This window comes from Notolabrus celidotus, chromosome 20 (genome assembly GCF_009762535.1).
Source record: "Notolabrus celidotus isolate fNotCel1 chromosome 20, fNotCel1.pri, whole genome shotgun sequence".
NCBI lineage: Eukaryota > Metazoa > Chordata > Actinopteri > Labriformes > Labridae > Notolabrus > Notolabrus celidotus.
The window spans coordinates 21965250-22036709 of record NC_048291.1 but is presented as its reverse complement, the minus strand read 5'-3'; the positions used below and the strand labels follow the sequence as shown (position 1 = coordinate 22036709).

At 39.9% G+C, this 71460-nt stretch overlaps 3 protein-coding genes across 4 annotated transcripts; all 3 read left to right on the top strand.

Moving 5' to 3' along the window:
- Nucleotides 1–9988: 9988 nt before the first annotated feature.
- Nucleotides 9989–27196, top strand: ints1 (integrator complex subunit 1). 2 transcript variants are annotated; one of them, XM_034711652.1, is made up of 48 exons: nucleotides 9991–10128; nucleotides 10489–10612; nucleotides 11337–11627; nucleotides 11728–11924; nucleotides 12145–12282; nucleotides 12381–12540; nucleotides 12641–12746; nucleotides 12875–13061; nucleotides 13268–13413; nucleotides 13505–13646; nucleotides 13751–13927; nucleotides 14012–14120; nucleotides 14207–14327; nucleotides 14428–14505; nucleotides 14599–14756; nucleotides 14856–14967; nucleotides 15058–15149; nucleotides 15236–15296; nucleotides 15393–15590; nucleotides 16012–16141; nucleotides 16248–16427; nucleotides 16532–16681; nucleotides 16771–16950; nucleotides 17035–17139; nucleotides 17232–17399; nucleotides 17640–17751; nucleotides 17833–17991; nucleotides 18075–18221; nucleotides 18314–18412; nucleotides 19462–19586; nucleotides 19701–19955; nucleotides 20046–20205; nucleotides 20292–20423; nucleotides 20580–20748; nucleotides 21211–21334; nucleotides 21426–21541; nucleotides 21665–21752; nucleotides 21840–22090; nucleotides 23449–23578; nucleotides 24002–24135; nucleotides 24236–24428; nucleotides 24548–24672; nucleotides 24802–24911; nucleotides 25058–25171; nucleotides 25262–25332; nucleotides 25427–25518; nucleotides 25706–25815; nucleotides 26003–26394. In XM_034711652.1, exons 2-48 carry the CDS (start codon nucleotides 10558–10560, stop codon nucleotides 26116–26118), a joined length of 6573 nt encoding a protein of 2190 aa, XP_034567543.1. In that variant the 5' UTR covers nucleotides 9991–10128; nucleotides 10489–10557; the 3' UTR covers nucleotides 26119–26394. The 2 variants fall into 2 exon arrangements, with proteins under 2 accessions (XP_034567542.1, XP_034567543.1); XM_034711651.1 differs by having other exon boundaries at nucleotides 9989–10128; nucleotides 17640–17991; nucleotides 26003–27196.
- A 6396-nt stretch (nucleotides 27197–33592) lies between these two features.
- On the top strand, nucleotides 33593–38262 carry si:dkey-43p13.5 (visual system homeobox 2). The gene is made up of 4 exons (XM_034711942.1): nucleotides 33593–33674; nucleotides 36506–36679; nucleotides 36976–37133; nucleotides 37772–38262. Exons 1-4 carry the CDS (start codon nucleotides 33662–33664, stop codon nucleotides 38183–38185), a joined length of 759 nt encoding a protein of 252 aa, XP_034567833.1. The 5' UTR covers nucleotides 33593–33661; the 3' UTR covers nucleotides 38186–38262.
- Nucleotides 38263–42557: 4295 nt separating this feature from the next.
- Nucleotides 42558–54220, top strand: micall2a (mical-like 2a). Its single transcript, XM_034712032.1, has 17 exons — nucleotides 42558–42907; nucleotides 43299–43347; nucleotides 44488–44629; nucleotides 44826–44995; nucleotides 45158–45288; nucleotides 45378–45872; nucleotides 45990–46174; nucleotides 46824–46881; nucleotides 47109–47308; nucleotides 49445–49552; nucleotides 49730–49794; nucleotides 49983–50106; nucleotides 52004–52106; nucleotides 52447–52520; nucleotides 52598–52712; nucleotides 52827–52873; nucleotides 52963–54220. The coding sequence occupies exons 1-17, from the start codon at nucleotides 42765–42767 to the stop codon at nucleotides 53040–53042; spliced, it is 2289 nt and encodes a 762-aa protein (XP_034567923.1). The 5' UTR covers nucleotides 42558–42764; the 3' UTR covers nucleotides 53043–54220.
- Nucleotides 54221–71460: the final 17240 nt, after the last annotated feature.

Here is a 71460-nt window from a genome sequence, read left to right as displayed (position 1 = left end):
TCCGTACAAAGTCAGCTCTTGTTGCTTGTGTTAATGCTCAGGAGCTCTCACACGGGGAACAAACTCAACTTTTGGTGCCAATACAGGGAGCCCTGAACTTGGTGTTTCTCTTGGTAAACAGACCCCCCCTCCTCAACTAAACTCAACTCAACTCAACTCAATTTATAAAGCACCTTTCATACATAAAAACATGTAGCCCAAAGTGCTTCACAGAGTAACAGACAGTCAGAAAACAACAGCAATGGTAAAATTATAGAAGGCATGATTAAAAAATAAATACTTAAAAGGGAAAATCAACACAGTAAAATTAATTTAATAAGTAAGAGTGGAAAGAAAAGTTAAAAATAAGGTAGAGTTAACGAGATCAGATGAACACAAAATAAATAAGATAAATAAATACATGTTAAAACAATGGTTTAGATAATAATGATTAAAATAATAAAAATAATAATAGTAATGCAGTCCAGGGATAAAATAAACTACTCCAAATTTAAAGCTAGATTAAAAAGGTAAGTCTTAAGTTTACTTTTAAAAACACCCAGAGAGCTCCTCCTCCTCCTCCTATAAGGAGACTCTTTCATGGTCTTCCACTACAAGGTATTCAAAAATGTGCATAAGCTGAGAGAAAACAGCGACCTCCTCCCTCCCTCTGCTTTGGGAGCAGCAGCATTCCATTCCTGAGGAAAGTATGTGGTGTAGTAGCCCAGCAGTCACAGGATTTCTCTTAATTTAACTGCACTGCTGCCAGTAACGTCACAGGTTATTCTGGGTAATTAAGTAGTGAATGTAAATATGTTAAGTCAGTGGCCTTTTAAGGCTGCACTTTCATGGGTTTCCCTGTTCGTTTATCCGACATAAGACTAGCTCAGCTTTGAGGTGGCTTCAGACTATGCTGCCTGTTAAAAACAGATGAAGTGTGTTTACACTATAAACACTGCGGGCTCTGCAGTTCAAACAAGGCTAAAAAAAGAGGAGGAAAGCGCACTTTCACATTTTTTTCTCTGCTGACATGGCTCAGAGCAAATTTCCAAAGGCTTTAATTATCCTGTTGGATCACAAGTCTTCTCTGCAGGATATTCTGCCTGGTAAACCTAAATCACTGTAGAGCATCACTTAAAAGAACAACAAACCCAATGACTTGTGTTGTGTATATAGATTTTGCATACATTAAAATGTAGATAAAAATCAACAGTAAACAACTTATGCATGAATAAAGTAGATGTGGATCCAGAGCCAGAGCAGAACCACATTTATTTTACAGAGACACCAGGGGAAAAAAAGGAAAGAATATGAAGAGTTGTGTTTGGGTTTTTTTTGTTTGTTTTATTTTGTTGTTTTATTTTATTTTATCTTATTTTTCTTGTTTTTGTTTTGTTTTGGGTTCCTGGTTTCTGGTACCACCTCTGCTGCAGTTCAAGCACAGTCAGACACTATAAAATATGGTTATACGTTTCAGTGACTTCACCCTTTGGTTTCTGAGGGGGAGTTATGAAGCCCAAAGATGGCTGTCACCATGCTGGAAATGCTGACTCTAACTTTGGGCGAAGTTAGAATCGTTAGAAAAGTTAGAAAGAGGTACAGTCGAGGCCGTATGTAGCCCAGCTGCCTAATTATGCATAAGTCTTAACCTTCTAATCAGTAATGTAAAGTAAAGCCTCCAGTTAGTCAGTGTCTCAGAACTTAGCCTCCAGATAGCAGGAACTATCTGCAAAGGAAAAAATGGAGGGAAAATACTTGTACCAGTTCCAAAGGGGGAAGAGTCAAGTCGAGCCAATACTGCGTTGTGCAGATAATAATCAATTTGCTATCGTAGCTTTTTAATTGTCTATTTCCAAGCCAAAAGTAACAAAATGATTGAATTATTTTTGTTCCATGATTGCTTCTGTTTCATTCTGCTGTGCTCAGTTTCTCCAGAGACCACAGAGGAAACAGAGACAGACAAATAAAAGCAGACGCATTGTCTCTGATGTATGAAGTCATCGTGACCTTTGGATTAACCATGACCAGTAGATGACTAGAGAATAAATGCTTCATATTGAGTTTGTTAGTACAACTATTCAGGCCAAAAAATAGAAACGTTAACAATTACTTGGGATAGTTGTTTGCAGCTTTTCCTGGCACTGTTTTTCCAAAGCATTGATGTAAGAGGAAAACTCAAATATTGACTATTCTGCGTCACAAAAGGGAATTTCCTCCTCAAACTCCTGGGAATTGATCTCTTTCAGGATCCGTGCCAGTTACGAGGATTGTCGTAGGTTTAGGTTTTTATGTCGTAGTTTATGGTTAATGACTCAACAGATCCAGCGCTTACTCTGAATCCCATGTGGAATCACTTTGTCACCAGAGATGGTTTTAGTTAGTGCTTTCATCTGCAGCTGGAGCATGTTTCAAATGAAATGCAACATAACTTCACTGGATGAGTAATCAGCTTTGTTTTCTGGTTAGCTTGTGTGTTGACCACAAGCAACAACACACCATCATTTCCTGTATGCAGCTTTACTGTAATGACTTAAAGGCAGGCAGTCTTCAGTTAACCAGTTCTCAATGTGAATCTGTATTTTCTCAACAAAATAAACATGTTTGTTGAGATGAAATTGAATGAGAATCAAGGAGGTCAAGTAACTAAGCATGGTTAATTTGATCTCAATTCTTAGGTAAGTTACCTTTATTCAGTTCAATGCTACATTCAACTTTTACTCTGCTACATTTATTATATGATCAACTAATAGGTTAAGATCATTAGAGCAGATTATGACACAGCTGACAGAAGTCCCATCTTAACCCGCTGCAGCATCATGTTGCTTGCATAGAATTTTCTTTCTAGAATTAGCTATTCTGCATAGTGAGTACTTAAAGAACACTTCACATTCAAGACTTTAATCCTCACACCGTAATTCCAAATCTAAAGCTCCTGTGAGGAGTTTTTTTTTATCTGTTCATGAAACAAAGTGGAATTAATATTTTTGACTCTGATTTTGTTTCCTTTAATGTAAATTTGTGTATGTATATATTTATATCTGTGTGGTGTCCTTGAGTGCAGAGAAAGGCGCCTTTAAATAAAATGTATTATTATTATTATTATTAATAGTTATGAGCTGCACAAGCAAATTTTATCATCAGCATAAAGATTGATTATTCTATATAGTTATTCTCAATGTCCGAAACCACTGCAGAGGGTATTTGTCAGGGTAAGCGATTGACAGCATGATACAGAAACAGCTTTTTTAAAATATACACTCACCAAAGCCTATAATCTCTGTGTGTGGTATATTTTAATGTTAAAGAAAAGCAGGAGGTGATTTAAAAAAAAAAGTTATTTACACTTGTGTAGGACAAAACAGGCAAAGAGATAAGAGGTACTGCTTGTCCACAGGGGCGCGCCAAAAGTGACACAAACCAAAAGCGAGTAACAGGATCTTAAGAGATGGATACTTTTATTTCCAAAAATGAGTACAGTAAGATTAGTGATGGGATGCTGCATGATATGGATTAAGAAGTATATTAAAAAACAGCTCTTGTAAGAAGCTCGCAGTTTGTGTCAATTTTGGCGCCCCCTGTGAAAGAATGGTGGTCTTTGTGGACATTGGCCTGTACATGTGAAATAAGTGTTTTTTGCTTTTTTATTAAAGAAAACCTGATGAGAATAAAGAGATGTGATAAGGATGGATCAGAGTACTAATGTGAGAAAAAATAAATAGTATTACATTGAATTAGATTAGAATTGTTATGAGATCAAAGGGATTATTATATCAGATGAGACTAGATATGTAATGGATGAGGTAGGATCAGAGCATATCAAAGTGGATGAGAGATGAAATGGGATTACATTAAATGGAAGCATGTTAGAATAAAATCAATGAAAGAAAGTTTTAGAGAAACAGAATTAAAGCAGAGATAGATAAGACAGAATGGTATGGATTATATGCTTTATATATATATATATTTTGCACTGTCCCTTGTTACTTTGACACTTGAATTTCCCCGTTGTGGGACAAGTAAAGGACTATCTTATCTTATCGTATCTTATCGTATCTTATCGTATCTTATCTTATTAGATTGAAGGAAATTTGAGATTAGATGGGATCAGATTAGACATAACATAAGAAAATGAGATGAAACAAGAGTAGATGGGATAACATGCTATTGAAACATGTGGCATTAGAAAAAATAGATCTGATTAAAATAATGAGATTGGTTTAGATTAGAGGGGATTGGACTGCGCAGTACATCTATTAGACTGAAATGAGATTAAATGAGATGAGATTGCTGAAGAGAGACAAAGACAAAAAGAGACAAAAAAGTTTAGAAAACTCAGAAGAGAAACCAACAATCAGTTAGCAGAAAAAGATATCTGTGTATAATCTTAATTTAGTTGACAAAGAGAAACTGCTGACTTAAAGTTTCAGCAGGACCGGCGCTGACCCCCTCCCATCAGTTCGACATGCAGCTGCTCAGCTGAAGCCAAGCTAGACGATTACTGTCCATACATGACCTGAAATACACCCATTGTGTCGGACTCAACAACAACAGAGGAGCATGTGGAGCAGACTGGTCGGGTTTGCGTTAGATCAGCTAACTGTGGGGTCTCACAGGTCGTGTAGGATTACAGGAAGTAACATTGACTCACTAATCTCACTGCTTTCTGACTCAGACTGCTGAACTCAGAAATGTGATCTGGCACAAAGAGGCCCCCTGTTGCAAAAGGACCATTTTTCCCCTGAAATACTCCAAATTATTAGTAGAAAAGACTGATACTGATATGACCATGCAGAATTTTCAAAGCATTTATAAAGAGTCAAAAAACCTCACTGGATAAAAACACAAAATTATGAATCTAATCTTGCTCTGCGGAGTGTTTCACATGCTTTAGAAATATCTAAGAAAGAAGGCCTGACACATGAGACAGCTGCCACTGGCACTGTGTGGGCCGTACGTAATGTCAGAAGGAAAAGGATTGTTTTTGCAGATTTGTAGACTTCCCAAATGACACAAGATTTAATTTGGAACATTGACTGGACATTCCACTGACTTCACCGAAATCTGTTTCATATGAAAACACTTTACGTAACCGGCTGGCAGATCTAAGCTGCATGGAAAGGAACATGGTGGAGTTACAGTAGTGGTGATGGTGGTGGCAGCTGAAGAAGGCTGAGGTGAACTGTTTACTGAATCACCAGAATTAGACAAAATGAGAGTTATGAAGCCAGAACAACACAGCTTTTACTCTCAGGAGTAAGGCTGAGAGTTTCCTTCTCCTTACTTCATAGTCTGGTGCTTGGCGGGGCTCAAGTATGAAAAAAAAAATGCTGCCTTTAACCATAGGCAGGACTAAATATGGACATTGTCAAGGCTGGTTAGGCTTTGATCCTCTGACTTTAAGGCATGGATACTTGTACAGAAGGAAAACAGTTGTTAGGATGAACAAACGTGTACTTTGATTTCTTAGGAAACCTTGTTTCTCATTGTTTGTTGTGTGACTCATCATCAGAAGCTTCCCTGATGACTTAAGACTGAAGAAATCTGCATCTTGTTTCCCATGTGTATTAGGCTGATGATGAACTTTAGAACTGACAGGTTTTGTGTTGAAATCAATTTTTTTTATTTCTTTTTGTTGGGGTTTGAAATGTGGAGTGATGAATTAACTTCTGTACTATTAATTTAAGTGCTTAACCTTCTTTATGTGACTTTAGTCTTTGATAAACTCATCACAAAGTGCTTAAATAGGCCAAATCTGGGCTGATTATTCTGTTTGAATCAAAGTTTCATTTTGTTAGGTGATGATTAATATCAGTGTTCAACAAATGAAATAGAAAGCTCCCAATGAAGCGAGTTAGAATGGAGACTGCTGCCACCATGTGTTACATTTGTGGTAATAGGAAGCATGCAAATGTTAACTTGTCTCCTTTGCTTTTCAAGGCAAGAATGTGAATCGTATGTTTAAGTGTATTGATAATGCAAGGCAAGAGAGATCTTATATAGAAAAAAAAAAAGTGCACCTTTTTGCACGATTTTTTGTGCATACATCATGTGAAAAATGCTGACTCTTCATCTTTAAGTCTTTGGAGGGAAATAATAAATAATACAATATTTAATTTAAGATACCATTAGATATTTCTGAGTGATACAATGTCAGGTAAATTTGCTTTCCACCTCTTGTGTGAGACTTACCATCAGAGTTAAGTACAATAAAGACATGATTTAACAGGACAAAAGTAGGCTGTAGCCTATATTCACTCTGTAACTACAGTGATCTCACAGGAAATACACTATTTGTTTTCTCCTATTCTTTGTTTAGAAGCTTTGCTTGAGCTTTGGACCAATCTGAGTCACTAACAGCTCAGTGTGCAGGAAGAAAAACAGTGAGCATGGTTCCCTATTTGCAAATAATATCAGCATGCACTAGCGCAATTGATGTGGGAAACATTTCCCAAGCACTGACTGAAACCACATGAAAGAAATTCTACTTAGAATTGATTCACTTGTTCAAAACGTTTGGTACAGTTATGACGTCTGTGGAAACATTTGAAGAATCTGTACGCAAGGCACTGCAAGATAAGCTGCTTTCGTCTGATGTGGTCTTCCTCGCTTAAAGTAAACACCCAAAACCTACAAGATACAGTTAAAAAAAATTCTAATTGCTTTACATCCTGTAACTTTATCTCTCATTTTTACATCAAAGAAATGAAATGAAAAATAAACATGGGGAAAGTGTCATATCCTGGTGACAGCGTAACTAAAGCTGCGTCATTTTACTTTGAAGGGGGTCAATCGGAGGTTTTAATGTTATTTCGTCTAACTTTATTAAAATGTAACTGCAGGAATGGCCACCAAATGTCGGTCAGCTAATGATACTGCCCTCTGGTGGCCCGTAGATATAATTACATCTCCCTTCATTTTCATAATGAAAAGCATTCCAGTGCTGCATGGTACTGGACAGTTACCCGCCTCTAGAAAGCAAGTTTACGATAAAACTATAGATAACTTTGTGTTTTCCTTGATGGTGCCGTAACTCAGGGGTTCCCAAGGTGAGACACAAATTGGGGTCGTGAGCAAGCGGCAACCTCTGGTCTGAAATGATGAAGCCCATGCATAAGTGTTATAAACTGCAATACATCGAGAATCCACTTGAGGCTGGCTACAGAAACACCGGAAACCACATAGACATGAAGGGGAAAAAGACGATCTTTGCAGCATTAATAAACATGTTTACAGCCTGGTTTAAAAAAACGGCTTGGCCCTACAAAGTTAATCTCTCTAATGGCTCACACTGTACGGGGGGTGAATTTTTTACTAACATGACGGTTCAGAAGATATTAAGATTACGAGTTTTTGCCCAAATAAGGACATGACTGACATGACTCCCGGTCGGGAACACATAGCTATTGGCTAGGAGGCTGACACTACGTCACACTCTGCCTGGTTGAGTTCCGCATTTCCAATATGGCTGCCGCCGTCGATTGGCTTTAAAAAAGCTCTCAGGAACAGATGGGTCACGCCACGGATACTATGTCCATATTTTATACAGTCTATGGTCGTGAGATGTCTTCCAGGATGTTTTTTTTTAAGTTATCAAAAAATATTTATTATTATTATTATTATTATTATTATTATTATTATTATTATTATTATGTATTTTTGTTTATTAACCTTGTTTTCTTATGTTTACCTCCCTTTTTGTTTGTACTGTTAATTAATATTATTTCTTTAATATTTTGATTATAATTATTTTTGTATTTTTTTTGTATATTCATTTTTTTCTTCTCTTTGTTGGTTTTGTGTTACTTATATATCATTTGTTAACTTGTGGTGAACAAGGAAATACTAAAAAAATGCAATAAAAAAAGTTGGATGACAAAAGTTATCTAATATAGTACATTTTACCCGTTTATAGTAAAAAATATCGACACAAATAGTAGCTAAACTTGAAATAAAACCTTGAGAATAGAAAAAAAGAGAATTCGGCCTTTCTTTTTGCCAGATGACTCCTAAGTTTAGGGTTAGTGAACAGTTAATTATCATAAGCATCAGTAGCAGTAGGTTAATTCATAACGGCACAGGAAACAGGGTCAATTTCTGCAGACCAGCTAAATGAAGCCACATTAAACCACTTTGAGGGACAGTGGGGGTTGCGAATCTTTGGCACCTATATTTTCGGGGTCGCAGGCTGAAAAGTTTGGGAACCCCTGTCATAGCTTAGTTATGTTTACCAATTTTGTTTACCACAGTGCCCTCTGGTGGAAACCATAAGCAACTGCATCTCCTCAGAAATCAAGTTAGAAAGACTACCGTAGCATGTTTCATTTCCGGTATGCAATTTCAAAGTAAAACGTTTTTTTCACAGCATGCCTTGATACAACTGTTAATCATTGAGTGTCTTTGTCCGCCATAGATTGTATTAAAGGTGCATGTTTAATTAATTATTAGAAAAAAACACAAGACACTGGAGAAAAGTAGGCAGCTATTTAAATTCATGCCTTGACTTGTGGAGAAGCAATGTGAACAGACAAGCCACATCGACTAATGCAACTCCCTTTATACTGGTTTGCCCACAAAGTCTCTCAAGAATCGCTGCAGCCAGAGATTTAACACGAAAAAAGAAAACTGATCACATAACCCCTCTTCTTAAAACTCTGCACTGGCTCCCTGTTTCTTTTAGAATTGATTTTAAAGTTATCTTACTTGTTTTTAAAGCTCTTAACAGCCTTGCTCCTCCATACATCACTGATCTGTCATTTTATTTTTCCAGCCCGATCATAATACTTCCCTTTTAAATGTTCCTCGTCATAGATTCAATGATAACATTCCTGACCTTTGTTTTAAGTGTGGTCTCATAAAAGGAACATTCATACATTGCATATGGGAATGTGACAAGATAAATATTTTTTGGGGTGAAGTGTTGTCTACTATTAACAAAATTCTGCCTGTTCAGGTTCCTATGGAACCTAAGGCTGTTATTTTAGGTGTTTATCCTCTTAACCTTTCATGGAGAAAGGAAGAATTTATATTTACAAAGTTGGGCATCCTGCAAGCAAAACGGCTGATAGAACTGTTCTGGAAAAAAACTGAAAGACCCAGTATTGGGGCATGGGTTAAAAACATGGCTACATGCATGTCTAGAAAAAAATACATTAATACTCAGAGGAAAACTGTTATTATATAAAAAAGTTGTGCATTTTTTGGAACGCAGTTATTTGTGCAACGGGCTTGCTGATTAGCTGTAAATTGAACTTGGACTTTGTCTAAATGTATGAAATACCTCTTCTCTTTTTATATATGTGTTTGTATATACATGCATATGTGTGTATATATGTATAAATATGTATATATGTGTGTATATATATATATGTATGTATGTGTATATATATATATATATATATGTATGTGTATATATGTATATTTAGATAGACTTTTCTTACTTGGTTATTTTTTTATTTTTTTATTTTATCAAGTCTTCTTTTTAACTATATAATGAAGTTTACAGGCTGCTTATCCCTTTATAAAACGTTATGCTTTATTTATTGTAAAAAAGATACACATGAAATATGAAATTTGCACTTGTATGATTGGATGTTCTTTTTTTCTCTCTTTCTTTCTTTTTTTGTTCCTCTATTCTTTTGCCTGCTTTTTTTTTATTTTTATTTTTTTATTCTTTTACCTTATTTATGTGCGAAGAGATGTAGGGGGGTGGGGGGTTAAATGGAAGTAAAAAGTGTTGTTTTTTTTGTTTGTTTTTTGTGAACGTTTTGCACTCAAAAAGAAAACAATACAAATAAAATTGAAAAAACAAATGTTCCTCGTGTGTCTCTCACAAGCACCGACCAGAGAGCTTTCTGTTTTTATGCCCCTAAGCTATGGAACTCTCTGCTTCTGGACATCAAAACTTTGGGCTGCATGTTTTTTATCTATGAAAAGGTGCTATATAAATAAAGTTGAGTTAAAAAAAATAAAAACACCAGAGCAGCAGAGGGCGCTGTACGCATCTATGTCTGTGAGCCGTCAGCCTCAAAACAGAGAAGAAGTAACTCTCAGGATGGTTGTCTGGAAGCTTTGAGTCTGCAAACGTAACATTTTGTTCAAAGTGCACTTTTCAGGCTTACCACGATCAGTCGAATGAACCCGAACAAATATGTGAGACATTTTTGTATTACATGTTGGTATTTAGAAGGCCATTTAACCCTTAAATTGACCAATGCTATGCTTGACAAAAGCTAAGGCTAGCTTAAACTAGCAACAACATACGTAGCTCTTACTTCATTTGTTGTCTGCAGCCTGTTAGTTTCTGACCTGTATGTTGAACAAATGTTATTAAGAACATATAATCTCTCAGCTGAGACTGGATATATTATTTTTGATCATTTAAACCATGCCGGTAGTGTTGTTTCCCTTGCTAAGAGATGAGTTATTTCATATAGGGTCATAGCTTTGGTGTAGATGACCTAACTTTATACCTACTAATCATGTGTTTGTCTATGTTCTCCTAATACGCAGAATATTAAAGGCATGAACGTGGCCCACGTTTTACTGCAGTGATAAATTGACTTGTGCTTGTAAGTCAAAATGAATCGTCCAAAGCCGACGACTCTCAGACGCCCCAGTGCTGCAAAACCATCAGGTAAAAAGATCAACACCAGATTCATCTAAGTGGAGTTATTGTATAGACTGTATTTGTGGGTTTTTTTCACATTCTGAGTTACATATTATACTCATATGAGTGATCGTGGAATAATTGGACCCCCCCTATTCCCTATTCCCCATTCCCCCTCCCATCAGGATGTAAAGTCAGGGTTCATGATATATATCACTGAAATAAAAAAACAACAGTACCAACTTATCACAATCTTTGAAAACAAAATAAAAAATAAAAATGCATAGCTGACCAAAACCTCATTTAGAAATAAGTAGTTCATTATCTATACCCACATAGATCTGCCTGCACGGACATGTATAAGCACAGACACGCCCGCATAAGTGCATGTATACACAGAAATACATGTATATACATCTACACGGGTACATTCATGGACATGCATGTCAAAATATACACCAATAATACAAAATTGATTAAATACAATTGGAGAAGAGGCCGCTATACACAGACTTTTGCAGAGTCAACACAATGTCACGAGAAGATGACTGAAATGTTACAGCACACGATCTCTTACTGTTAATGATGCAATACACAGCTACATGAATACAGAAATAGCCACACCCCTTAAGGTAGCATTAAGCTTTGGACATGTGAAAGAAATAGTGACCAAGTTGAGTCATTGTTGTCTAAGTGGAGTTATGTGATGAAGAAACAAGTCATAACTTTCTCTCACATCTGATTTTCCCAGGCCACCCACCTCCAGGAGATTTCATCGCTCTCGGATCAAAGAACCAGGGAGGAGAGCCCAAAGCCCCCGCTGTGCTCCTGAAGCCAGCCTCCTCTGGTTTACCTGCTGATCGGAAGAGAGAGACTTCCTCCACCTTGCCCTCATCATCTGGTCTGTCCAGCCTCGCAAAACGGCCCAAACTGTCCACCACCCCACCTGTCAGTGCTTTGGGAAGACTCGCTGATGTTGCAGCTGTGGACAAGAGAGCAATATCACCGTCAATAAAGGAGCCGTCAGTGGTACCTATTGAAGGTAAACAAACACTGATCTGATTTCTGAAATGCTTGTTAATCATGGAAATGGCAATACAATGGATCATGACTGAAATACTTAAAACCCTCTTTGTTTGTAGTGTCACCTGCAGTGCTGCTGGACGAGATTGAAGCAGCAGAGTCTGAAGGAAACGATGATCGCATTGAGGGACTGCTGTGTGGAGCAGTGAAGCAACTCAAGATGAACAGAGCCAAGCCTGACATCACCCTGTACCTCAGTCTCATGTTTCTGGCCAAGATAAAGCCCAATGTGTTTGCTACTGAAGGAATTATTGAGGTATGATTTTTGATGCTTTATCCATTCTTTATTTTTAATTGTTCAGTGGTTTCATATTCATAAATGATCCTTAAAGATGTCCTGAGATTTCTTTTGTGTGCTCGCTAACTACCACAACTTCAGATTGCATATATAGATATTATGAGCCGTGTAGAGAAATCTTACCAGAAGTGAATCTTACAGATGTTTGAATTAAATGAAATCTTTTCTGACTTTCCAGGCCTTGTGCAGCCTCCTGCGTCGAGATGCTTCGATTAACTTCAAAGCAAAGGGGAACAGCCTTGTGTCTGTTCTTGCTTGCAATCTGCTGATGGCAGCCTATGAGGAGGACGAGAACTGGCCAGAGATCTTTGTGAAAGTAAGAATCAAAGATTGGAAATAGTTGAACAAAGTCCTACTTTTAGTTTTTCCTTCTTTTGTTTTCTTGCACTCTCTCAATCTCACATGTATCTTCAGGTGTACATTGAAGACTCTCTGGGGGAAAGAATCTGGGTGGACAGCTCTCACTGTAAGATCTTTGTGGACAACATCCAGACTGCTTTTGGGACAAAGATGCCCCCAAAGAGTATGCTGCTGCAGGCTGACACCGGCCGCACTGGTGGAGACCTCAGTGCAGGTGCAGATGCATGACAAGAAACACACACCTTGTTGGATGACACTTACAGCTGATGCAGAAAACAAATACTGGTTGATCTTGCTGTGTTTGTGTGTTTTAGGAAGCAGCCCTCATCCCTCAACCCCTGATGAGGATGATAGTCAGACTGAGCTGCTGATAGCAGAGGAGAAACTCAGCCCTGAGGATGAAGGGCAGATTATGCCGAGGTAAAGATAGCACTTATAAACATGTTAGAGATGCTTTAGTGTAATTTGAAACCTCTGGAATCTGTAATTCTTTGTTTTAGATAAAACTCCCCTCACACATGTCCTGTCTTATTCACTGTATGCCTTAGGTATGAAGAGTTGGCAGAGAGTGTGGAGGACTATGTGCTGGACGTCCTCAGGGATCAGCTCAACCGCAGGCAGCCCATGGACAACGTATCTCGAAACCTGCTACGCCTACTCACAGCCACATGTGGCTACAAAGAGGCACGGCTGATGGCGGTACAGAGGCTGGAGATGTGGCTGCAGAACCCAAAGGTGAGTAACAAACATCATGAGAGAAGCTGCTCATAATGACTACATTTGCTGCATCTTACTAGCCTGAGAGTCAGTCTAAAAACCTGCAGGGAAATACAGAATGAAGTCAGTGGTGTGGGGGCGAGAGTGTCATCCCTGAGACTAAATGTTGTACATGTAGAACATTTTAATGTATTGGCTCACTTTCTTTGTTTGTGTTTGCACAGCTGACTCGACCCGCCCAAGACCTCCTCATGTCTTTATGTATGAACTGCAACACCCACGGTACAGACGACATGGAGGTGATCTCCAACCTGATCAAGATCCGACTCAAACCCAAAGTCCTCCTCAACCACTACATGCTTTGTGTCCGGTCTGTAAACATCTCTGTACGTTTGATTTTGATTGGTTGTTACTCAGAGTGACTCACACTAACTTTGGCTGCTTTGGCTGTGATCCTGCAGAGAGCTCCTCAACGCCCACAGAGACAACCTAGGCACCATGGTGAAGCTGGTGATCTTCAACGAGCTGTCGAATGCGAGGAATCCAAACAACATGCAAGTCCTGCACACAGTGCTGCAGCACAGCCCGGAGCAGGCCCCCAAGGTGACGGGAATGAATACAGTGTTACAAATTAAACCCGTGTTCAGACTCTTTTGGCTAGAATCTGTGTTTTTCAACCTCCTCTCTCCCTCTCATCGTCTCTGTAGTTCTTGGCGATGGTGTTCCAGGACCTGCTCACCAACAAGGACGATTACCTCCGAGCCTCCAGAGCGCTGCTGAGAGAAATCATCAAACAGACTAAGCACGAGATCAACTTCCAGTCCTTCTGCTTCGGTTTGATGCAGGAGAGGAAGGAGGCGACATACGTGGACATGGAGTTTAAAGTAAGCACAGAATAAAATCCCTCATGTCTGCTTCTGTACCTATTCCTGGACTCTGACCTTTGTTTTCCCTTCTCTCACCTGCAGGAGCGTTTTGTCATCCAAGTGACAGACTTACTGACAGTCTCCATGATGTTAGGCATCACCGCTCAGGTCAAAGAAGCTGGCATTGCTTGGGACAAAGGAGAGAAGAAGAGTGAGTGATGTGTTTTTATCTGTAGTTGTGTTTCTTGAACTCACAATATGCAGCTTAAGCTTAAACAAGTGATGTGTTTTTGTCAGATCTGGAGGTGCTGAGGTCGTTTCAGAACCAGATAGCATCCATCCAGAGAGATGCTGTGTGGTGGCTTCACACAGTTGTTCCTACCATCAGCAAAGTTGGCGCAAAAGACTACGTGCACTGGTTGGTAGCTGCAGATATTTGATGTGTTTACTGTCCACTCAGCTCAGGCTAATCATGCTTTCATCTTCTTCAATATGACGTTTCTTTGTCACATCTGCAGCCTTCATAAAGTGCTTTTCACTGAGCAACCTGAGACGTACTACAAGTGGGACAACTGGCCTCCAGAGAGTGACAGAAAGTGAGACTTTTAGAATTCTTTGAACTTGTAGTTACTTCTATCTGTATCTGAGCTGTCTCCTGATGACGTTTTTCCTAATTTGTGATTCCTCAGTTTCTTTCTTCGCCTCTGCTCTGAGGTGCCTCTGCTAGAGGACACGCTGATGCGCATACTTGTGATCGGTCTGTCACGTGACTTGCCCTTGGGTCCGGCTGATGCCATGGAGCTTGCAGATCACCTGGTGAAGAGAGCTGCTGGAGTTCAGTCTGATGGTGAGTTTCTGGTGCAGTGCCTTGATTCAATGATCAGTTTTATGGATTTGAATACTTTGGACATGATTCTTTACTTATCACTTTGTATTCTCGGAGCAGACTCCCTATGTTCAGATCTGGAGGTCGTGAAAGTGGAGAGGATCCAGCTCATCGATGCCGTGTTGAATCTGTGTACATATCACCACCCAGAAAACATTCAGCTACCTGCAGGGTAATACAAACTCTCTTGAATTGCTTTTAAAAGTGCTCTATAATTAGAAAGTTAACATCTAAAATAACCAACAACTCTTTTCTGTTTAAGGTACCAACCTCCAAATCTGGCGATATCCACTCTGTACTGGAAGGCATGGCTGCTGCTGCTTGTAGTGGCTGCATTCAATCCTCAGAAAATAGGTACATAAATTCCTTGATAGTAATTTACTAGACATAAAATAATCAACATTTTCAGTTAAGACATTATCGCACATTTCTTCCGTTAGGTTTGGCTGCCTGGGACGGCTATCCTACTCTAAAAATGCTCATGGAGATGGTGATGACAAAGTAAGTTAAAGACTATCATTAACAATAAATGAGCTTCATGATAAAGTGAGTGGACGTCCCTGTACGACTAACAAACATCTCTGTGTGCTGCCGCAGTAACTACAGCTACCCTCCATGCACCGTCGCGGACGAGGACACAAAGACAGAGATGATCAACAGGGAACTGCAGATCTCCCAGAGAGAGAAACAAGAGATCCTGGCCTTCGAGAGCCACCTGGCTGCAGCCTCCACCAAACAGACCATCACAGAGAGCAACAGCCTGCTGCTGTCTCAGCTTACCAGTCTGGACCCACAGTAAGAGAGCAAAGAGAAACCTTGTAGCTATTTGATTAACAAACTGTCTTGAAAAACAATTTATCTATGGAAAAAAAGAAGAATCTCGACAAAATAAATCAGTTAGTTCAATGCATATGTTAAAGATCCAGAACAGTACTGTATTGGTCTTGATTGATTGGCTCTTGAACTTTAAAAAAAAGAATTTAAGTTATATTTTTGGGCTGTTATATTGACAGAAGGAGAGGACAGTGGATATTGTAGGAAACTAGGAGAGAGTGGGGGAATGACATGCGGGAAAGGAGCTGCAGGCTGGATTCAAACCCGGGCCACCCACTACATGGGCGCGCATCTTGACCATTAAGCCAAGTCCGAACTTTTTGATCAAAGTGTTTGAACAGCTGTGTTTCTGGAATTTGGACTCATTTGTGATTGTGTCCAGGGGTCCACCTCGTCGACCTCCTCCGGCGGTGCAGGAGCAGGTAAAAACCCTCAACCAGTCACTGCGTTTGGGACATCTCCTCTGCCGCAGTCGCAACCCTGACTTCCTCCTCAACATCATCCAGAGACAGGTAATCCCAAAAAACTAACAGCAACGTCTGCAATGTTTTAAAATATCACATTTAATTTGGCTTTGTCTTCAGCCTGTGACCTAAGTGCTCTATCCCTTCTGCCCAGGCCTCCTCTCAGTCCATGCCCTGGTTGGCTGATTTGGTCCAGTCCAGTGAGGGGTCTTTGGATGTGCTTCCGGTGCAGTGCCTGTGTGAGTTCCTTTTGCACGATGCTGCCGATGACAGTCTGCCGATAGATGACGATGACGAGGGAGAGAGCAAAGAGCAGAAAGCCAAGAAGAGACAAGTATGTTGATGTCGCACCTGAGCATTCGATTCACAGCCAGCAGCTTCTTGATCCTGTTTAGTCATTTAAAAGTTTTTCTGATGTCTTCTCTCTCTTCCTGTTAGAGACAACAAAAACAAAGGCAGCTGCTCGGGCGTCTCCAGGATCTTTTATTGGGTCCTAAGGCTGATGAGCAGACGACATGTGAAGTGCTGGACTACTTCCTTCGACGCCTCAGCTCTTCACAGGTGGCATCGAGAGTCCTAGCCATGAAGGTACTGAACTAGAAGCCGAAACCATCACCTCTAGCATCCATACGTTATCACCAAGACTGACGCCATGTTCATTTCATATTTGTGTGTAGGGTTTGTCGCTGGTCCTGATTGAAGGAGGCTTGAAAGATGGAGAGGAACGGGACCAGCCCATGGAGGAAGACTCTGCAGACGCTGAGCTCTTGCCAGGATATCAGTGGCTATTGCAAGACCTCCCAAAGCTGCCATTATTTGACAGCGTCAGAGGCATGACGTCCACCGCCTTGCAGCAGGTTGATATCCTCCTGAACTTTGGATGAGTTAAAATACAAGTCACCTTTTTTCTTTGAATGACAGTATTTCTGCTCTTTTTTAAGGCTATACATATGGAGACAGATCCACAGACTATCAGTGCCTATCTCATCTACCTATCCCAGCATGCACCAGTGGAAGAGCAGTCCTCTCATAACGACCTAGCTCTGGTAATAAAAAATATTTACTCAAATCCCATGAACATTTAATGCTTTTCTTTTTTAAAAGACATATATCTTATTTCCGATCCCCCCTCCTGTAGGATGTTGCCAGACTCATCGTGGAGCGCTCCACCATCATGAACAGCCTCTTCTCCAAACACTCCTGCAGACCAGAGTCGGATGCTGTTCTCAGCGCCTTCCTCACAATTTTCTCGTCGTACATCAAAAGGATGAGGAAGACCAAAGAGGGAGAGGATCTTTACAGCTGGGTGAGTTTTGTTTCTGACATCCACATCACCTAAACTCCACTTTCATTCAAAACTAACCACAACACCTGAGCTTAGTGAGATAGTTAGATTTTTAGTTAGATTCTGCAGCTCAGGTTTCAGTTCTAATTAAAAGCTAAGCTGTGTTTGTTTTTGGACTGCAGAGATTTGGGGACTTGTATTAACTGGGAACATCACATGATAAAACTAATGCTTGAAAAACCCTTCCTGTCTCTTTTTCAGTCAGAATCTCAGGATCAGGTGTTTCTACGTTGGACCACAGGAGAGACCGCTACAATGCACATTCTTGTCGTCCATGCTATGGTTATCCTGCTGACGCTCGGGCCTCCCAAAGGTTGTCTTATTCACACCACAGATCATTATGTGCATGTTACAGAAGCTTTAACAACATTTTTATCTTTTCTTTTTTGTAAAGGAGAAAGTGATTTCTTTGCTCTGTTGGACATTTGGTTCCCTGACAAAAAACCTCTACCCACTGCCTTCCTGGTTGACACATCCGAAGAGGCCCTCCTTCTGCCTGATTGGTTGAAACTGAGGATGATACGATCAGAGGTTGCTCGACTGGTTGATGCAGGTACCACTTGAGTTAAAACAACACGTGTCGTTCTCACCCTGTAAATACTTTTTTAATGAATCAGTTGATGTTTTCCTCCCTAGCTTTACATGACCTGGAGCCTCAGCAGCTGCTGCTGTTTGTCCAGTCCTTTGGCATTCCTGTCTCCAGCATGAGTAAACTCCTGCAGTACTTGGACCAGGCGGTCTCCCATGATCCACAGTCGCTGGAGCAGAACATCATGGACAAGCGTAAGAGTGTTTCTACAAAATTGTTGAAGTTTGAGATCTATGGTTTAAAATATGTCTTATTTATCTCTGATTTTCTCTTTATCCTGTGGCAGACTACATGGCTCACCTGGTTGAAGTGCAGCATGAGCGAGGAGCCACTGGGGGGCACACTTTTCATTCTTTACTGAGCTCATCTCTTCCTCCAGACAGAGGTTTGTGACATCAGCTCCCAAACAGTTGTTCATGTTTATTTTAGTCACTGTCTTGCCAAAATGTTTAGATTCTTCACATGATTAACCCTAGAACACTAACGTAACATTTAGTAACACCATCACTGACATTGGGTATATTTACCCGATATAATATACCAGATTAAAAGTACCTAACATCAAAATATATCATAGTGCAACATTACAAATTGAAGTACTCCTCTTGTATTTCCCGATATAAAACATCTCATAAAACACAAAAATGTATCATGGTGGGACCCTATAAAATGCTCAAAAATTAGTGAAAAATTAGGGAATCATTAATGATCATTAATGATTAATGATTTTTCTTTTTAAATAATGGAGCTGGGAACTTGTTCTTAGGGCCACCCATTCCTGGGACACATGAGCCTTATCCAGTGAAGGCACAGTCTCCCTGGATCACTGATAACTGTGTGAGATAAACAAAGAATTTACTCTCAACTACTAACGTGGGGTGAAAATCCCCCGAACATGTGCCTTCTGAAAAAGACAGGGATGGTAGAAGGGAAACAGGCCTACCTTGGGTGACATCAGAGAGCAGCATGAAGCTACCCAGTGACCCATGCAACTCAGGCAGCAGCAACATAATAAAATCACATAACTACAATCGCATGGGTGAAAATCACCCAACGTTAGTGTTCTAGGGTTAAATTTAATGACCACCTATATTAAACATGTATTGAAGAACAGAAGTTAGGTCAATGTTCATGCAAAAAGGACGTAAATGCAATTCAAGGTACATTAAGAAGAGATTAAAAGTTTGTGATTGATTTTTGATTAATCGCGACTTAACTGTAGAAGATCATACGATTAATCAATATTTTAAAAATTAATCTTTTGACAGCGCTGAAAAAAAACACGTTTTACCAATCCTCACACAAAATCTGAGGTTATCTGGTGAATCCCAGGCATAGGAATCTGATGTGAGGTATCTGCAAAAAAAATGGTTGGAAAATATAATAGATATTAATCTAAATTACTCCATGTCCTGACTTCATCTTCCCTGACAGACTCTGCTGAAACGAGTAAGGCCAAAGTCACCGTGGAAACACCCCACAGCTCTGTGAAGATGAGAGGAGCCAGTCAGCTTCCTGCTGTCGGGCCAGATGATGATCTGCCTGGCATGTTGCTTCAGGTAGAACTCACTGCCTGTTTCTCTCTCGTGTTTTCATTTCCGATGTTTTTATTATTCATTCTTGAGTCCTTTCTTTGTCAAACTGTCCTGTCTCTGTTATCCCTTCTCCGACAGATATTCCCCTTAAAGGTGGACCCTCGCTGGCACGGCCCCCCTCCCTCCCAGCTCTCTCTGGCTCTGCAGCAGGCCCTTGCTAAAGAGCTGATGCGGGCCAAGCAGGGACAAATCCAACAGGCTGGGTTGGCCTTTAGGCTTCTCCAGGCCTTTGTAGCTCTGCTGTCGTCTACTCATGCGGGGCAAATAATCATGTCCATGCACCGAAGCCATGCACTGTCCTGTCCTCTCATGCGGCAGCTTCACCTTTATCAGGTAAGGCATGCTCATGGTCGGTGCAATGTTTTGTTTTTTACTCATAAATACTGAAATATAAAACCATTTTTTGATTTTTATCTTCCCTAGTGTCTGGTGTCGCAGGACCATTCCTTCTCCTCGCTGTTCCTTAAGGTTGTTGTTGAGATGTTAATCTGGTTGGACAACCCAACTGTGGAGGCAGGACCTCTGAAGACTCTGCTCAAATCCTTCGCTGGTCAGAACACTCACAAACACAGGCACAGTGACGGTAACAATCTCAACACTTTCACTTATCAGAAATGGATTCCTTCATTTTTATATGAGCAGTAAGTGATGAGTGTTTCTGCCCTGCAGTGCGCACAGGTTTCCTCCACTTGGCTGAGGCTTTGGCTTATCACAGAGATACTGAAGTTCCCCTCAGAGCCATCATTGCAATGCTGAAGGGTGGAGACAGATGCAATGCAGAGGCGGAGCTTATTGGAAAAGGTGTTAAAGTAGACATTATTTGTGTGTGTGAATGTACAGATGTAATGTTTCTAACATCAAGCAGTAAACTGACTGTGTCCATTCTTAAAGTTAAGTTAAGGACCTAAGATGGCAGTATGAAGCCTCTTTCTAAACCTGCTCTTCATTCTCTCCCAGTGTTACAGGGTCTGATGGAGGTTAGGTCCCCGTACCTGGAGGAGCTCCTGTCTCTGTTGATGACTGTCGGAACACAGAATGGGACGGCCGGCTCTGTTGCCACGGTGATTTCCTTGCTGCTTCAGGAAACCGAGGACCGAACTGTGAAAAAGGACGCCGATTCTAACAAGTGAGCGCAGCAATTCTATTTTCAATCCTGAGTCATGCAAGAAACATTTACATCTGACAGGACTGAACGACAAACACGGCTACCTTTGACAAACGTCTCTGGTCTTCTGTGGTCTTGTACTCAAAAGCTGCTGTTTGATTTGCTTCAGAGAGGTTTTTTTGGTTTACAGTTTCACATACGGTGAAAATCATATCATCTTTTCCTAGTTCAGAAACACTGCCAGTGAAGCAGGTAAAAGAAAGGTTATTTGATGCACACAAGCTCTGGTCCAAGCAGTGCATGTAGCTGACAGAATTCATGCTAATGCTAACACCTTCAATGTGTTATGAAGAGAGTGCCTTACAATGTAGAAGCCATGTGACCATTGTGTCAAACATTTGTATCATAGGTGTTTACTAGGGATTTAAAGTTAAAGTATTTTCACACATGAAGTTAATCTCTCACTTTCACCTTTGCCTCCAGCTGTGAGGTGACAAAGTCAGGACTGAGCTCCGGGCTGCTGGTTGACTGGCTGGAGCATCTGGACCCTGAAGTCACTTCGGTGTGTCCAGACCTACAACAGAAACTTCTGTTTGCCCTCAACAAGGTAAATAATCCTGCCTGCAGAGTTTGTGTCTCTACTGTCTTACCAGTTTATTTTTCTGGCTTATCCTTAATGACTTCATCATTTATTGCAGGCCCGAGGAACCCCTGCATACAGACCGTATCTCTTGGCAGTGCTTACACATCAGTCTAACTGGTCCACCCTCCTGCAGTGTATCAGCGCTCTACTCGGCAAACGCAGAGACTACAAGTACAGTCTTTGATTTATGACAGTAGTAGACTGATATACTGTCTTTTTCTGATCATGATGAGATTGTATTGAGCATGATGTTTTTAAGAGACACTATGAACTTAATGTGTTCATGTTTTTCAGACTTGACCCATCATCTGCTTTGGATTTCCTGTGGGCATGCAGCCACATCCCTCGGATCTGGCAAGGGCGTGACCAGAAGATCCCCCAAGTAAGATCAAATCCCCCTGTGGTCAACCTTTTTCTGTTTTAGTTCAAACAGAAGTCCTTCATGATTCTTTTCTTTTTGTCTGTGCAGAAGAAAACAGAGAAGTTTGTGTTGCGACTCAGCTCAGAGGAGCTCATCAGCCTGGTGGACCTGATCTTGTCGGAGTCAGAGCTCAACAGTCGGGATTCACCCCATGATGACAAAAGCAGCCTAGACCAGGCCTCCTGCTCCCTCATCCAGTCCAGGCTGCCCCTCCTTCACTCCTACTGCAGCGGGGAGCTGGAAAACATCAAGAAAGTCTCAGAGTACCTCATCAACTGCACAAAGAAATGGGAGGACAGGTAAGGATTGAGGTCTCAAATCTTTTCTCTTGCCTCTATCTCCTCCCGTCATAATCAGAAGCATGCTCATCACTTCTTGTCATACGGTTCACCAAAGTGCTCGCCGTTTATTTTGACACATTGCATTGTTCCGTCTAATTAGCAGAAAGTCATTTCTTTCTTGTAACCGTGTGCTGATACACTTGGAGGAAATCGCACTAGATTTTACTTCTCAGTGCAGATGAACTTTTTCGACTTCCTCTGTCAACCACAATGCTGTGGTGTGTGCGGAAAACTCGATAATTAGATCCATTGGTGTGAAATTAAAACCAGCAGAAGTCGTCTGTACTGTGATCTCTTTAAAAGGTCAGTGTCTTATAATGAAACCAAGAGGATTAAGACTGGAGCTCTAAACTTGCCTGTGTTGTGAATTCCTGCTCTGACTTAGCTGTCAGAGATCAGGGTGCAACTCTTTGTGGAGTCAAACCCTCCTTTCATGAATATGTCTCTGCTTATTAAACCACTTTAATGAGGAAACTTTGGCCAAGGTCAAGCAAAATTAGCTCCCGAATTACAGTATTTTAAGTAGAGCTAAGCTGTCTGCTAAAAATGGTTGCCAGTGAAAATACATCAGGATAAAAAACACACTGAGAGTAAAGGGTTTTGGCCTTGTGTTGAATAAACATATTTAGCATTCTTCTTGTGAAAGCTCACTCTCAGATAAGCTGGTGTTTATTCCAATTACACACAAACTATTGAACAAGCAGCAGACTCTCTCCTCTTGGTCAAGGTCGCTCTGATTCCCTTAATTCATAGCTGTAATAAACTCTTCAGTAAGTAAAGAGTGCATCATTTGAGCCTGACAAGAGCCTTAGAGGATTATATGAAACCTCAGTGACTTGAAGAGAAATGCCCCAGAATTACATTACGCTATTCATGGACTTAGTTTGTATTAATGAACATTAATTATGTTGCTCTGAGACTCTAACAATAGAGACATTCTTTATCACATTTTCTGATCTCATATCAGCTCTGTTGATGATCTGATCAAAGAGATGGAGAAAGTGAATTTGGCATAACGGAAGGAAATGTTACAAAAATGAAGAACAATGTTTTCTTTATAATGTGAAAAAAGACTTTCAGTGTCTGGACATCCAATCACTGTCAATTACAGCACTTTAAGCTACACAAGTCAACAACATGAGGGATTACAGTCTGGATTATATTTCACTAAGCTGCTATCTGTACCATGCACAGCCACACTGTCTTAAAGCAGTATTAAAATATATTCCCTGAAAGTGATTTTTGTAGTTTGTTCCCTCTCTGTCCCTTGCACAGCGCTCACTTTTCAGCTCATTTTGTTTATTTTTGTCCTTAAGTGCGATGAGTAAGAGGTGCCAAAACCTGCTGCTGCAGATCTATCTGCACTTCCCGGAGGTCATCCAGCACGTTACCCTTCCTGAGGGCACCTTCAGCAGCGGAGGGGCTGCATACGGCACCAGCTGCAAGGTAATAGTTATTACCATGTAAATGTAATTGATTTTATCTTAATATCTACATTTCTATGTCCTTCTTCCAGGGCAAAATGATCCATTTGTTTATGCTGTAGAGCTCATAATTTACTAAGATAGGTGTTTCCATACGTGGTAGAATATTTGGTTATTTTTAATAATTTGGGGTATTCCAGAGTAAAAAGTTGTTGGGCAGTTTCTTCAAAATGAGGACAAGCAGCCCAAAAATGCATTGAATTGTTCTATTGCATCACAAAACAGGTCAAAAGTAATGAAAGACCCCAGTCCACTCATGCACACTCTACTTTGATTCTTCTGTTATTTTCTTCTTGTTGTTTTTCTTAACAAAATTGAACCTTTGATATACAAAAAAAATCAAAATTTGACCTAAAATTCTGCTTATGTCACACGTCTTCCTCAGCTTGATGTCCTGGTGCATCGCCTGGTCTCACTCCTTGCTGATATTGGAGACTCAAAGTCAGCAGAGAACCGTGCATCTGATGCTAACCTTGCCTGTAGAAAGCTGGCTGTGTCACACCCTGTCCTTCTGCTCAGGTGAAAAAAATGCTTAACGACTTAAAAACTTCAGATCCTCTGTTGCTTTAAGAGAAGTTTCAGCCTGTTGACTGTTTTTAATTCTTTATTTTATTCCCAGACACCTGCCGATGATTGCAGGTCTCTTACACGGTCGAATTCACCTCAACATGCAGGAGTTCCGGCAGCAGAACCACATGATGTTCTTTAGCAATGTGCTTGCCATACTGGAGCTGTTGCAGCCGCTTCTTTTCCACAGCGACCACCAGAGGGCGCTTCAAGACTGCCTTCTGTCCTTTATGAAGGTCCTTAAGGTGGGCGGCTCACACGCTTTATTATCTTCACCATAGGATTTAGGATTAGTGGATTTAATGTGCAACAAATCAGAGTTTTACTATGTTTATTAATGTTTGTGCTTTTTTTCTACTTGTAGAACTTTCAGAGGACTCGTTCTCCGTTGGTCTTTATCAACAAGTTTTTGCAGTTCACCCAGAAGTACATCACTCATGATGCAGCAGCTGCCATTCCTTATTTACAGAAGCACTCTGGCATCTTGCAGTAAGCACACCATGGAAAAAATGCCCCTAAAATGATAAAAATGTTACAGCTAAATTGTACGCCATGAATGATTTTACTTTTCCCAGCAACAATGTCTTTGTAAGTGATTTCTTTTTCTGCTGCTGCTAGGACTTTGTGTGCAGAAAATCCAGACCTGGTTCAGCTGAAGTCTCTGCTGGCTGGACTCACTTTGCCTGTGAAAAGTTCTTCTAACGAGGAGGCACCCGAAGAGGGAGAGGGTGAGTGCATGATTTCTTATTTCTTACTTTAAATAAGACCATTCAAAGTATAAAAAAAACTTACATTTAATCTACGTTTTGGCACACTGTCACATATTTTCCTGCAAACACAGACTAATAATTTAAATGTTTTTGCTCTTTTCCAGATGACATGGCCACTGGTTCCCTGCCCCTCGTCAACATATCTGCGTCTGTTTCCCTGAGCGCGGCTGACATGACAACGTACCTGAAAAAGATGTCGAGAGGAGAGGCAGTCGAGGGTGACTAACATACCGCCGCAGCCATTTCCCATGTATGAATCCTGTATCATAATGAGTAATATGCAGTTTGTTTTCCCCCGTCTGCTATAGATGTGTTGGAGGTGTTGACAGAGGTGGATGAGAAGTCGAGGAGGAGCCCAGAGATCATCCAGTACTTCATTGTGAGTCACATACGGGAAACAATAAAACAGAGTGTAGTGCCTGCCTGTCAGTGTGTGTAACACGTTCATCACAGCCCTGTGTTACTGTTTGTAGAACGATCTGCAGAGACTCATGGCTTCCTCTGAGGACTTGTGTCGGAACATGGCCTTCAGTTTGGCCCTGCGCTGCATCCAGAATAATCCCTGGTAAGTTAAGTGCACTGTAAAAGAAACTCAACCATCAGAGGAAACAGGGACAAAATGTATGAAAAGTGTTTTGAAATATCCTTTTAATTCCCTGTCGATACATTACATGCATCTGTCGACATGCTTTTACCTGTCACGATTCACATTTCACCATGTATAGTAAGAGTGCATGTTTTCTTTGCTACAGCCTAGCAACAGACTTCCTGCCAACTTTCATGTACTGCATGGGCAGCGGTAACTTTGACGTGGTACAGACTGCTCTCAGGAATCTTCCAGAATATGTGCTCCTCTGTCAAGGTAAGAGGATACTCTTCTGCTCTCTTTTGTTGACTGTAAGCTGAAGTCACTCATGCGCCTTTTCCCCTCTCATAGTCCCATTACCACTCAATATGTGTAGCCAGATTTTAAACTAAATATCAAAACTAAAAGTCCCAGTCAGAGATCCAAAGCTAAACGCTGTAATGTGCCTTTTTTCTCCTCACAGAGCACGCAGACATCTTGCTCCACAAGGCGTTCTTAGTGGGAATCTACGGACAAATCGACACCAGTTCAATGATCGCTGAGTCAATGAAGGTCCTTCACATGGAAGCAACGACGTAACTTCAAAACGTTCAACTTCACAACCAATTGAAAACAGTGTCATTAATTTCCTGCATTCCAGAGCTAGATGATTATTTTTCTATTGTCTTCAGTCCCCAAATTACTCTAATTTGATCACTGCAGATTAAAGAACTCTGGTTCTTCAGTGTAACAGATGAAAGGGTTCTGCAGTGAGCTGGTGGTAATATAATAACTTGTGGATAATTTAATGACTTCAAAGTGTTTAAATTCCCTCTAAAGGAGTAGAGAATGTTATAATTAAAACCATAAAATCACTGTTATTGTATTAATTCCATAATTAAGGCATTTATTGCTTTTCAAATGATGTAAGTTATTTTACACTAATGATGTAAAACATTAAGTAGTAATGAAAAAAGATAGCAAGAATTGAAATATTATATGTTAATTATATTAAAGACTCGCCATAAAATTGATGTATGAAATTTGAGTCGTTCAACAGAACTCAGTGAATAGTTTAAAAATGACTTAAATGTATTATTTCAATTATTTAAATATTAAAATTGGAAATAACTATTACATTTTGATACATCTTTAAGGGAGTTTTTTCTAACTTCTGCAAGTATTTGATCATCTACAAATTATTATTACTACTACACAGCTCATTGCATTTTGTCAGGTTGATCAAAAAAAAATGAAATAACATAAATTCACAGTTAAAAATCTGGAGGCATAAATATACTATTTTTAGCTAACATCTAAGAAAGATAGTTTGGTAGCAATCTTATTCTAATTTTCCTCTGCATTATTTTGTTCATTTATGAAGTCCAAACTGGGATTTCTGACTTTATTGCACAAGAATTATTACTTCAGCAACTTTTTTTTTCCATGTTTACAACTTTGTGTCGTAAAACCGGAATGTGTCATGAAGCTCAAGTTAACAGGGTAAAAAGGACAAAATGATTACATTTTATTTTTCTGCCTGCCTTAGTAATTCTCAATTTTTTAGTGGCTAAAGTTAACCTGCCATTTGTTTTTAAGTCACATTGCTTTACTGTTACCTGAACACCACTTGTGAGTCACCGTCATGAGAGCTGAATAAAATAACTTTTGGAATCTGCCTCTTTTATATAAATATAACCTGCTTTGCCTGACTGAAAGCAAAATTAGCACTTAACTGTAATGCAGGAATTCAACAGACATGATTCATTTCTGTGTGATTGGAAAGCAGTTTACTATTAAAATCCAAAAACTAGATTTCACAAGAGCCAATTATAACCTTTCATAAAAATACTTCAGTGTGTAAAACAAGGTGGAATCGAGGGACATATTTAGTGGATTATTTGTAGCTTTCTGTTGTATTCCAGTAATTTGTGGATCTGCGTATAACTGGAAACAGCTGTCACAGGTGTGCTCCCTCTTCACTGGCGTGTAACAGACAAATTAAAGGCGTGATGCACACGCTGTGATGGAAACCATTTTACCATGAAAGTGTGAGTTGTTTTGCCCAGCGCAACTGACTTCATCTGAAAACCTCTTGATGGAGTCAAAGGAACAAGGTAAACAATGTGTAGGCATCCTGCTAAACTAGGAAAGTGTAAGTCCCTAGTGATAGCAAATTAACCATGGCGGTAATTGTTCAATCAAACACAGACCAAAGCGGGCTTTGAAGATGTGATGTGGGTAGGCCCTTTTACAGAACAGACTGCTGCTGGTGTTTAGTTACATAGGAGGACATGAAGATAGAGAAACATGGTTAAAGGACACTCCGAGAGGGTGAGGCATGCTCACACTAGTGCATCAGTTGAGTCTGTCATTCAGAAATCACAGCCGTTCAGAATGATACACAGGCTGGAGGGGTGATGGCTGTTTTTTTCAGACTACATTAGTGCAGCTTTTCCTTTAAAATGTAACAAGATAAGAGCTCTACATGCTCTAAATACAACAGGAAGGCTACTTGCTCAAAGTAGTTATTATGCATATAAAGTGTGTTTCTTTTATCTATTTGAGCAACACATGATCAGATTGAAAATTCAAGACGTGCTTTCATTATATACTTAACCTCTGTCTTCCTTACCCTAATGATGCCTCCAAATCCTCCTTAATGAATATGTATCCACACAACCACTCTTGTAATTAACTTGTTCATATGTAAACCCAATCATGTTCTACCCATCATGCTTCATACCTGCTGATCTCTCTATGCTGGCTCTGTCTGATGTGTTAATTGCACCTGTATGGTGTCCTATGACTGGTGGAAAGCTCTGTTTGTGGTTATCAATCAACTTACTACACAAGTCTAAGCAGCCTGGGCTCTTGGTCGGGCGCCAGCATCCTATTGGCTGGGCAGCAGTGAGGCAGAACAGAGATGAATGACAGCTTACGGGGAAGTGGTGGGAGGAAGGAGGGGGGGGGGGCTTGACTGCTGCTAAATAGTGTGACGGACCACTGACAAGTTAACAACCTCTACCTTTATTCATCATACCAGGCTGGTGCCCTCAGATGCAGCTGCTCAAAGCAAATGTCTTGTTCATCTATACTCAACATTTAAATGATAAAATACAGTCAAGGTAAACATTAAGAAATACATTTTGGCAGTGGATTCAATTAATTAAAATGGAGCATTTATCATAATAATTTTAACTTACACTCAGGGGTCTGGTCCCAATAAAGGACAACAACATTGGGCTCCACTTGTGCAAATGTTCTGATGTTTTTTGGGCCCCTGTCTGTCATGGCCCTTAGAATTATCCCAACATTTCTTCCCTGCATGGCGCCCCTGCTTAAACTCCATTTCATATCAAAGGAAATGTTGAACTTTTACTCCTCTACTTTTATTGTACATTGTTAAAAACTAAATTTGAGGTTCTCTACACTTTTGTTTGGATGTTTTCTTCCTGTACTTTTAGATTTTTCAACCGTTTCAACATGAACTTCAACTCAACAATGCTCAGATCCTAACTCTTGCACATTTTGCATTAGGAAATGAACATTCTGCTGGATGATTTATTTTACTTTAGGTATATTTTCCTGAAGAACGGCCATACTTAAACTGGAGTTACGGTTCCATCAGCAGCAACCATGATCACGCTGGATCCTCAATGCAGACACACGGTCATCAGTTGGTCTTTCCTGCCCATGTGAAAGTGGACAGTGAACGAGCAGAAAGCAGGAATGTGACCAGCGTCGGTTTCTTGGTGTCTCTCTCAGCCAGAGGAGAGGCCCTGATGTGCTGCTACCTGCCCATGCACATCTGTCTGCTCTCCGTCTTCCTCTCAATGGCATCTCCCCTTAGATCATCTCCTCTTCCTCCACGCTTGAGTTGCACTTGGCTTGCGTGGAAAAAATGTGGACCGTCTCTCGCCTCTCTTCTCTCTGGCACTTTGATGTCTCAAGTGTGATTGCTCTTGGATTGTGGCCGCTTTCCCTTGAAGGTTTTGACATGAAAAGCAGGCTGGGCTCTCAGGTTTATCCCATGGCCAGTGATCCAGGACTAAAACAATCAGCAGGCTAGCTGTGGGATACTATTACCAGGGAGAGTGAGGCACCAAGCATAGGGGCTTCCTCAGCCATGAAATACACTTTTCCTCCAAGTTACAAACACGTTTTAGGTGTGTTGATTGAATTATACCAATCCACGCACCCATTAATAGATTTAAGTTGGAAGTTTGAGCAGGCTGCTGACACTAAAATCCAGAGAGTACATTCCTTGGATGTTTGCACAGAAATGGACGACTGAAACGATTCAACATTTGTAATGAATTAAAAAGAAATGAGGCCAGTAATTGCAGTTAAGATTGACCCGATCTGATAAGTATGATAATGTGACATGTCATTAACAGCACAGGCATAAGTGACAACCCTTAAGCTTCACTTACACTTTCATTAAATATTGATCTTATCTCTGCTCATTGCTGCTCCAGCCTGCAAATTACACCAGATAGATATATTCCCATGACAGTGGAGCTGACGATAATCATCCATCTTGGCGTGACATTTGGCAGACCTCTTGTTTCATGAGCTGAAGAGCCATTGTAGTGGATGAGAAAGAATAATAATGTGCAGTGTTCATGATCGCCATTATGTTAGATTGTATCTTCATCAAAATGAGTGTAGAGTGCAACAGTTAATCCACTTCAGCCATGTCTGTCAAGGAAAAAAAAGGATAAGAATCCTACATCTTTTGATTCAAATTTCAACTCATGATAGTGTTTTCCTTGAGATAAACAGTCCTACATTGGTCCTACATTTGACTTTGCATTTAGCTAGTTTATGTAAACTTGTTACTTGAATATTTGAAACATTTCAAATATAATCTAAGACTAGCCTAATCTAAGTGTGTTTCTGTCTTTATTATTTGTATCTCTCCCCATTCAGAGACAAAACAATGACTTTTTGGCAACTGTATTTAAGACATCACTGTGACATTACAAAAGGGGTTAGCTGGCATGGTCAACACAACCAGTTTTTGTAGGGGCTATTTTTTTTTAGCTTTCTATTCAAAAACTAAACTTGTTTTTTTTTTCCCTAAAAAAGTTTTAGAATTCTTTGAACGCCATTGACTGATCATCAAATAAAAGACAAACCCAGCTAGCTAGCTAGCTTGTTAGCTACAGTGGGTAGAGACCAAAAAAGAGCTACAAGAGAGTAAATACTGGACTGTCATTCTTCATTTAGATAGAGCATACAGTACATCAAACTAATGTTGTTTCTTTAGATATCCTTGATGCTCCTGCTCCCTCTGTCTATACTATCTTTAAAAGTGCAAATATGCCTTAAATGTGTGCACTGTTACCTGTCATGACCCAATGATAAAAAATTAAAAAAAAGTATGATTATCCTAAAACAATTTTTTAAAAGTACTTAATCATCCAGCCAATAAAACCTGTGGTCATTTTTAAATGAATGTTCTTTCCACATTATTTGTCTTTATTGCAGACTGTCTGTTGTCAAACTCTGGACCCACATCCTTCTGTATGGTAAAGCTGGAGTTAAATTTAGCAAAACACACTCATCACTGCAAACTTTATGTCAAAGCTGACTGGCCATCCTTGAGTGCACGCAGGCATACACAATGGCTATGTCTGATTTATAAATCTCTTCTTGGCTTGGTCCCAACTTTTTTGTGTGTGTATCTACAAAGAGCCACTATGCCTTGCACTGCTCCAACATCTTACAAATGTGTGTTCCCCATGTTCAGATAGAGTTCGGTAAGAGAGCATTTAATTCTGCTACTCCTACTGCTTGGAATAGCCTACGCTCCAGAAGGACTTGAAATTGTCAGATTTTATTTCACTTGAAGCCTTTGGCTCCATCTTAGAAGATAGTGTTGTGGAAGTTTTCGCCGTTACTTCCCGTTGCTGGTGAATAATGAAATAGAGACTTCTGCCGGCCGACAAGGTTTTATTTTCTTTGCAAGGAAAAGGTCAGTCAACACCCGAGCGGTTGGAATGGAGAAAGACCTCGAACATGGGGAAAGCTCGAACATTTATACCTGAGGACCGCCCCCTAAGGTGTGTTTCACACCCTTTGTCTGTTGCAGGTATCTACATCAGGGTGGGGTCCCTAAGGTGTTTTTCACACCCTTTCACACCCTTTGTCTGTTGTAGGTATCTGCACCAGGATGGGATTGTGTATTCATCAAGGAGGTTTCAGGGTCTAGACGTCACAATTTAAAACACAATGGGACCTAGTGTCTTGATGAGGGGTCAAGAGATGGGGCGTCTCGGGCAGTTGACCACAAAGGAACGGATTTTACCATTACAATAGACAGACCACAGATTAGTGCCTGTGTTTTAAAAAAAATGCTGATTTGTGTTCACGAATTGCACTTTATTTGCAAATGAGTTGCACTTTTTAAATTATTGATTGTTTCTACATACTGTCTGTATATATGCTCCATTCTATTGAACTGTACTATTTATTTTGACGTGTGCTGCTGACCTTTTTGCCAGTTCGCCCTTGTAAAAGAGGTCTTGATCTCAGTGTGGTTCTCATCTGGTTAAATAAAGGTTAAATAGAATAAAATACAATTTAAAAACCATGTCCTAAAATTAAAGAATCATTGCATTTATCTGAGATCAAAAAACAACACACACTTGAGGGGAACTGTCCTTTCCTACTTTGCAATGAAAGACAGCAAGCTCAAACAAGTCCATTTGAAGCCGGAGACACCTGAAGGACATCCCATTGGCGGCTTTCTAAACCCACAGATAATACACATTCTGTCCCTGCAGCTGAACCTCTGCTAATGATTGGATGATTGCCATGCTAGCTGTGACTCTCCAGTGCTGCCTGTCAGCCAGGGAGCTAGAGATACCAGAGAAACCAATAAGTCCTGGCATTAGCCATTACTATTGTTGTCTTAATGCCTCCTTCAATTACCCACAAGCAGCTCTTTTGAGAACCCACTGTCAGAACTTCCCCCACTGGTTTTTCACATATTTGTCCCTGATTATCCGGATCAATGGGCATTAAAGGAGCCAGGCAAAGACAAACACAGTATTTTGGGGGGCTGGGAGAAGGGGGTCCACTTTCAAACAGACCAAAAATCCCTGTAACTACCTGTGTGCCAGGGACAAACGGAAACGGCTATTCAGTCGTCAGTTCCACCACACACAGTGTTTATTTAGCCACAGCTCAGACGAGACACTTTTAATCTATTTTGCTTTTCCCTGCAGAACTTGCAAACCCAAGAAATAGTTTTTTTCAATCTCTGTCTGTTCCCTCTGTCACACACACACACACACACACACACACACACACACACACACACACACACACACACACACACACACACACACACACACACAGATGCAGTCAGACAGACAGGAGCACTAAAAGTTGTGTTAAACTGGCTGATCATGCGGTTGGTTATTAATACATCAACTTAAAGCTCCTATAAGGAACTTTTTGTAACGATCATTGTTGACCCCTGTGAACTAAACCAAAACCTTTGTCTTTTTTGCTAATCATGTCGAGTCAATGCACAAGTATTACAGACAAACCTAACAACACATTTATTTGTAAAGCAATTTTTGGAAACAAGCTTCCCAAAGTGCTTTGAATAAAACAACAGTACAATAAATATATATGATTAACAGATTAGATGAAATAAACATCAGTCTTCAGTTTCAATGTAAACTGGAAAGAAATCCAAACAGCTCAAATCCACTAAGGCATTTCTTTAGTGTTTGAACAGGTGTGGATGAAAGGGCCACAGGTGAGACAGTTTTGGAGGATCGAGCGTCCTGTGACTCACCTGATCTCTGGACGGCTTCCTCCTGTAGAGGTCCTGGGCTGATCAAAGCGGCCTCAGCCCGTCAGTTCAGCAGTGACGACACTGACGGCTGAATGTTTTCACCACAGTCTGAGCTGATGAGCAGTTAGAGGGACGTGTTGTGAGGTGAAATGTATCTTCGGATTAATTGTCACACCTGTGTTTAATTCACACAGACGGTGCTGACGTTCATCTCATCAGGGATCCATCAACACTAAGCTACAGCTGCCTTACTCACAGAAAAAAAGTGTTAATAATCTTCCTGTCTTGGATGTTAATGTGTTGATGTGTATGCTTTGATTTGAGATGGAAAAATCCAGTAAGTACTTGACAACAATGTCTACCGTCGACATACTTTACAAAGCTAATATTTCACCTCAAATTATCTCGGTACATTAGTTATTTACAAGATAAGACAGGATATAAAAAGTTAAAATACTTGATAGTTAATCTTTACTAGTTAAAAAAGCTCTTCCTCTGAGACTGCAGTCTTTACCAAGTTAGTGTGTAAGCACATTTTTAAAAACCTATCCCAGATAAGTCTGTTATAGGTTAACAAGATTCCACAAATCACCCAGTTAAGACTCCATTTACCTGAGGTCTGGGCTGAAATAGTGACACTTGAACCTCCCTCAGTTTTAGCCTCTTTGTGCAGGGATAAAAAAAAAAGCAAGATACTCTTCTTTATCTGTGAGAGATGAACACCAGTAAGAAAAGGGGGTCACTTCACAAATTGTCAAAGCATGTGTTTCAAAAAAGAATCCCACTGCACCTAGAAAATATATTTTTATCCAGTTTGTAATCCTGTTTTCTATGCACAAATGGTTGGGACATGCATTCCTGGATGAGTCTGGAAATATTTTCAAAGCAGCTGTGAGTCAACGCCATCGCTTTTCAAATATAAGCTGCTATGTACTTCATTTTTAAGAATTTGATTTGAAGTATTCGGCTATGAAAATGTATGAGATGCTCCACTATATTTTAAGTGTTACAGATTAAATTAGATATTATATTACATTACATTACATTACATTACATTACTTAACATTATATTATATTATATTATATTATATTATATTATATTATATTATATTATATTATATTATATTATATTATATTATATTATATTATATTTTGGTCATTTTCTTAGGGAACAAAATAGTCATACTTTTGAGATCCCAAATTAATGGTGGGGGGGGGGGGGGTTCTTGAGAAAAAAAATATTGCAATTGAAGCTGGGGTTAGTAGTCAGATTTAGATACACTTTTTGTTATGCTGGTTAAAATGATCGTTATGTCTTGATAGTAATCAATACATAATGTGTTCTTTAAAAAGAGTGAAAAAAGCTGTGTTGGTGTTGAGTAAACCTGGGAAAATACCAACCAATCCCTGCCATCAGGAGCCAATTTATGAAACCAATCAAATCCCGTCCTGCCGTTCTGCCCGCCTCCTGCGCTTACATTTCATGCTTGTCTGTGTTTTTAACTTTCACTATGATAATGTTTTGGTGTTTTCTCACTGCTGAGTGAGACATGAGTTGATGTAGTGCAAAACACAAACAACGTGCTGAGGATCGGTTTTGAATCAGTCACGATCAAATGGTTGCAAATCAGTGGCGCTCGTGCATGTGGGCGGGGGTATCGTTTTGGAGGAGCTCCAAGGGGAGGGGTTAGACAGAGTCCTGAGGAAATGTTACATTCAAATTCATGCTAGTTATCCGTGTCTACCAACCCTAGCTTTAAGAGATACTCATTATGACAATGAAAAATAAAAAGGGTTTTTCCTTCAGAGATCAGGAGTGCTATGTTAGTGGGGATAGTTGGCATCTTTCCAACTGATTTAAGCCAAGACTTTTTTATAAGCTGTACCAATAACTGATCAACACATCAGGCTTTGATCACAGTTATGAGTCCTACATGTTGACAGTTATTTTTGTTGGCTGAAATCAGGTGTGGTCAAAAGATCCACACATGCATTTCAAGTTCTCCAGTTGTTTTCTGTTGATAAATACATTTGTCTCGAAAAATGTAAACAGAATTATTATTGATTATTATTTTGAGGTAACAAAATCTGGGCTAATTCATTTCAAGCTGGCTGTGGAATTGTGTTTTTCACTCCTTTTAATTTTCTAACAGCTGATTTCTTCTCTCATGTAAGGACAAGATTTGTGTTTGTAAGGTGGACTATCGCAGCTCAACCACATTCTCAAACTTTTCCTCCATGGCATTTGGCACACTTGGTAACTTCTGCACATGCCTATCTCGGTAATCTTGAAAATACAACATCAAAAACTTAAAACAATATTAAGAAAATTTGCTAACAGGTTTCTTCTGCTGCTGTCAGGAAAAGTATATTTATCCTGAGACCTGCTGTTCAGGCTCTGCTGCCTCCTGTGTGTGCTTGTTTTTTTGTCCCACAGGACCGTACAACTTGTGTTTTCATTATGTCTCCTTTAATTTATTCTCATTTCATTTGACAACTGTTAAACCAGTCGTGCGAATCTTTACGGTGAACACATCTAAATGGATACACACATCTTCATGGTTGAGTTTTAAGGCAGTGAGCTCCTATCTATCTCCCTGACGCTATGAAGGTGTTGCAACTTGTCCCAGGAAGGTAGAGAGAGAAATATCCAACCACACACGTACTGATTGCAGGAACAATTTGGGAAAGTAATGACAAATACAACAAACAGTAATGGAGTGAGACCGATAATCCACTGAGAGATGAATCACAGGTTGGCTTTTCACCTGTGTACTATAAAGCCAGCCCTGCCGTCTGTTTGGGGTCATGTGACCGGGGAAAGGAGGGGGAGAGAATTGGAGAAGAAGAGTAGAAAGCCAAGGTGAGACCACCTCCACCACTCAAATCTTACCTTTACTCCTCAGGCAACACCCAGCACCTGCACTCAGCTCCAAAAACTAGCAGGAAACAGCTGCTGAACAATAATAGTTTTTTATTTTCTACTCTTTTTTAATCTGGACATTGGGATGCATTCCTCTAATCCAGCAGCATCCTTTTAAGAGTCAACCTGGCCCTCTTCAGTGGACAGATACTTTATTTTGGACTCTTATGAAATCTCTATGGACATGTTTGGCCCTAGGCAGCTGGTATCTGCTCTCCTGCCTGCAGTCTTCCACTCACCTGCAGCTCACTTTTTCCCTGCATTCCCAACCAGACTGGGCTCTCAACCTCAGATCCTCATCCCGGGGCCCTTTATCAGCTATGAATCCTTGAGGACTTTTCTGCAACCGGAGCCATGCAAGGAGGCTCTGCTGCTGGCCACACAGTCAGTTGGGATTGGGACACTCACAGAAGGCATAGGTGAGTGCAAAACCTCGGCTGCTGTTGCAAAACAATGAAGTGACTCTTAAAACAGGACTCGTTCAGCCAAACTGGCACTGTATAACCACAGTCTCTTGGATGGCCTCAGTCAGAACCATCTGATTCCAGTGTAAATGTTTACAAAAGATTAGCTAACAGCTCGTAACTAACAATCAATTATCAAGCAGTGTTAAAGTGGGCCTAATGATCGCTGCGTTAATTATCCAATCTAGAGCCATTAGCTGGTTGTCACCCGTTGGCGATTGTGTAATTGGTGCTCGCGCTGTGCTTTCCAGATGAACAGAGGCCAGTGAAGCAGCGTCGTGCACGGGCCAACTACAGCAGCTGGCAGCTGGAGGAGCTGGAGAAGGCCTTTGAGACCACCCACTACCCGGACATCTTTATGAGGGAGGCCCTGGCTGTCAGACTGGACCTCATCGAGGCCAGAGTGCAGGTAACAGGCACACAGTGTTAACTACTCAGTCCACTCATTTTGATATTTCAAGTTTGGCACCTTAGATTCTTGTGCAGGCAAATCACTCCCAGCTTTGGTTGACAAACAGATTCTAAATCCAAAGACAGATGTATGTATTAGGCTCATTTGTATCAATATACTGCAAATCTGCATTATTCTACCCATCTGAAAAGCTTGTTATAATGTCACAATGTAAGCTGAAATATTTATTTTTCCTTTCCCAAAACAGCCTCAGATATTATAGATAATTGTCAAAGTCTTCTGTATTTGCAGCATCCAAAAATACATTTAAAAATTCAGCTTAAAGCAGGGAGAGGCCTCAGCATATTTTTGGGAGGGTTACACAGTTCTGCATTAAGAAGACTTCTCTTTCTTGCTAGCTTGGGCGTGCAGAATGCCTACACATTCTTCTTAATGCTTCTCATGGCATATATTAAGGTGAGAAGACTGGAAATGTGTATCCTTCAAAAAGTAACCCTCAGCATTAAAATTTCAAATAATGCAGAAATAACTTTTATATGGTTATCTTTTGAAAAACGGTCATCCAAACTGTAATCATATTTCTATTTATGGCTTATGTCGTTGTTTGTATTTAGTATTCCTTCATTTGTATCCAGGTTTGGTTTCAAAACCGCCGTGCCAAGATGAGGCGACAGCTAAAACTCCAGGGCCAGCTTGCAGGAACTTATGCAAACAGAGACATTGATGAAACGTCTGAGAAACCGAGCAGAAGTCTAAAAGAACAGACAGAAGATTCTGACGGAGAGAACTGGGAGAGACGACAGGAAGGAAACAATCCATGGACAAAAGCTGCAAACACTGCACTGAGTGTGTGTATGCAGCCTGTGAACCAGAGGTCAGGGAAGTGGGACCGGAGACCGGAGGGGCCGAGCTCAGAGGAGCTCCGCTTCTGTAGCATCGCCAAGCTGAGGGCCAAAGCCAGAGAGCACGAGGCAGAGATTCACAGCACTGTGAACACTTCAGGAGGCGACACACATACACAGGACGCTGATGACACTTGTGATGATTGATCATTTTACACGCTTCCTGTTTGTTTGGATGATTGTAGCCAAGAAACAGTCATGAAACACACTTTTCAAACCTTTCACATTACTTGTTTTACTTTTTGTTGTAAATAATGTTTGTCATTTTTATAAAATTATAACAAGAGTTCATCTTTTTCTATTATAAAGTCAATTCTGACAAACCTCTTTGTGAGTTTCTCCTGGCACTTTTTCATACAGAGTTCACAAAAAGTTCTTCAAAGTCTGGGTGATTAAAATGTAACAGTAAAATGTTTCTGCACCCTACAATTAGCCAAAGTCATATGCACATTCTCTGCGTGTCATTGTGTACTCTATATGTGATTTTCTTTACCTCCTAAAGGCATTTAGCTTGTCAATTATAAAGGTCCTGGCTGCACTCCGGGTCTATTACAGATCAGAGTGACGAACCACAAATGCTGTCACGTCATCTTTTCAGTCTATCAGGGCTGAAATGGAACACAAAGAAATCATTTCTACATGATTTCACCACTGACAGCTCATCCCTGACCACTGAGGTTACAAAGGATGTCTGCTTGCAGACACACGTCTTCACGGGAAACAATGGAAACAGCTGTGGGATGAAATCATGAGGAATTTGTCTATTTGGATAAAACATTTCTACATTTTTAAACTATATAGATCAAATGCATAGTATGCAGTTGCCCCCCCCCCCCCCCCCCCCCCTTTTTTTTTCTCTGTGATAGCGACGTAAGTACCACAAAGAGATGTAAATTATTTTTGACAAAAATAAAAGTGAACAATATAAATTGTCATTTTAAATGTTAAACTTAAAACGTATATATATATATACGTCTGGAAGCAATGATACTCTCTTGTATCTCTGCTCTCTGATTTTAACAATATATCTCACTCAATAAAAACAAACAACTGCATAAGAGGAAATAGGCTCAAATCATAAAATATTCAAATTGCAAATGTATATTTTGAACAGTGTTGTCTTATCATCGGCTAAAAAAGGCCTAATAAAAATTGTATGAAACAACACAATTAATTTATGGTTATACTACTCTTTTTCCTCACAACAACGACTGTTTGTCCTAAAGTATAACCATGATCTATATTTCAAGTGTAAGCCCTGTATTTGCTTTCTGTGTACACATCTGCCTGCATGAAAATCTTGCTTGCACTTTTAATCTGCATGCCTTTTCTTAGCATTTGCCGGTGTCTTTAACTGTGCAGTGTGACGCTGCCACCTTCTGGGCATGAAGACATCCTCAGACAGGACAGGTAAGAGATAGTGGACACACAGCAACGTACAGAATGATTAAAAGAAAATCCATCCAAGTCTTACGTTTCTGTTTGATTGTGATCCCTTATCTGTGCTGTAGTGAAACTCAAAGATATGCAAGTGATATGGAGACCCTGATGTTGTGAATAAACAATTTATGCCTCAAAGTAAAGGAGGTCAGAGTGGGTGGCTCACATTTCAAGGACTCAAGTTCAGCTCTCTTCTCATTGGTTTGACCACCTCTGATAAGATCTCTGGGTCAAACTTTGACCACAAAATGGTTAAAAATTGAAGGATTGACATGTTTTTTTCCCTATGTCATTAGATTACGACTCAAAATCACAAATCTCTCAGACAACATTTACGTGTTTAATTCTTGATAGTTGGTTTATTGCCTAAAAGTTTTTAAATATCAGGTTTCAAGTTTCCCAAATATTTTGTGGGACAGTACGTGCTAATTAGGCAGGAATCTTTATAAGACAATAGTTGCCCTCAATTAGTCCCCAATTAGGCCCCACACAAAGCTGAGTGAGGTGACAAAATGCATGTCATAGATTCCCTTCCTCTTCCTGGTTCACATACTGCACACTGACCTCGATATGCTGGACCACATAACAAGCCTGGTGTTTAATTACTTGGGAATCCTACAGTAGTCCTCCTTTACTGAGAGCAAAGAGAAGATAAATGTAACAGGCTATTCAATTAAAATATTATGGTAAATTCTCATATAAACTAAATGACAACTGAGGCATTTATTGGAAGAGATTCCAATAGAAATACAAAAGCACTTCAGCAACTGAAAAACAAAGAAGCCACCTAAAGAAAAAAGAAGATTACTTATATGATACAGAAAATGTAGACTTGAATGTATTTCATGTTTTGTTGTTGTTGTTGTTGTTGTTGTTGTTGTTATGGATACTACTATTTGCATTTGGCTCTAGACTGGAGGATAACATCGATATATAAATGGCACTGTCTGTCCCAACAGCAGAGAAGCACATCCATACATGAAGTGCAGCAGTATTTGGAAATAATTCAAAAGCAAAACTACCTATTGACACTTATTGTCAGTATTTCATCATAAGCACAATATTTTTTACTCATTTATGGAGCTGGCCAACAGGGGCGTGTCCAGACATGGCATGAAGCATGTGCACAAACATATATAAGTGGCCTTTATTAACCCTTTATTTTTTCTCCAGTAATCGTTTCAACTTTGACTTCTATCATTTAAGAGTCTAATACTCCTGTGCATTATTTTCCTATTTTGAAAAGTAGCCCTACAACAACAAATCTTGTGAGCTTTATTCATGATGGTTTGTCCACAGTTGAAATGTGAAATTGTGAACAAACTTTTACACTATGTCTAACTGTCCAAAATACCCCTATTGGCAACATTTTGGTACTGAAACGCTGTTTTGAGACCAGGCGGCGGTGACGGCCATATTGCTGCAGTCAAGCGCTTGTGACGTAAAGAGGCGGGCTTTGAGCCTCCTAGTCAACAGCTACAGTGTTCCCGCCTGACAATCGAGTCAGCTGTGCCTCTCATTGGAAGACTCGTAATCTCAATATCTTCAAAATTGCCACGTTAGGAAACAAAATCACCCTCGTACAGTGTGTGCCGATCGAGAAATGTGCTATCCAGACTACACTCGTCTTTTGTACCAGGCTGTAAACATGTTTATTTCTGCTGTAAAGATCATCTTTTTGAATTGGTGTGTAGCCTATGTGGTTTCTGGTACTTCTGGAGCCAGCCTAAAGCCGATCCTCGATGAACTGCAGTTTTAAGTACTTCCGCATTGGACTCATATTTTTAGACCGGAGGTTGCCGCTTGATTAGGATTTTGGTGTGGCCACAATTTCAAGGGGGGCACATACCACCCCAAGCCATCCCTCTGGATACGCCCCCGCTGGCTGCTGGCTTGGGCATGCTGGGTGAAACTATTTTGTTTTTACAAAAAACATTTTTCTTATTATTATTTGGGATTATTTTTAATCCAATACGTTTTTCTGTATGTCTTCAATATGCTGCTTGAGATCTCTGTCAGAATCCTGCACTTATTTAAAGCTGCTGTGAGGAACTTTTAGCTTGTATCGATTCTGGCGTCACCTTGTGGACAAAGTGATACCTCTTATCTCTTGTTCTGTACATGCAAAATAGTGTCTTCAGACAATAACCTCATCCTGTTGTCTTTTAACATTTAGATTTATCTTACAATGTGATTATTTGCAATGAAAACAGTCAAAAAAGGGTGTTTCTAAAGCGAGATGTATATCATCTGTTCTGACACCTACACCCACAGAGCAGTTTTAGACATTAAAATGACAAAAGAGAAGGTATCAGTGTTGTTGTAGATGGTCTTGTTTGCTTTTGAGGGTCATAACGAGGCATCAGTATCATTTGCAGTCTATTTCTCAGCCAGTTAAAAACTCCTCATAGTGCCTTTAATTAGGAGTTTGTTCTTTATGGACTTAAATGAAACTATGAACATTGGGAAAACACCTATTACCTGGATGTGCTTTCTTTAACTGTTGAGAATGACAAATCATCAGTCGGTGTCAAATGCAGCGTAGTGCTATCAGTGGCGGAGCCAGAGGGTGGCCAGGGGTGGCCATGTCCACCTCTGAAAACTGATTGGCCACCCTGAAATTCTTAAAGATGATTGGCTATTTGCCAAGTCAGAGGCATTACTTATATTCAAATCAGCTATTGTGTTTCAGCAAGCTGCAGAGACAGTAGTTTCTGTGGATTTGAATATTATTTTTGTTGATGCTTTGACTTTGGACAATCATCTTCATTTTTGAGTCCTTAAAGAGTTCGGTTCAGCAGATTCAATGTTGACACTCTGTCGAGTTACATTATTAATGTTAATGTTAGAAATATATATTTTTTTAAACATTTTTAAAATTATTTTATAAAAAGAAGTTAAAGTAAATGTGATTAGTGGAAGTAACCCTCCTAGGGTTGGGGTAAGCCCCTAATGTTTCCACACCTGGCCACCCCTTAACAGTCAGTGCCCCAGTTTGGCCACCCAGGTCAAAACTGTGTGGCTCCGGCATTGAGTGCTATGCGCACAGATACACACACACAACACACACACACACACACACACACCAGCAGCACATCGCGGAGTCTCAGGGCGCGCGCTCAGGTAAAGAAGGAAACAGGACGCAGCTGCAGCGCCACAGTTCACGGTCAAATCGCGAACACAGACATTTGTTTTCATCTCCCTTTCCTCCGGCTCCTCCGCACTGAAACATCTCTGCCTGTTGCACACGCTGTCTGTCTGCACTGGGTGAACGCTGAGTGGGAGCATGGCTGCCATCAAGGCTCTGGAGCAGTGGTGTAAAATCCACTGTGAGGGCTACAGAGATGTGGCCATCACCAACATGACTACTTCTTTTAGGAACGGACTAGCTTTCTGTGCGCTCATACACAAGTACAGACCGGATCTCATGTAAGTAATTCACTTTGAAAAACAATGCTAAAATGTTTGTTTTATTTTTTCTGAAGTCGCTTAACTTTGTCTTTAGAACAGGGACATATCCTCTTTTTATTTTGACATGAACAACTGTATTCTGGATGGCTGTTTGCAACTTTGGTACTCAGTAGTGACCTTTCTGATAGTTTCCCCCACAATTAACTTTTTGATCTTTGGGTGATTTTTCTGGGTTTTAATTCTGCCTTTATTATCCTTGTTCCTGAGTTAACTTTAAATAAAGAGAGCTGTTTTAATAAATAAAACTTGTTTCAAAGACTTGAACCCATCAGTGTTGATGCAGTTAGATGAGGTTTTCCCCTCCATATCTAACCTCTCTATTCATTGTATTCCTGTTTTTTTTTCTCAGAGACTATGACTCACTCAAAAAGGAGGATGTGTTTGAGAACAACAGACTGGTAAGAAGTCAAGCTGTTGAACTTTTGTCATAACTGCACTCCAGCAACATAATCCGACACCCTCTTTATTAACCCCGGAGTCACAGGGACACATCCGGCATCAATCTGTGTTTGTTCTTGCCTTAGCATTAATGCAGAAGGATGTTGTAATATTCAGCTAGTTTCAACATTTTAACAGCACAGCAGAAGCCGCTTCCAATTCTGGTTTCCTTTTAAAACTTCAAAACTCAGATTGTCCCTCTGCCTCTGTCCACTTGACCTCATTTATTTTGTTAACCCCTACATGACCTGAGCCGCACAGCCAGGACCTCTCCATTATTCAGACTTCTTCCATTTGAGCAGCTTCCTCTGAGAGTGCTACACTGTGTGCTCTGTGTTTGACTTCCTTGTTGTCTCGGATGATACCAGCCGTGTCAGCAACAAACCTGAGCTCAGGGAAGAAGCTCTCCAGGACATTCATTTTGAATGAGGCCTGCTGTCATCTGCCACTGGATCCTCATGATGACAGCTCACTTGATGCCATGGCTGATGTGTTATTTTTTAATCAAATTTAAACCGCAAGAAGAAGAAGTCTAAAGCTGTGCTGTAGCCAAAGAGTAGTGTGTTTAAACTGGTTTTAGTTTTGGACAACTTTTAAAGATACTCAGCGAAGCAAACACGAGAACATGACCAGTGCTGTAATTCACACCCTTCTATTTTTCATGAATAGTGTCATGTGTCTTCCAGGCGGTTGTATCCAAGTTGTTTAATAAGAAATCGTCTGTGTGTCTTTGTAGTAAAACCATTGTACAGCTCTGACTGCTTTTCTTTTACAGACAGACTTGGTATTCAGTTCGGCTTTGCTTTAAAGTTAATGAGCATGTCCAGGCTGATGCTAAACAATGCCCTGCTATCTTTCTCCCTCCGTCCTTTTTCTTATCCTTACTCGCTCGCAGGAAGAGCTCTATTCATTATGAAGCCCTTTATGACCTCTCTGGCCCGCTGCTGGTCTATTTAGAGGAGACTGTATTGTCTGACATTTTTACACACTGACATTTGCTGTAATCGGAGCAGACATTGCACCCAGCGAAAGCTGTTTTTTTTTGTACGGTTAAAATGTGTGTCCTGATGGCGTTTGTTGTTTATGTTTTGTCGGTCCAGGCTTTTCAGGTGGCCGAGGAAATGTTGGGGATCCCAGCTTTGTTAGACGCGGAGGACATGGTTGCTTTAAGGATCCCAGACCGGCTGAGCATTCTCACCTACGTCTCCCAGTACTACAACTACTTTCATAGACGGCCTCCCAGTAAGAACACTAGTTCATAAATCCATACACTGAATAGCTTAAACTGAGTGTTCTTCATCTCTCCAATAACCAGGATCTTTTTAAGTCTTAGCTTGTTTTTCTATATGTTTATTTACTCAAGCTTTAGATGAAGGACTTTTCTTTTTCTCCCTCACCACAGTGATGTTGAAACTAACAGTGCTCTGCTTCTTCTCAGTGGGAGGTGTAAAGAGGCCAGCAGAGGGCTCCAAGGAGGAGCCATCAGAAAGAAAGAAGAATCTCCCGGTTGTTGCCAAAACCTTTGTGTCTAAATCAGCCACCGAGAATCGCTCACCTTCCTCTCTTAATGCTCAGACATCTCCCAAGTTGGCACGAACAAATGCTCAGGTCAGTTGTCCCACTTTTGCAATATTTTCAGTGCATTTATTGATAGTTTTTAACTCATTTTCCTTTCATTAGATATAGAAGAGGTATTTTGTTATTTTTGGGTGGGGGAAGTAAATGTTAATATGGTAGCTTTTTGGATACAGTTGTAATTTTCTTTTTCAGAAGCCGGTTCTTGCAGAAAATAGCAACAAAAATGGCACTCTCAGCAGCAAATGTGCTGCATGCAAGAGTCACGTTCATCTGGTTCAGAGGCACTTTGTGGAAGGCAAGCTCTACCACAGAAGCTGTTTCAAGTAAGAACTGTTTCTATATTATTTCAAACCTTTCTGTCATGACTCGTGTGTATTGCTTTTATATCTTCTCTCTCACATACTTCTATCAGGTGCAGTGAATGCTCGAGTGTGCTTCATGCAGGATCCTACAAACCTGGGAAGAATCCAGACACTTTCATCTGTAACACCCACCAGAACAGTTGCAAAGCTTCCTCCTCCGATTCCGGGATCAAAAATAGTTCAGCTGGGCGATTAAATAGTGCCAGCCAGACCCAGCCTGCATCACGCCCCTCTTCCTCTGTGCTGTCAGCCCCGCTTAATGTCACAGTGAAGCCGGTCACTCCTTCCCCACCTTCCCCGTCTTGGACAGCCTCGGCCCAGAAGACTCAGTCGGCCAGGCAAAGGTTCTTCCAGTCTGCAGCGCCGCCAGCACCAAGTAACAGGAAGCCCACAGAGCACTCAAGTGTTTTAGGAAGGCCAAAAGTCCCTCTGAGTTCTGATGAGGAGAAGAACACAGCCAGGACGAACATTGGGATGAAATTGGGACAAGCAAACTGCAACAACAACAACAAACGCTTGTTCAGCATCCGACCAGCAGAGAGACGGTGAGTGTCGCTTGGAGCAGATTCTTGTTATGAAAATTAAGACACTTGAAGTCATTCCTGTTTTCTGTATCGTTTTGTGTTGACTTTTGATAGTGAGGGCTCTCTCTCTCTCTGCAGGTTTGGACATGAGCCAACTATTGCTGACAGCTCCAGTTTGAGAAACGATAACTGCAGCCAAGACCCAGCAGGAAACCAGGCAGGACAGCCCTCCACCAGCCAGACAAACAATAAGGAATTTCCACGTCTGAAGGCCGTCAACAAAGACAGCACAAGGCCAACAACTGTACACACAACAGCTGCAGGCAAGCGCCTCTAAATTTATTTCAGTTGTTCTTGATCCATTATTTGACATCTTGCCAACATTCAACCACCGCCTCGCCAATTCCCTCTGTCTGCCTGCGAACGCATTCAGAGAAAAACAAAGCCCTTTTGTCATTTCTGCCCTATTTATGCAGCCGGTGCATTTAGCATGATGTTAGCTCCATGTGTGATACTGACATTTTAATTTTTGTGTCACACTTGTAATGAACTGTCATAGTTGAGCTGTCATTCTCCCTGGATTGATGTGCGAGCAGGGGAGCAGCATCCTGACAGTTCGACAGAAACACAATTACTTTTGGTTTTTAATGAACCAGCCCTAAAATTATCATCTTTGATTAAAGTCCCTATCAGGCAAAGTAATTATGTTGCATAATGAAATATTGAACTCTGAATACTTCCACCATGTGACAGACTAGACATCTGAACCAGTCGCTGCTCCCAATTTCAGCAGTAGAAGTGAGTTTGACACAGAGAGAAGTCAGAGGAACACTTCACCGCTAAAGCAGATGTCAAATAAAGGTTACAAAGAAAATATGTTCCTGGTTTCGGAATTAAAAATGCTTTCGACATCATGTGACAGAAGTCTTTGCAACTTTCTGAAGCCATCGTGCTTTTATCTTCATCTATCAGATCCAATCCAGGAGAGGCAACCAAAGCCTAAACCTTTGAACATCCAACTAGCGCTAAAGTAAGTGTCCTCCATCCTCAGAATAATCACTATATCTCATTTAGGTAGAACTGGAAATGTCACTCTCACTATCCTTACACTTTTTTCTCACCCCTGCTAGTGATGATTTATTGTTTCCTTCACCTTTGTTTTGTTCTCTTCTTCTCATTCCATCCAGATACTGTTTGCACTTTTACAACTCTGTTGTGAAACTCCTAAAGGTTTCCTCGATTGTGTTTTTCTGACAGAGATTCTCAAACAGAAGTGTGTACCAAGCAACATGAGCCGATGTTCATGTTCCAGGCTTCCTCTAATGTCTCCATCAGTACAACAAGGCCTCCCTCGGCTCCAACACCTGCACAACCAGCAGTTAGCATTGCTCTGTTTGATCCTTCACAGTTTAGAGAAGTATCACCTCAGAAACCTCAGCATGGATCTGGAAACCGAGGTGAGTCGCTTCTGTACAGACATTTGTCTACCAGTAGAGTTAGTTTATATAAAGCTTGTGAGAGGGAAGTTTTTCAAGCTTGAAGATGGAAATTCAAAAATGTAATCTTTAGATTTCGAAATGTATAACAGAGATACAAAATCTGAGATGTGTTACAAAGAAAATACGCAACTTTAAGTCCAACTTTGGCTCTACATTTTTTCAATATTTAACTTTTTTATTTCAGCAACATGGAAGGGAAACAAGTTTGTTTAGCTCCAATATACATTATGTTCACAACTGCGTGAGTGTGCATATTTTTTGGCCAACGCAAGTAGGGTTTGGTATCAATTTTAGAGCATTTTCAGGGTAAACAGTTACCTACTGCAGTTGAAAACAACACTATGAGAGCTGATGGAGTAAACCCATAAAAGCAAAGTTGAGGCAAAACCACTTAATAATGAGAAGAAAGTTAAAACAGATTAGTAAAATTTGTAAAATGAGGGGAGCGTCAGGTTAAAAAAAACAAAACTCTTTTTAGTTCAGGGCTACAAAACAATGTCACATTGTCCAAAGAATGAGACAGTGGTGCTCTTATTTCAAAAGCATTACCAAGAGCGCTTCTAAAGTTTTGTGTCATGATCACCTTACATTTACTAGTAAGCGCCAAACACTAAGTGTAAAAAGTGCAGAAAAATCAAGATTTAATAACTGAAGAACAAAAGGTACAAACAAAACTTGTTAAAACCTCCAAAAACTAAATCCAAAAGAAAACACAAGTAAACACTGGGAGAAGCAACACACAGTGATCTGAAAGACGTACAATGATCCAACACAGGACAAGGGAAACAGAGAAACTAAATACACACAGTAATCAACACAGGTGTGGACACAGGACACAGGTGAAACTAATCAGGTTCATCAAAAAGGAGGGAAACACACAAGGGCAGGAAGTAAAACTTCACAGGAAACACAGGGATCAAGAACTACAAAATAAAACAGGAAATAGAACAGACTAGGTTAAAACACAAGAAAAAACACAAAGGAATACAACACAAGACATGGATCACTAATAACACAAGGAAGAGAAAGGATAACTAATAGGAAACAGATAAGGAGGAAACTAGGCATGAAACACAAGGAAATAACTAAACTTAATATCAACTCATGTTAGACAGATGACATTTTGAATGATTACAAGATGTTGGGTTAAAGGGAAGTCAAGCAGTCACTGAAAAATGTTTATATTTTGGTATCAGATCAAACTAAACATTAAAAACTGTCGAATTACAAACCAATCCATGATCCTAACCACATGGTGACACTTACAGGAGTTCTTAACTAGTCATGAAACAGTCTTAAATTGACAGTGGTGCTTCTTTATGACCTAAAAAAGCAAACAAGGCAATTAGAAAAAGGTTGTCAATTTCTAGTTTTTAGGGGCTACGTGTCAGATCACACAACTGTCAGCTAGCTAAAAAAAATAACAGCCTTTTTTGTTTTAAATTTTTCACAGAAAATATTTCTAATGAGTTGAACTTTGTCCCGTTGAAGAAAGCAGGATGTGTTTTTTTGTCAGAAAACACTGCCTACATATGTACACGTTGTGTCAGCAAAGAGCCAAGAAGTATCACTCTGTCCACATGGGGCGCCAAAATGGACACAAACTGTTCATTCCTATCTGAAAAATCACGGGATTTCTGTTTTTTGGGGGGGTTTTTTGCCTTTATGTGACAGGACAGCTGAAGAGAGACAGGAAATGTGGGGAGAGAGCGGGGGAAGACACTCAGGAAATGGTCACGGCCGGGAATCGAACCGGCGTCCCCTGCAACAAGGACTGTAGCCTCTGTATGGGTGCTTTGACTGCTAGGCCACCACCGCCCCATATTTGAACAAAGTTTGATGTTTTATTTCCATCCAAAACCTCAGGACACTTCAGTGTGAACCAAAGTGTTAGACTGACTGTCAGACAGACCTGTATTGCTTTCCTACAACCCTGCTAGCATGGCTGAAAATTCACGAATCATCATTCACGCTCAGTTTCCTCAACTGACATTCCGCCCTGGTTGTTGATTTCATGTCAATATTTTCTGCTAAAACAGAGAAAGTCATTAGCAGATTGAACTTCTGGCACCAACCTGCCTGTCCTTGTTTCAGGTCTGAAACATGAGAATCACTCGCCTGTGAAATCCCCACCCAGACTGCCAGCTGAGGAATCCATCAGCTCTTCGACGACCGCTCCAGTCGATCACGGAAATCCATCACGTGGGTTTGAAATATCACCATCAAAGCCACACATTCACATCCTCAGCCATCTTGTTGATTTTCATATGAGCAGTCAAATTTCCACTGAAAATAAATCAGGTGAAGTCGTTTGTGACAATGCTTTTCTGAAAAGCTGCCATGAAAGGACTATCTAATCCCATTTTATCTACCTCTTAGGCGCTAAAAAGGGAAAGTATTTGTCACCCACCAACGCCTCCAGGACTGAAATGAGGTCACCCTCTGTAAGTTCCCTCCATTAAGTCTCTTAAGAGATTAATTAACAGCTCTACAAATATGCTTTCATTACATTCTTGGCACAAAAAAAAAAAATGGACGACCTTCTCTGCGTTTAAGCGGCCAAAGTCGGAATTTTCAAATTAAAGTTATCTATATTTGACTGTGACTCTTAAGTTCTTTTGTTTTATATCAGGTGAAGTCTTATCATATTCCAGCGCAGCAGATTGAGAGAGAGCTGAACGATATTGAGATGAACTTGGCTCAGTTGGAGAAGGAGGGAGTGGAGCTGGAAAAGAAACTCCGCAGCTGTGAGGAAGGTACTTTTAACCCTCAAATGAAATTGAATGTTGATATGTAGGAAACAAACTGTGCAGCTTTTGAAAATAAAACATCCCCTCAAACAACTTATTCAGAGGACATCAATGCAACAGTCAATTTGGCTCTAATAGCCTCAACACAACTTTCATATTTTATTGTGCACACTGCTGAATCCCACTGCTGCTTGAGGGAGAGTATCTCTTGTGCAGGGTCCTCACAGGCACACACACACACACACACACACACACACACACACACACACACACACACACACACACACACACACACACACACACACACACACACACACACGCACGCACACGCACACGCAGTCACTGTCAGCTGGAAGTTGAGGTGTGTGGGTGTGTGTTTAGGGGACACACTGGCCATTTCTATTACTGTTTCTGCAGCCAAATGAGGTGAGAGGCACAGACGGCCCACAGGGATCCCGCTTCTCTTTTGAGGCAGTGGGAGTAGGGGGCATGATTGCTTCGCTCAAGGTCAACATGACTCGGGTGTAGTGATATATATTCTGGTCAATTTCATACTTGTTTTTTTTACAAAGTGCCACCCAGGAAGCCTTAACATGCAGTTGCATGGACAGAATTTGACATTAATTGTGCACCACCTCAGAGACAATCAAATTCTCGCCATCGTGAAAACTAAACCCTGTCACTGAAGTTTAAGGAGAATTAAATCATGTTTATTCTGGTGATGCTTTGGTACAACAATTATTTAGTCATGTATATTTTTAAATGGGGATATATTTCCTTTAAAAATCTAATGATCAAACAAAATATGTAATGAATTATGACTTCATGAGGCAGAAACTGCAAGTTTTGTTGCAGTGCATGTGATATGTGGGGTGTAGTGGACCAAATGCATCTGATTAACATATACTACTTTAAACGGCCTTAACATTTTAAATTAAATGTTGAAAACTGTCTTTGTCAAAGCTTCACTTTCATTTTAAAGCCCAAAACAAATTTAAACATGATTTCTAGTCACACTTAAATAAGTGATGAAGGCAAATGCTAACTTCATCACTCTAAGTTGAACTCCTGCACATCATAACTTTCATATCAAGACTATGTTTAGCGCAAAGATATGTAATTATGGTAAACATGGCAATACTTGTGCTTGTCTATGCACTGTTATGATTAGTTTATCTATAAATAATCTGCATTTCTACATATCCTTTGTTGTATTATATTTTCGAAGATGATGATTCAAGTTTAACATCGAGCAAACAAAAAAGAGAAGCATCAAATCCTCATAGTTGAGTGCTTGAACCAAAGGCTATGTGTGAATTTCTTCTTGCGTACTGACTTGACTATTAATCAATTATCAATACAGTTTTTCATCTTTATTCACAAATCATTTTTTTATGTATGTATTAGTTTAGAAAAGGAATTGAGCCAAGTGTAAATCAAATATTCACCAAAACTCTAAGTGTGATAAAGAAATGCTCAAGTATGAATAACAGCAGGTATGACGAAATAGCACAGTTAAGAGAGCCAGTTTTATCACCAGTTGTTTGACTTATCCTTGTTCTGTAGCGCAGTAATGTTTACACCGAGTTAGAAATATCAGATTTCAGATTATATTCACTAAGGTGCAGAGCAGAGTATTATTGGCTGCTTATGACTGTCCCTGAAGAGACGTGCTGACACGGTCCCAGGAGGTGAATCAGACCGCATCACAGCAAACCTGCAGCCTGCTGCTGCACACCAGCCAAATTAACCGAAAAGCCATTTGTTATCACGTTTAATTGTATTACTTTTTGATCATATAGTGCATGAAAATAAAGATTTGATCTGGTGAAAACAAATAGAGCTGGATATTATTAATCAGGAAGTGTGTGATATTAACGTTTTTAGGAAATGTGTCTTTCAGAGGGCGATGGAGACGTAATGATGGACCCTCTGATGGTTGACTGGTTCAATCTCATCCAAAAAAAGCAGATGTATGTTAGAAAGGAGTCAGAGCTTGTTTACATGTGAGTTTCATCTTTTATTGTACCTGAGTTTTATTTGCTCTTAAATATGGTTGTTTCTGTTCCCCCAAAAAAGTTTTTCATTGAACTACAAAGTTATTTTTTTTCATATTAAACTAAAAACTCCTTAACTTTGAATATCTTACAGTGGATTTTCTCAGTGCAGATGAAGCCCATCATCACTCTCATTATATCTGCAGACTTACTTTTGCCAAACCAAAAATATTTCTCTTAGAATTTTTTCAGTTCAACCTGAAATGTCATGTGCATTATAAAACAGCTAAGCCTCTTTTTTCTTTTTTTTTTTCTTTTTTTTGATGTTATTAATGGCTGCGTGTGTCAGCGCCAGGACTCAGGAGCTAGAGCAGCAGCAGCCAGGTGTGGAGGGGGAACTCCGCAGGCTGCTGGAGAAGCCAGGTAAGAGACACCTCTCTCGACTTCACTTCTGCTGCTTTCATTTACAAACGCTGAAAACTCTCGATTTGCTTTCACAGATCATTTAAAGTCCAGAGAGGAGCAACAGCAAGAGAAGAAGTTAATGCGAAGACTGATGGAGATTGTGGATGGCAGAAATGCGATTGTACAGGTTCTTGATGAAGACAGGCTAAGGTAACTCAAAGCATCTTTTATTATTAATATTTCAATACATGAGTGATAATAAATGCAATCACACTGGTTCTGTGCCAAGTCGGTAACTAGAGTTGTATGTTTGATTATTTTCAGGGAAGTGGAGGAGGATCAGCAGTTGAATGAAATGATGAAAAATCTTGGTAAGTATTGTATGAAATATTAATTTGTTCAGATATAATTTTCAGATTTAAATGCACCATTCTAATACTCAGTATTTGTTTATAAATAGGAGTAAAAAGAGGCAAAAGTAAGAGGAAATCCTCGGTCTCCAAACTGTTCAGACGAAGAAGTAAAAGACAAGTGGAATGATATTCAAGGAAACTTTTTATCACATCTGGGTTATTGAATTATTGCTTTAAAAGAATAATGTTTTTATATTTTAATACTGAAGAGAAGTAGTTATATGATGATAAATAATGTAATGTTGTCATTTGTTTAAAGTATTTCCAAAGTTCTGTTAAAATCTTATTATTTGTTCAGTATTTACTTTCACTTCACTGTTCCTGAATTACTTGTGATTTCATCTTATTCATGCTGGGTGTTTTGGTTTTCACAAAGTTGCTTTTATTTTGTTTTAGGACAGCTGTTTAATCTGGTAAACACATGAAAAAATGTTCACATGGATATGTTTTGTTTGTTGGGATGGGGTGGATATGAATTAAATGTTTCTATATTTATTTGGCAAATCAATTTTAGCTAATTCAGACTCATGAGGTCAAGACAACTCAAAGTTTAATTCAGAGTTAAAAACTAAAACTATGACAACTTACAAATTCCAGAGGAAACACTGGCTGTTTTTCATGTAAAGAGGAAGGAGCAGAATAAACGTGTAATCCTTCAACAGTCTTAATCCAAATGAAATTATTTCAGCATTTATTTAATAATGGATTTTAACAAATTTCCTGTAAGGATATTAGCAGGCGAAAAAAAACCTTGACAATGAAGTTAAAATGGCTGTGGAGTGTAAAACGAAGAGCCACACATGTTGAACCGCCTCTCTGCAGACTGCCGTTCCTCTCCCACGCTGTACTGTAGGTGGCAGCCTGGGTATGCTGTATCACCAACAGGAACTTGGAAATCCAATTTGCCACAGTACGGACAGTTAATTTCTTTGCTAATTTTATAAATGCTTGAAAAATGTTCAGCTGTGCTGATGCAATAATGTTATGTGAAGAGGATTAGGCAGAGCAGTAGCTTATGGCCGGGGAAGGCTTATAAACTATAGGTTGTATTGAGCTTTTTATCTTCAAACTGGGTTTAATTAAACATTACTCTTTACTAATATCTGCATCTGAAATTCTCAGTACCTGCACTATTAAAATGTGTAAGGGACATGAGGAGTCACTGGAGTGTGAAAATGGCATCCGAGTGTTTATAGGGAGTGAGCAGTACAGTTATATTTAAGGTTTTATTGAATGGTATGTACTTAATCTCTATTTATAGTATTTTAAAACTTGAAATCTGTTCAATAAATCCTTTGAAGATTAGTGTGTATGAGTTATTTACTTAATAACAGCTTCCCTTGGCACACATTTGACTATTTATTTACACCCCTGAACTTTCTATCACTCCACTTCCCATGTTAAAAGCTCCACCAATGACTGTTGATTCAACATCAGACACTGCTTTCAGTGAGAAACCAACAATGCTGCGTTTCTCTAGTATTAAAGATGTGCAGAAATCAAAGAGCTGCATCGGTGCATGCTTTTAATAAGGATTTTTGAGGATGACATGTTGATAATTCACTGCCGTCAATGTATTGCTACGATTTATAAACTCCACATCCCTCATTTTGAGATGCATGAAATTGTGATCATGAACTTGAACACAATCTTTGGAGCTGAGCAGAGTTGGGGATGGTATTGGTACAAAATGCAATGCCTGATGTGGCTGACAGTCGAGACTGAATGTGTGATATTAGAGTTAATTAAAGCTTTGCGCCCCATCTACTGCAAATGCTTGCACTTCTGCAATTAAGAATCAAAGGCGAGGGCTTAGTGTCAGGGGGGTGTCTAATACATGGTTTTAACAGGAATGGGACCTGATTTGCCGAGCTCCTAGCGACAAGCATTAACAACAGCCTCAAATTAGAGGGACATTAATATTCATAAGTAAAACAATTCATCCTGTGAATGTGTGATGAAATGGAATCCTCTGAGGTGAGCTCTTGTGTCCAGGCTGCCATCATTCATTAAAATATGCCATTACCCATGAAGTGCTTAATCTTTATGAAAGGGTGGTAAAATCAGTTTGAACTGCTCTGACAGAAAGGTGGAAATTGTAACATTGTTCGGCACCTTATATTATATTAATCCTGTGTATTTTTTAAACAACACATGAAACAGTAGAGCTTTCTTAATGTCTCATTGGTCAAACTGTTCAGACTACTGAACAGAAAAATACAGTGTTAAAACCTCTGACAGTTCCCTAGTATGCTTCCACTTGCCACACAATCTAAATTGTGTGTGTGAATGTGTGTATGTGTGTCATCTTATTCCAGTCTCAGCTAGAGTCTCTGCCACTAGCCTGTAATTATGATCCTCGAGGTAATTTTATCAGGCTCATTAGCTCTGATGAGTAAACGAGAAGCGTGCCTCTAATTTATTGGCCATCCAGGCTGGAGACTTAATTCTCATCAGAGAGATCATAATATTTGTACTGAGAGACAGATATACAGTACATATTCTCAGCTAAAAGGCTCCTAAACCAACACAGAGGCAGAGACTTCTGTGACTCAAAACCAGTAATTGCAATAACAACATGATGTTTGTTTGATTATTAGGCATGTGTTTAAATTATTTCCAGTCTGAGCAGGACATAAAACCTGTTCCTTTTTTGACTTGATTTAGAATTAAAGCTAGTGTTTGTATTCTTTAGACTCTTGTGACTTTATTTTCTGCACAAAATTAGATTCTCAAACCTCTGCAAACGAAACAGCATTGTTTTTTCCCTCCTGTTCGACAGAGATGATCCATTTTCTGTGTCAGAGAATGTGTTAAGGGAGCGGGGTAAATATGCTTACAATTTTCAGTGTGTAGAAATTTGCATTGAGGGGAAATTATGCATGCTGGCTAGTGGAAATGAAATGTATAAAGTGCATGACTGGTAGACTTGACAAGTGCAGCTTTCATCCATCTCAAATGAATAATTTTCACTTCCCTTAAACATCCTTAATCCAACCATGTTATCAGCGGGCATGCAGGATTCTGCCAGACTTTCTCCTGAACGGCACAGCAACTTTCAACTTGCCTGAGATTCTGCACTGCAGTTGCTTACCACATGGTCTTAGGGACTCACTCTTATCCTTTCCCGCTGGTTTTGTGGATCAGTAAAATTCCTTCAAAACACAATATATACATGAGGCAAGTCTTAATAGATAGCAGAATGTCTCACTCTACCCTCCTGTGTGCTGCCTCAGAGGTCGACTTAATGCACTGTATTTTACCTCTGATTCACATTGGCAGAGAACTCAGAGGAAGGTGTCTAAAAAACCTATTTGCTCTGTGGCCCTTTGTCCTCCATTTAACATTTCAGTGACAGACCCTTCCATGCTGGTATATCATGGTTGGGAAATTCACATGACCATAAAGGGATAGAGAGGATATTCATGCTAAATTACTCATTTAAAGCTGTTGGACGTTTTATTTGTACATTTCCTTTCCTCCTCTCTGTAATACATACTTATTAGAACTCAATATTGTGGCAAATACGCCGCTTTACATCCAAATCCCTTTTAATTTGTGCACTCCAGCATGTTTTCCAAATGCTTCTGACAATAAACAATTAAATGTGTAATTGCTGTTTATGCTTCTAATCCTTGTGATAGCCTCTTATATTAAGGGTTACCTGGCTATTTTCAATATCCACTTTCACAGACGCCTCAAATTGTGATAAGAATATTAACCTCATCAATTTCAGGTAACTTTCAGCGCTTTAACATCTTGTCTTAAAGACCTGCGTGTTAGCAGGAGTCTCAGCCTTGGCATTTAGTGACATTTTAAGCCTTTTAACAGAATCCAGACAGGGATTTGCAGTTTCCACCAAAGGAAAATAATTTATATCCTCCTTTCTCAGAAACTGTGGGTAGAGGGATTAAATGCACCAGAGAGATTTGTATGTGGTGCAAGTAAAACAATATTGTGACTCAGTTAATACATTTCCTACCATCTACTTTCATGCTTTGAGGAAGTCAGGAGTTGTTACTCATCGTGCTGAAGTTGGCTTTGATGCTTTTCTTGTTTAATTTTCCTCATTTTCAAGGTTTTTTCGAGTGTGGGTCATAGTGATGACAGCCCCGTGTACCTCGATTCCTCCTCTTACAGAGCTATGAGACACCTTAAATAAGTGTCTGCAGGGTCTGAAGCAATAAAGACTCTAACCCAGACCAATTATACTGCATTCATTTCCAATCAAACTTCTTTAAAACCTTCGGAACAAGCAAATGTTTTCACCCCACTTAGAATTACATTTAAAACATGATGATTTCCTGTGCACAAAAAGGAATAAAACCATTCCTGAATGACAGTTTGCAACACAAAAGGTCTTTTCTGCATGTTGGATGGCTTGTGGACTGTGTGCGTGTGCCAGTGTGTGTGATGGCTGCTGTATAGTGGAGACATGCAGGGCTCTGTTCTCTCTGTGGGCAGGCAGCTTTGATGCACTGCCTCTCTTATCTCACGCCTGGCAAGGTTAATGAAGTGGTGGCACTTTTGGAGGAAGTAGAAATGGGATGAGTAGCAAAGACCAGAGGAAGCTTGGAGATGAAACGTCCTGCTCTTAGCGGCTGTAAGTGGCAATTTTGGTGAATTACATAGACAATAAGAAAGGGGTTTGTCATCCTCTTAAACACAACAGTCGGCTGATTCAGGAGTGGCTGATTGCATCTCTTTCAGCCTGGTTCATATGAAATTACATTAGCATTTAGGCATCACTTGTAACTTGATCCGTCAGACATTGCCACATAAGGCCAAGATGCTGTTTCTTTGCTGCATTTAAGTCAGAGTTTGTGCTCTGCAAATGTTTTAAATTCTATTCTGGGGGACAAAAGAACATTATGAAATGCTAAACTTGTTTTCCCTCTTTGAGCGTCAGATCCTTCCTCATTTAAATCAGGAGAGCTCGTATGGTTTTCAGCAGGGTGTAGTCTGCTCCAGTCCTTTGAAGGCCCTGTTGAAAACCCACTTTGCCTTTGTAAGGGGCAACAAGTCTTACTTAAGTGACAGAGTTGGCTTATTTTATTTGTAATAAGTGTCTCGGAAGTTGGCTTTTGGTTACAGCTTAAACAAAGGGCAAGAATGCGGCCATAATATACATATAATAACAGGTTATGTACTGCTAATGCTCTGTATTCCTTAGCATTTTGGTTTTAATATTCCAATTCCCTTTGCATCTATAAGAGCTAATAGGTAAACAGTCCTGAATGGAAGAAATGAAGCAGGTCTACATGCCAATGAATTAGCATATAGATGAGTTCATCTCATACAAATAGTGCTCTTTTGCCCACAACTCCCTGTGCTGAGCAAAGATCATGTAAAGTATGCATGCAGGAAATGTAAATCCATTTCAATCATCATTCAATCTAATAAGATTTTTTTTCTCTCTCTCTCTCTCTCGTTTGTCCGCCGTTGCTCAAATGTCCAGAAATATTGAGAGGGCGGTCAAACTATTCCCCAAAGTGGCTTAATTGTTTTTTTTTCTTTTTTTTTTTTTATAAATAAAGACAAGAAAAAAACACATAGATAATAGCAGGTGTAAAACTGATGCCAATTTCATACAAGCATTAGCATGTGGATCAGACTAAAGCTGGATTTTACAGAAATTAAAGCACATCAATAAAACAATGCTTTTATTTTGTAAAGCTGAAATTCCATAAAAGGAGTGCCATCGACCGTATGTTTTGTATTTGATCCTCATTATTGTAATTCCATAAACAAACACCACCTCTGTCAAACACAAGTATTTGTTACATAGCTCATGTTAATATGCCCAAAGAAGCTTATAGAATTGGGTCAGCTAATTAAGCAATTAGCTCATTGCAGCTCTGTGGTCAGGCTGCTTCTAATCTATGGCATTGTGAGCTCCGATCTGAAGCGAGAGGCTTGTGTGTCTGCGTTTCCCATCCCGTCTGACAAAGGATCATGTTTGAAGCCATCAGCTCCCTCGGCAGAAAGGCAGAAGACTTGTCTCTGTTCCCTAATGCTCACTTTTCTCATGCAAATCCCTGGAATTGAATAGGTTGTTTATTGTCTAGTTAATATATTGAGACATTTATGTAGTGCTGTTGAAGTGTTTGCTCTCTGCATTTGTAAGTATGTTAACACACATGAAATCCCAGACAGATTAGACTTTGATAGCATTAAAGCCATGATGAATGTTGGTGGCTTTCAGCAGAGCCCACCACGTGGCTTCTTAGCAGGCGTCTGACGAGGGCAGAGTTAGGCAGTACGACTGCAGAGCGTTAAATACATCAGTGTGATAATTTGATTTAACTCTTAGTCTTTATAAGCCACCAAGTCAAACACCCTCAAACTTCTCTGTCGAGAAGAAACTGCAGTTGCTGGAGGCTGCTACTTCCTGGAACATTATTCACGTGAGTATTCTGAACTTAAAGGGATTGTTCCTTGTGGGGTAACGTTTTCCAACGCCTTAAACTCTCAATTGCTTAAACTGGAACAAGGATGTGCTATTTGTTTCAGTGTGCAATTTGAAAGTAAGCTAAGTGGTTAGCTTAGCTTACTGTAGCTTAAGCTGTGAGATGTCTCTGTTATCACTGGAAAGTCTGATTAATGAGAGGCAAATACACTGCTCATTGTTCAAGGCTACACAATTTCTTTCACAACATTTACATCTGAAAATTCAACCGTTGGCTTTCTGAACATTTCGCTAGTTTGGGTCAAAATTCAAATCAAGTTTTGAGTTTCTCTTTCGCCATCTTTAAACTGGATACATATTTAGTGCATAGGTCATTTAGACAAGATATTCATCTGCTTATTTAAATGTGTTTAAGATTTGAGCAGTCATATGAAGAAGTCAATAATAATTTGTGGGTGTCCTAACTGAAGCAAGACCAATACGTCAGTCATCTTTTAGCTAGGTGTTTGGTCACCACCAGTTTAAATTTTTTTTTAAAAGGAGTTCACTGCTTTACTTTAGGTAAATGTAATTTAAGTTACCTGCTATGTCAAGAAACAACACCATTGATAGTGTTAACCAAAGTCTTAGGCCTGAGGCATCCATAGACTTCAATATTTTTGTGGGTTTATCATAATAAAAACAGAGTAAGCACACCCACTTACTCACTTACTTACTGTTTCATCCTACTTGGTTCTCCATCATTTAAATGTTTTGTAAAATGCCAACCACATTCATATTTACACATGTTGCACACAAATAGGTTTACAAGCCTTTAAAAACCATGTGTAATTAACTTAATTTAATTGAAAAAGATCATCTCTGAGCAATTACTTTCACGTAGTACAAAGTCACATGATCAGTTGTTGATTTAGAAATACTCAGTAGAGCCTCTTTCAGGCTTTATACATTTGAGTTTCAGGCTGTATAAAGGAACGGGATAACTTGTGATTAACTGACTGAAGGCAACACTTTGCTCGTCCTGATTGTCATATGCACTGTTGAACAAAGGATAATGTTGTCATTTACAATAGTTAAAAGCTTGCAAGGCTATAGGAGTCTTGTATATTTTTATACTATAGTGAGCTAATAACATTTTGATGAGAGAGATCTGAGGGAGAAGTGTACCTAATTGAAGCAAAAGGCTTGAAATGCATTGTTAACGGGTCAGAGAGGCACCACTTATGGCCATGATGATGATATGCAAGGTGTGGAAATGCATTTCCAATCTCCCTGGCTTGAGCCCATCAGTTTCCATTCAGAAGTGTGTGCACTTGTTCATTAAGCTTATGCGTATCATCAACTGGTGCACTCATTCTATCAGGCAGATATGGCAGGGATAAAACGATGTGAAGGATGGAAATTCAAACAACCATTCTCATTTGCAAAGGTCATTAAAGCCTGGCATACATTAGAAAATCTGCTAATTATGAAATGGCTTAACTCCACATTCAGTGGGATTATGTCTGCTCATTTAGAATATGTTGATCCCCTCCCGTACCCGCCACAAGACAGTTGATGTATGGGACTTGTGGCACAGAACTAATGTTCCCACTGCTTGTCGGTCATCTTAACTGACTGTAAGAAGTCCATAAAAGTGGCCGTCTTGTTCTGAGTGAATATCTTCATCAACACCACACGACAGACACAAGTTTTAGAGCTGCTGTAAAAATCTGTTGTACTGATGATATTTGGTTTAGCCAATATATCTTAAGTTCTTCTTTATGCCAGTCATCAACAGAAAACTGTGTCAACAAATAATAATGTTACTTAAAAATATAAAAATGGCATGTTTCTGGGTTCAGCCTGAACACAGAATAACAAAGTCATGCACTCTGACATGACATTTTACTCACAAGAAGTGGTTTTAATCTGCTATATAAATATTAAAAGTGCCTGTACTAGAATACATTCAGTATGATATAAAGTCAAAGGACTCAAATCATTTGCAGCTAGCCACAAGTGGATACTCAAAGAATTGCACTCCTGCATTGGCTTCATTTTTCAACACTAGACATTTCTCTGCAAAACTTGGCAACATTTTTTTTTATGTATATAACCCAAATGTAGCCACCAAGTTAGCTTCTGCCTCTGTATACAGTAGTGTACAATATCAAACACATCACACACCTTTCAAAGATAGAGTTTCAATTCTACATAAACCTTAAAAAAGGAGAGAAAGAATGCAGAGGCAGCTATGGAAAAGAAAGCTTGATCATCATTATGACTTCATGTTCTTGTATTTCCCAATAACTGATTCAGGCTGTTTATTATTGACAGTTTGATTCTCAGTTAACCTAAGGACCTTCCTTTAACAATGTTTGTTGCAATCCTTTAATTGATTGAAAATCTTCCCAGACAATTTAGTTGAGCAGATTGAACCACTTTCATGGATCTGATGCACACGTTGTCACTGGCCAGACCTTTCAAAATAGCCTCCGCATTGTCGGCCTTATCGGATCAAATCACTTTGAATTTGATCTATTTAATAATCTGATTGCCAATTAAGACGGGCGGCAGTGCTTAGATCTATAAAAGGTTAATAAGCCTCAGCTGCAGTGTGTTTCTCCTGGGTAAATGTCACTTAGACGTGGGCCACCATGGGTCAAGATCTCCCTCCAGATCTAAATTTAATCACATAGCATCGCCTGGCCTTGTCCTCACCCTCATTAGTCCTCAGCTTGTGCAGGAGTATGATCTGCCCTGTTTTTAGCCCTGGCACCCTCCTTCCTGCCCCCAACCCTGACCCTGCCGTGCCATCAACCATCAGCCGGTAGAAACCTCCAAGCTGAGATCAAGTCCAACAACTCTGCAGACCTACAGTAGATGTGCATGACATGTGGCTCTGCAGGAGTGTCTTGCACCAGGGGATGCTATGAAATCTGCCCATACCATCATATGGTGCGATCTGTTGGCTGAGCTGTCACCGGGTGCAGGCCTGTACCACCTGTCGGCCCGCCCCACATAATGACAGAATGACCGGAGTAATTCAAGCAGCCGTCTTATCTTAATTCTCTCCTCAGAGTTTAATTAACTTCCCTGTGAATTGGCCCAAAAAGAGAAAAAGAGAAGCCTTGAATCACCTGAAATCTCAGCTGCAGAGACAGAACGGATCTTTGTGAGATTGTTGTTTTGTTAAAAAGGTGCATCATGAGGAATAAATCCTGCAAGGCTGTGCATGATAAGCATGGATACATTCCATATTGTTTGTGGGAGCACTGCAGGGAAAGCGCTGTCATGTGCTCTGTGTATGTTTGAATGTGTCACTTATTTAACCACTTTGTGCTGCAGACATGTCATGGAGCAGGCAGGTTGCATGGAGCAAGAATGCAAAATCATTAAGTCGTGAATGTTAATACGAATTACGAGCAAGATTGGTAATAATTCTTGTGCCCTACAGAAATGATTAACATAATTCTGATAAATAGGAAGATGGCAGAATGTGTGAATTGAGGTAGATTTATCTTAATTAATATCTTGAACCTACTTGGAGAAAGGTAAATGGCTCCATCGGGGCCAGAGATGTTCCTCTGTCTTGTGTGTGTATCTTTCTCACGGCCTGACATGTAGTAGTGGCCTGAGGATATTAAGTTGCTCTCCAGGTATGCATCAAAACCCAGGCAGCCTGCTGATAATGAACATATACCCAGGCAAGTGAGCAACAAAGACACACAAACATATACACACACAGATACACACCCAATCACATCCCTGACTTTTAATCCACAAAAAATAAACATTTAAACAGTTTCTCTTCTCTCAGCTGTAATGTGCATTTATCTTCTTCCTTCCTGTGAGCTCAGATTTCTTCCTGCTTTTCTGCTGCTGGTGAATAAAGTGTGAATTCCTTTTGCTCATCACAAATTAAGGCAATTAAAATGTTAATTATTACAAGTAGAAAAGGGACAAAGGAATTCAAATAAATTGATGTATGACGTTTTTTAATAATTCATTCGGGTTCCTACTGTGTTGGATAATTATGCTTAAGTGTTTAATTACATATTTTGATGGGATCCTCAATTACTCTGGCTTAATAAAATATCATTAGCCTGTCTCCCAGGTTTTAAGCTGTGGAGACGTACAGTATTAGAGGATGTATTTAAATAAAATATTAGATTACAGGCTGGTTGGAATATGTGGCAGGTCTCAAGCCCTCAATCTCCACTAAATCTCTGTTAACCTGGAAGCCGCTCCTCACATCAAAGTTTGACACAGCAGTAAACAAACAATGTCAAATTTACATATTAATTAGTGTCGGGCTATCAGCACGGCTGATGAATTCAAATGTGTGGCCCTTCACTGTGGCTTTGCAGGGATCCACAGTCACAGTGCCGCCTGGCGGGAGGCTCAGCACTCAGAACAATGAGAAATTACCTGGACCCAAAGGCCAACCAAGCCCTCCCCGTCACATGCAGGTTTTATTACATGGCGAGTGTAAATATTCAATATCTTTTCTCTCACTGTGTGTCTTACAGATCAATTTGCAGTGTCACGACATCCGCTGCAAAATATGCAAAGCACAGATAAGTACCCGGTTGTCAGCCATCCAGTGTTGCTCAGTCAACCTCCTCTGTCAAAATGCACTGAAGGAACGACGGCTGCCACCTGGAATTATCTTGTTTAAATCCTCTAAAGGTTACCGCAGTTATACGAGTGATCCTTCAGCTTTTTAACCTCTTTGTTACAGAGCACAGAACATGTTTCCTCTGTATTCTACAGGCTTTTACCACTTAATGTGTTTTACATCTTCCTGCTAGGAACAAGGATCCTTGGCAATGGCTCAGAGGCAAGATCCTATAATTAGAACACAGTTCAGTTGGTTAGCAGGTAATTTACCTTTAGGGGGAGTAGTCTAATTATTGTCTTTGAAAAGCTAATTTAGCGTCAAACACTTCAGGTGTCTTTTCCCCTCTCTTCAGCAAAAGGGAAAGGTATCCTGAAGCACCGCGGGGTCTGAGCCATCTCTTGTGCCTGCTGCTTTTAACTCTTTTATGTTTACATGGCTGATTCCTAAAGAACAAATTAGGAGCTATAAAAGTAGCACAAAGCGTCATATCCCTTTTGTTTTCTTCAGCAGGTGTGTGTGTGTGTGTGGGGGGGCTTCTTTTGAGAAGAAGGCACCACTCCTTGACCCGCTGATAAATGCTCCAAGTAGGCAGACCTGTTTTTTTCTGGCAGATGGTGTTTGTGAATGACACCGGTTCCCAGCAGAAGCAGGCCCAGGGAAAATGATCACAGTGGAGTCTCTATAGAGCAAACCAGCCTGGTTACCTGACGGCATATGCTCTGCTGTGGCCTAAACCTGCTGAAGGATGGCGTTAACACCACAGTCCCTGGACTCCACCTCCGAAAAAGCTGTTAACCACAGCTCAGCACTCATTCAGGCACTTTTAAAAAGCAGAAAATAACTGAGTAGCAAGGGAGGTTCCTCACTTGAACTAAGAAATAAGATGAGGTTTTCTAACTTGGTACTGTTACTGGGTTATTTAGAAGGGTCTGGCTATTGCTGCTTACTGGCTGAAAAAAGGGATCCCAAATTTTGGATGTTACCTTTTCCCGTCTGACTATTAGTGTCTCTCTCTGACGACACCCAAAGAAAAAAAGTGACATGAAACAGAAACTGAGCTCCTGTTCCAAACTAAATGCTGTTTTTTGTAGTTTTCAAAAAATGTTCACACTGACAAAGTCACAAAACAAGATTACATAAAAATTGCACCACTGATGGACACTTGCACCACAAAGCAGTGCAAAAAGTAAAACAGAGCCCACACTTTTGGCAACTGACACATTTTGTACTCACTACAAGAGAATTTCTATAATAAGATTTGTGATTTTTTTCTACTTTTTTACAAATGTACTTGATGCAAAGAGCTACAGGATGAAAATAAATCAGTCATTAACAGGTTGTGCATGTTATGTTGAAGTCTGTACGTTTCTTAGGGTGGCTGACAAACTTAACCGCTCTGCAATGGCCCAAGTGACCTTTGTTTGGAGAAATGTGGTGCAACTTTATAAATTCTGTACATGACTATTCTATTGGTTATGCAAATTCAATGGCAGTGCTCCAGGCATGTGGTGGTTCTCGGTGGAACGTTTGTAACATTTTACTATTGATGAGAGAAAGTGAGGAAGACGACACATTGGGCTTAATATTAGGCTACATGACAACTATAGACACCGCCACAGTGGAGTTTTTGTGAGGGCCGGGCCTCACTACTACTACTGTGCAAAAACATAACATGATAACATGACAGCTAGCTGTGCTGCAGTTATCCCACCTGAGTGTGGCTTAAGTCAGCTACGACCATAGACTGTAAGGCTCCGACTCTCAGTTAGCCACAAAGCTAGCAGGACCATTAGCTGCCTCTGCCAGCTGTCAGGCTCTGAATACAGAGTGCGTTACACATTAGCTTGTGAGCTCAATAAGCCCTGCAGCTACTCTGTTATTAACATTACTCCCTATTGTTATAGCATGCCACTTTCCCGCCTGGACAATAAATCTGGTTGAGTTTAAATTAAGTGTAACTGAGGGAGTAGGGTTCTAATTAGGCATGTGTTTTTTTGTTTTTATGGGTTTTTGGATTCGTAAGGTTTGTCTATGCAGCATGTTTGATGTCAATGTTGTTTATTGGGGGGCTTTTTACAGCATCTCAATTGTTAATTTTTTTTTGTACATTGGCATGTGTTTATGGATTTGTATTGTTTCAGAATTTACCACACTTTTCTCTTGTTAATATGGTTTGTGCCGTTGCAGCTATATAGCACTTAGTTTTGGCTAATAGACACCTTTACCTTAAGACAAGTTGTACTGCTAACTGTCTATGTTAGGATATTTAACTTAATCTTCTTACTTTTGTGAGTTGCTGAGCTTTTTTTTTGCAATTTCTAAAAAGAAATATGTCTTTCAAATGACTTCAGTCTTATCAGGAAACTTACATTCCAGGTACTAATTAGCCCAAAGTATTCAAATTAGATTCCCACTGTGTGTTTGTTAAGTGTTTTCATATTCATTCAGGATACATAAATTAAATTGATGGATAAGTTAAAAAAATGCAAATACAAAGCTTCAGTCACCTTCCCTCCTCTGGCTCTCAGAGTGTTTATCCCTTCGTGCTGGTAAACTCCAGCTAAACCAGCAGGGACAGAAGGACAACAATGTCTGCAGCCACAGGGATCAGTAACAGGTCCACTGCTGAAATATGTGCAGAGTGTCAATAGTCTGCAGCTCCTCTGTCCAACTGGAAGCCATCGAGCTGCTAAAACAGAACTGGTGATTAGGACACAGTCACCCTAGTCAGTGCCAATTCAGATGTCTCAGCTACCCTGGGCACGGCAGTTTGATCTGCCTCGCTGTCATTGATTCACAAGGCTTCCAGCTGGAGCAAAGATCCCCATTGAAGCGTGAGATAGAAACCTCTCCATCTTGGCACATCTTGGCTGGCTCAATCCCCTGCAGGCCATTAGGGATAGAATATGTTGTTTTCTATTTTTTTTTCCTCTCCTCCAGAAGAAAAATACAGTCTGTCTTCATGCTATAACAGCCATTACTTAATTGTGCCGGATTTTCCGAGCAGAGTGTTGCTTTAATTAAGCAGCTAATTGCAATGTAGCTCTTGATTAGCTTTGGGGGATGGGAATGTTCAGACAGGCTGATACGTTGTGCACACTTCAGAATCATTTACAGAAATTGAAGCTAATTTCGCTCTCTGTCTATTGCTGCATTAATTTAATTTGGGTTGCTTTTAGCTCATTAACACTTCTAATTAATACGTTGACATCACTATTAAGATGTCTCTTTGAAATTGGTGTCTCCTGATAATCAGGAAGGAGGAGGCTGACGGATGGAGAGAGAGGCTGACTGGGGAAAATGTGGAAACTCTCTCAGATTGAAGGGGAGGGAGATGCCGTCCTCGTTTATAAACCTCTAATATTGTATTATAGTGGACACTAATAGGGGGCTGTGGCAGGTGACTAAATTGGAAATGAAAGGAATGCTGATTGTTTTAAAATTTGATTGGGGTTACTCTGTGTGTGTGTGTGTGTCTATATGAGCACATGTGTGTGTGTATTTGTGTGTAATGCTCTGGGGAGTTGGGGGCGGAGGTGCATCAGGGCCAGATGCCATACACAGCTGAAGATCACGCCTGAGTAACTGTGTGTTTGGGTTTGTCATTTTAATGAGGAGAATTTAGTGACTATGGGCTGGTAACGCTGCGTGAGAAGCCCCATTACATTACCATCACTTTAACCAACCTCCATCGACTAGTACGGATAATGTGCCATGATTTTTCTTCTGGTGTAATTTAAGAAGTAAAAAGTGTTTTTGGGTTTCATGCCTCGGTGTATATTTAGGTTTTTCTTTTTTGCGGCATGTATCTGAAAGTTCAAGTCTTTACTCTTTTATGTTATAGCTTCTAAACAAGCAGATTCTCAACAGACAATCTTAACAAATTAACCCTTTCCAAATCCAAAACAATAAATCCAATAAATCACAATTTACATAAGAATTATTGGCAGCATCACCACAAGAGACAAAAAACTGCAGTGTTTTTCTCCACATGACAACCACACACTCAGTCATGTGCCCTAAGCTAATTTAACCCCTCTCTGATTGACTTTCTCTCACGGTGTCTTCTATTAGCATCCATAAGTTGAGAAATAAGCATTGATTGGTAAAGGATTCAGTTATTTGGCATGCCGATCAATAGGGGACCTTGTTTTCCTGTGAAGTGCTTTCTTTGCCCAAGTCTTTCTGAGGACAGGCCACACTGTAGGAAAGCCTTCTGTTTAGCACTTCATTAAAACTGCCTCTAATAGGAGCCACCGGGGAGATGCTCCCTGCTTCGTGTGTAAAAGCGATCAACATCTGCATCAATTAACCCCTTCGTCCCCGCGGGGCCCATTAGGAAGAGGAACACCCTTTAAAGATGCATATGGTTTTAACTCAGGATGAGAGTGAACAGATATAATTGCTTGTTTGCTTTAACATTTTTTTGTTTGTCTATTTGAAGTATATGTTCACCTATTATTGTCTTTAAACTGATTAAATAAATAAAAAAATACATATGTGTGAGATGAGTGAGTAGTGCAAAACTTAAAGTTTAGCCTATTTTTGTTGTCAAAATTATGGAACATAAAATTTAACTAATTATGTTTCCCAATAAGCCACCGGAATACATTATTACCTTGACTTATGGCTGTACTACAAGTGACAACCGGTGTCACAGCCCTCTTTTCCCTTTCTCCATCAACAGACAGGTCCAATTAAGGAGTCCTCAGGAGCACCAACAACAGTGGGACACCTGAAATCACTATAGAAGATGCACAAGAAAATGCATGGGTAAAGTTTTTGCAGGTGAAACATTTGACATTTTAAATGACATAAATATATTGTTTTACTGACAATCTTGTGGTATAGAAATAATTCTAAATAGATATCTATAAATAATAGCTAAGTGTTTTATGTCTATATTACATGTTGTAATTGTACAACTGTAACTGATTCGCAGTTGTGAGTGATGATCATTTGTGCAACAGATATTAATAGAGCAATTTTTCATTTACAGGAAGGCGTTATGTTATAGGAGTGCACTGTTTCAACAAGGACTTCAATGGCATGAAACATTGAGTGATAATTGCTTAATTAGACCCCACTTGTTTCATTTTGAGTGCAATGCAATATCATGTCTGGCATGGAAGTGATTCTTTGCAATGGGATGAGATGAGTGACGTTACGCTGAAGTCAGCCTGGCAGTGTAACTTTGTGATTCAACTAAATCAAGATTATAATTTAAAGCAGAAAGACGGTGAGGGAAAAAATTTAGGATCTAAATTTTCACATTACAAATGTATGTGCAAAGTGTATTTTTTCAAACTGAATCTCAGAATTAATGAGCATGTTGTTTTTCTCATCACCTGTCCACGAGTGTACATCCCTCAGTAAACAATGACAGCTGAGCCCTGATACGTTTAACAAACCCCAAACCAAATCAAGAGTAATAAAATCACTCATTTAGGTTAATGAGCATATTAACAGCAGAGGTAGTGTTTAAGCACAAACAAGAACAACAACATTAATAATTGCAACTCTCTAGTGCCTGGCTGATGTAAGCTTTAATAATTAACAAGTCTTTGTCTTATCCCCTGGAGGCAGTATTCCTATTATCCAACTAAGTTACAAATGAGTAATTACGCTGTCACTGAATGGTCACAACAGTTTGCCTCCGAATATCCCCCGGTCCACATTTAATACCTGCTTTCAATCTACACATATCCAGCTTACCTGACAGATGCCTCTGTTAAAGGCACGGCGTGGCATTTCAACTTATTTATTTCACTTTTTTCTCTCCTTATTAGAGGATTACTCCTCTTACCTCCTGTGTTTACATATTAGTGCTAATCCAATTGAGTCAACAAGGGCACTTAGTGCAGGCTATGAACTGAGTCTGAGGGACTTAAAATGGGAGGGGTGGGGATATTAATTTACTTCTTCAGATTTTAGGCTTCCAGGGAAAATAGTTTTGAACATCTGCTATGACAAATGAAGCATTGCGAGAGAGCATGTTGTCAGTGAGAGACTGAGCAGGCTGCAGTTGGAGCTGGCAGTCGGCCTGTAGAGGGAGCCCCTGGTTATGACTCTGTCTATGAACTAAACTGGCACTATAATGTAAACTGCATAGGTATATATTTTTTGAGTGGATTTTTAAACAGCCTTTGGGGAAGCATACTCACTCCATGGACTCTGATCGTGTTCTATTTCTGCATTTTGGACCTAAAACACACACAAGGGGAAAGCACAGAAGTTCGGATTTCTAATTGTGTAACACAAGTGATTTTAATGGGAGAAAGTATCTGTTTGAGTTTAGTCTTTAGATTTGATGTAAAGCGCAACAATTTCTGCTTAATGAGGATTCTGGTCCCTTGGCTCTCGCCTGCTTCCCCCTCTCTCCCCCATCATCTCTATAACATCAGTCATGATCTTTGACCTGAGGGCCAGACCCCGTGTCAGCTCAAACTAATTAGCCTTTGATCGCTGGTGATGCGCACAACACCAGTAACACTGGAGTGTTGTTTTTATAACATGAGATCTGGTTAATACACGGACACATATATTTCTAACTGTGAGTTAAAAAAAGGAACAGAAATTGTTTAATGTTCCAGGTTTGTTCTGGCTTTAGGCATCTCCATGTAAGGTCTAATATCAAAGAATAGCCTCATGTACACTCAATTATTATGTCTTGCACTGCATCGGCTCATTACAGGGCCTGTATTTGTATAGTTGAACCATTAATCTTCCCCTAATTAGTTATAGATCAATAAAGCAATTGATTTTGCAGTATGCTCAGAGATCCAGTGGAGTAAAAGCATGAAAAAAAGCAATATAACCTGACCATTACATACAGACAGAAACATGACTCCTCAGATTTCCCTGAAGACTCGGCATCGTCAGACGTAATGTGTGCCAAAAATACCTGGTGAAGCACTATTCAAATGCAAACAGCATCCTTAAAATACCGTACGTGTTTTGAGAAGCAGAAACAAATCTGAGCTTAATCAGGTTTGTGAGTCTAAATGATCTCCACTGGCTTCACGGAGGGTAATCGCAGCGGTGGTTCAAGTCTTTAGAGGACACGGATGACATGTTGTGTTTTGTCAAAAGGTTTTTTTTTCCAGGCGTTTTTTATCATTAATCATTAGCCTGTCCCTCTTTCTCCGGGGCTCAGAGATGATGGCAGCTAATTAAGTAGTGGCTGGTGTCAAGTGTGCTAAGAGACCGTGTTAGGCAAGGAGCTGCTCTCTCAAACCACTGACTCAAAACGCAATTCTCTTTTCCAGTATAAACTTCCCATTTTATGCCACCTATTTCTTTGAAATTTAGCATCTGCTTTCTCCAAATTCTCCTGCTGCAAAATAAAGAGCGTTCAATTATACAGCATGAAGGGTTCAAACACGCAGGCATGCAAAATGCTTTGGCTTTGTTCACAGTAAGCTGGTGGAAGACAAAATTTGGCAGCATGAGTTGAAGCATTTCGAGTGTGGAGGGGAAAAGAGTTAAAACAGTATCATAACAAAATGAATAAGCACTTATTATTTTTTA

Coding starts and splice junctions, on each gene's coding strand:
- ints1 (XM_034711651.1), top strand. CDS start 10,558: ATGAATCGTCCAAAGCCGACGACTCTCAGACGCCCCAGTGCTGCAAAA. Junction 11,628..11,727: donor GTCAGTGGTACCTATTGAAG/GTAAACAAACAC, acceptor CTTTGTTTGTAG/TGTCACCTGCAGTGCTGCTG. Junction 24,136..24,235: donor CACCCTGTCCTTCTGCTCAG/GTGAAAAAAATG, acceptor TTTTATTCCCAG/ACACCTGCCGATGATTGCAG.
- si:dkey-43p13.5 (XM_034711942.1), top strand. Junction 36,680..36,975: donor GACACTCACAGAAGGCATAG/GTGAGTGCAAAA, acceptor TGTGCTTTCCAG/ATGAACAGAGGCCAGTGAAG. Junction 37,134..37,771: donor TCATCGAGGCCAGAGTGCAG/GTAACAGGCACA, acceptor ATTTGTATCCAG/GTTTGGTTTCAAAACCGCCG.
- micall2a (XM_034712032.1), top strand. CDS start 42,765: ATGGCTGCCATCAAGGCTCTGGAGCAGTGGTGTAAAATCCACTGTGAG. Junction 42,908..43,298: donor AAGTACAGACCGGATCTCAT/GTAAGTAATTCA, acceptor TTTTTTTCTCAG/AGACTATGACTCACTCAAAA. Junction 52,874..52,962: donor TGAAATGATGAAAAATCTTG/GTAAGTATTGTA, acceptor GTTTATAAATAG/GAGTAAAAAGAGGCAAAAGT.